Source organism: Saimiri boliviensis, chromosome 5 (assembly GCF_048565385.1).
Source record: "Saimiri boliviensis isolate mSaiBol1 chromosome 5, mSaiBol1.pri, whole genome shotgun sequence".
NCBI classification, from domain to species: Eukaryota; Metazoa; Chordata; class Mammalia; order Primates; family Cebidae; genus Saimiri; species Saimiri boliviensis.
This window is the reverse complement of record NC_133453.1, coordinates 47,783,466-47,855,554: the sequence shown is the minus strand read 5'-3', so window position 1 is coordinate 47,855,554 and position 72,089 is coordinate 47,783,466.

Below are 72,089 nucleotides of genomic sequence, written 5' to 3'. Positions count from 1 at the left end.
ATTCACAGGGAAATGCAAATAAAAGCCATAATGAAATACTACTTCACACTCACAGTTTGGCACTCTAAAATTGTGAAACTTAGAGTTACCATATGACCCAGCAATTCCACTCCTACACATATATTCCAAAGAAATGATAACATATGTTCACACACAAAAACAAACACGAAGCTGGTTAAGGGTAGCTACTTTAGATAGGGTAAAAAGAGTTCTCTGAGGAGCTAATATTTAAGCTAAAGACAGTACAGTGAGAAAACTCAACATGTCATGTTCTGAAGGTAGAGTGTTACAGACTAAATGTAGCAAAATTATGTAACTCATGAGTTCATAACATTAAAAATCATTTATTTAAAAAGCATATATATGTCCTTATATAATATATATGCTTTAGAAAAATTTAATCTACATATAAAACAATTAATATGTTCTATTATTATCCCAGTTTTCTATTTTCGTTGAAGGATGCTGAAGTACACAGGATTAAATATCATTTCTAAAATTATACATCTTTTAGACCAATTATTCACAAAGTGCACCACAGCAAAAGAGAGTATATTGCAGGTACTGTAGCTGACCATTGTCATCCTCTGAAGAGTTACTGACCAGCAAAGTAAATTAAATATCAAAAAACGGAATCTGAGCACTTCTAACACTTGCAACAACTGTAAAATTTCCAAAGGGTTATTATTGTTAACCTGTATGAGATAGAACTATTTTGCAAACCTGATATTTAGTTTCCCTAAACATAGCAATGTGCCTATTTTGCAAAAATGTCTAAATGAAAATACTGCGCAGATGTTTTTATAAAGTTTATTAAGAAGTAATTGTATAATAACAACCCTTTAAAGAAATAAATGACAGTACACATACTGCCAAAGTCCTGAAGCATGAACACCGCTATAAAAGACTTTTTATTCTCAGAAGCTGGGTGAAAAACATTACTCTTACGTTTTTTTTTCAGGAAGCTCTAAAGATAATTCTTAAATAAGAAGGGAACAGAGTATGTGTAAGTGGAATTATAAATGGGCAGTTCCAGTTCCTAAAGAGCCAATTTATACCCTTAAATAATTGTAAATATACATGCTAGCTTTAATGCAAATTAAAATTGTGAAAGAGTCGACTTCTGGCATTTTCTGATAACATGCCCCACATAAATAAGGAGGGTGCAAAGGGCAAGTAACGAACAAGAATTAGTCATTGAACATAATCAAATTGATTTGTAATCACAGGATTTTCAAAAAACATCAATGACAGATAGAAAAAAAAACAACAAAATGCAATTTTGTTCTCCATTAAAAACAATCAGGCAAAATATTGAAAAAAAATTGTCTTAAAGGAAATAAAAATATCGACTAGGGTATATGCTTACTATTACATTGAAAACAATAATGAAAGCAGATTTTATTATACATATTATTTGAAATTTTATTAAATATCTACCATTAACAGAGTGTAATGTAACTCCATAGCATATTTTAGCTTTCAATGGGTAAACTACATCTAGATAATTTTTAAAGAGAGAAAAAAAGTACTTCCCCTGTATGTGGTTTTGGTACTTGAACTAAATCTCATTCCATAAATTAAGGTGTGTGTAAAAAATTTAAATGAACTTAAATCCATCTTTCTATCACACCCTGTTTCAGGATATTTTATCTTATTTATTATTAGGGCTTCCTCTTGAGGTTTGCAAAGTTCTGATGGCTTAACTTGCATGAAAGACCCTCAATGGCCCCTATCATTCACTCATATTGATGTCCCCATTGCCCCTTCAGGTTGAGTTGCCCTCCTGTCTCTATGTCACCCTCAAGGTTGTTAGAACCTGGAAAGAGAATTTTCTCTTCGGTCTGTAGTTCCAGAAGTTTATTCTGTACTTATTGTATGAGTCCCTGATATCTCCCTGGGGCACTGCCACTGAGTTATGCTTAAGTTTCTACTACCTGTGGTAGAAACACCCTAAAACTTTTTACAGCTTGGAAGAAAAAGATGACCTTCCAACAAGTGTGCCTACTGGCTTCCTCCTCTGGACACCTAATTAATATAAGCTCTGAATAGAGTTTAGACCGTTTCTTTTTTTTTTTTTTTTTTTTTTCAAGCCTAGAAGAAGAGGCTTTTGTTCTCCAACATTAATATATCAATTGATCGCGTATTCAAAAAGTGATTCTTGAAGTGCCTAAAATATACAGAGGGAGGTTATTAATTTTTTTTTCTCAAACATTTTAGAAATTAATGGGTTATATGGTTACGGAAATATAACTAAAGACTTTAACTTGAGTTTGTATAACAAAATGAACAATCCTCTCTCTCTCTCTCTCTCTCTCTCTCTCCCTCTCTCTCTCTCACACACACACACACACACACACACACACAAAATCAAATTTGAATTTAGAATATAGAGAAAAAAGCAAGTTTTTGCTATCAAAGAATAAGCTTTATTTTACTTTATTTATAGAATCCAAACTGGTTTTATGAGAAAAGGAAATAAAATGATTTAGCAAAGTCTCAAAAGTCTCAGACATGTGCTTACTATTTGAATTACTTTAAATACATACATATGTATATATATATATGTATATATATTAAATATATATATACATATATATAATATATATATATTATATATATTTAATGGAATTTCACTCTTGTTACCCAGGCTGGAGTGCAATGGTGCGATCTCAGCTCACCACAACCTCCGTCTCCTGGGTTCAGGCAATTCTCCTGCATCAGTCTCCTGAGTAGCTGGGATTACATGCCCAGCTGATTTTTCTGTATTTTTGGTAGAGACGGGGTTTTGCCATGTTGACCAGGATGGTCTCGATCTCTTGACCTAGTGATCCAACTGCCTGGGCCTTCCAAAGTGCTGGGATTACAGGCGTGAGCCCCACGCCAGGCCCGAATTACTTTATATTTTAAAATAAAAGATAAAATATCTTGATTTCTATAAATATATCTTAAAATCAGAAATATTTAAAAAATTTAAGAAAGCATTGCACAAGAAAAAATTAATGTTTTTGATTATATCAAATATACATGTTTATATAAATTGAATTTAAACATAATTAAATGTATATGAATATTAATAATACTGTTAAGAAAATTATTTGCTTTTTTGCATTTTAGTATTAAAATAGCAGAGAAAAACAGAAAATTTGTAGAATGATAAAAAATGCAATGTAACTAATTTTTAAAAAATTCAAGGTAATTATTGTATTTTAATTAAGCAAATGAGTTTTATGTAAATTTAAAGGATGACATTTTAAAGTAGAACAACTCTTATGAATAAAACTTTTAAAGAAAAATATTTTATTGCTTTTTAAAACAACAATATTATCTACATAAATACATTACTGAAAATTCTCCAGGGTTCATAATTCTTCTTTTTCTATTTTCTTAAGACAGAATATTAGAATTTAGAATTTAAAATCTGAGATCTTTCTTGTTATTTAATATAAACATTTAATTCTATAATATTTTAACACTTATATAAATTAAAATTATACAAATATTGCTTTAGCTACATCCTGCAAATTTTGCTGTCTTCTCAATTCATTTTCTAATATCTTCTATAGGTAATCGGTTTCATTATTTTATTGCTTCATATATATGTACTTTCTTTCATAAAAATTACCCCCTCAAAATTACATTCTCCTTCTTGTTCCAGAAGAATATAAGATGCTATGTAGTCTCTATTTCTCTTCCTTTTTAAAAAATTTAAGAGTATATCTTGGAAATCACTCTATATCAGTTTATAGATATTTCCTTCTATTTTTGTACTACACAGCACTACATTGTGTGCATGTATTTAAGATACTGATTTTAGCACTAAAGTATTTCTCAATTATGTTTTTAGATGATTTAAAATTAAGAATGATTGTTAAAATTTATTAAAATTATTTTTAGCAAGTATGACAAAAAGTGTATGTTTTTCTCCTCAGAACTCTTGATATATTATATATTTGTGCATTTTCCCAACTTTGAATTACTGGATTTAATCTCACTTAGTCATCCTGTATAATTTGTTTTCTTATGCTCTCTTTTATGATATTATATTTAATATTTTACATGAATTTTTTTCATGATATTGGCTTAACTCATTTATATAGTCTTTATTTAAGAATCAATATTTTCATTTTTTTATAAAACATATTAGTATTGTTTCATTTTAGAAATGTTTGGGAAAAATTTATAGTGTATTAGTACTATCTTCTCTTTGAAAGGTTGGCTAAATATCTTAACACAATCATATAAAGAAAAAAAATCTTCATACAAAAAGCAAAATATATTTGTAGGAGCAAAATTTTCATTTAGATACATTCAATCCAAATAATCTAGGGCTTTGATTTTCCCAATAAATAAGAAAGTTAGTTAATCAAAAAGGTCATTTTAAAAAAGAGGTAATAGGTCAGAAAAGAGAAAATATACTAACCTGCTAGCTTTGAAGATTGAGGATGGCCTCAGGAGCCAAGGAATGTAGGTAGCCTATAGAAATGGAAAAAGAAAAGAAAAAATTAATAGAATATCTGCTAAAGTCTCCAGAAGGCACACATCCCTAAGACTGCTGACTTCTAAACCTATAGTGATAAATATGCCTGGTTTCAAATCATTAAATTGTGGTAATTCATTTTAGAAATAATAGGAAACAAGTACAAATTTCCTGAATGGAGACCAACTAGATTACTATACATTTACCATTCGCTTTAAAAACTCTGTTGTGTAGTTACGAAAACTGAAGAGCTTGGTTTAGAAAGTGAGTGAATATATGCTATACAAAATGGCATAATTTTTTTTGTATAACTGGTTTTCTCTGCATTAGCCAGAAACATAAAAAAGGAGATTCATCTAGAATTTTAACTCTGCTGAGGAAAGAATTATGGAGCTTACAGATTCTAAGAAATTGCAAGACAACAGTGAAGGATTGTAGTTAAACAGGTGAAATTCTGAGTTTGGTCCTCACTTGTTACCAAGAAAACATAAAAGCTTTTGTACATTCATATAGTTGTAGCTATTCTTTAATACTCCTTTTACAACTGCAGTTATAATTTTTAACATCCAGAATCTTAGAATGTAAGGTTTTGTTTTTTGAAGATCATGCCACCTAAAAAGGCTAAATTAGATAGAAAAACACAGCTCACAAAGCAGCTCTTCAGTCATTATTTCTTAATTAGGCTGATTTTGACATTTCTCAGAATTTCAAAGAGTTAATGAAAAATTAATAGTTATTTAAACCCAATTTACAAAAAAATAATTAAATTAAGCTTTTAAAAATTAGATTTCTAGGAGCAATGTGATTATATTTGGATGGATTCATAGCAGTGCAATTTTATTATAACATAATTTAGAAAACTGGTGGTACTCTTTAATCTAGGTATCACACATGCAAATATTTCCCAAGTCCTTTCCTTTGACAAAACTTCAAAGCAAGTGTAGAATCAACTTTAAAGATTCCTTAGTAGAACAATTAGCACTTCTAGGTCTTCTTCTAATTAATCACTGGGGACACTTGACTAATGTGGTTTTAACTCCTAATTCAAAAAGTTTTCTTTAAACTCTAGTACAACTTTAATTTTTTTCAATAGTCACTCTTTAGAATTGCATACTTCAATACTAATAAATTTATTTTTGAAGAGGTAAATTTATGTTAACATTTTACTAAGTGAAATGTCAATACCCCTTAGAGCTATTATGGCTACATCAACATCTACTGTCTCTGGAATCATTTAAAAAAACAGAGTTAAAATTAATATTAATCATGCATTTTTTCAAAGATGTAAAGGAACATATTAATTGACGGTTGGTTAATTTTTTCTTCAGAATTACTAAAAGTGTCACCAAAGAGATATTGCTACTTAAAATATGTGTTTAAACATTTTTGTTAATTTATTCTTAACTTGGTTAAAAAATCCACATAGAATCATATTTTTTGAAAATAGAATTAATTACAAAATATGACTTAATTTGTACTTTCCATCATTGTAAATATCCAAATATTAGATCAATTATTTTGTGTTAATGACTTTTAATCTACTATTCAAAGTTTAAATAAGTAATTTGGAGAACGGTCCCTTACATCACTGACTTTCACATATTTGAATGTTAATTGATTATATTTAGACTTTTATTTTAATTTTATACCCTTTTACTAGCATATTCTGAGTCTTGAGGTTTAAGGCTACTAATAAGCAGAGGTAAGCATAAATTTGCAGCAACAGAATTTGCAGTAACTTGAGAGCAAATCTAAATCCATCAACTCAAGAAATAGCATTTACCATGTGAAAAGCACTTTTCTAGGATTTGGAGAAACAATGGTAAGAAAAGCATAGACCTCCTGCTTTTATGGATCTTTTATGGATCTTATAGTCTAGTGACTGTGGGTCAGCAAAAGGACTCTCTCAATAACAGGCTTGAGGAAAGCTGCTAACCTCTGCATTGTTTCATGGATTACGATTTGTATAGGCCATTCTTGCTCAAACTACAAGTAGATGATTATGGATGACTATTGTAATTAATAACATTAATTTACATTTCAAAATGAGTTGTAAGATAATTTATATTAAAACAATTGCAGAAACAATCACCTGTGTGAAGTACTTCAAGAACAGAATAAACAATGTAATTACTGTGAACTAGAATGAAACTACTAGTATCTAAACATCACTGCAAATATAAAAACAGATCAGAAGGCTATTTACAGTTGAAATCTGCATTATTATTGGACCTTATACTGTCATACTATTTTATAGAGATTTAAAGCTGGTTATATGAATTAATTCTGGGTAAAGAATGGAATCATATGTTGCAAGCCCTATTGTATAAGACAATAATCAAGCAATAAATAGACATTTGTTTATAAATGTCTAATGTTACAGATAGTGTTGTTACTTACAGTTTTTCTAATCTTAGATTTAGACAGCATCTCAGTATTAAGTGAAATGAACTGAAAAATAATTATTATCACTCTGGTGATAAAATTACTTTTTTTAAATATCCACAATTTATATCCACAATAACATAAATTATCTGGAAAAATATCATTTAAGGATCCATGTTATTCAACAGCAGCACCTAGCCAGTGCCAGTTGTTCTGCTAACAATAGTTATTTAGCAGGTTACAAGTGTAAATAAAATACTTGAGGAACTCTTAGATCATAATGTGAAGGAGTAATCCAAACAACGGTGTTTAGTGTTTTCTTGTATCAGTTGGCTGTTCTGCAGTGATTCAGCTAAGAACAGTCTGTGCTTATTATCCAGAAAAGAAATGACATAGAAGAAATTTTAGGGCAAAGGGAAACTACATTATGAGTGAAAGTAAAGCGTCACTCATGCTAGAAAGAATTTCCAGGGCTCTTGGAAGAAGGATGAAAAATAATGTAATGAAGCTGGTAGGGTATGAAAAGAGGCAGCTAACTCTACTGGGTCTTTGCTTTACATCATTTGAGCTACCATTCAGAAAGACTACCCAACTATAATTTTAGCAACCACTACCTGACCCTTAGTCTATGAATTGCATGAGTTTCAAGTTAGAGAACACAAATCATTTAGTCTTCTTTTGGTAAGTATCACACAGTGCCTTTATCAAAGTATTAGCTGAGTTAGCTGGCTTTTCTTTTAGCGTCTATTCTTTTATGAACATTGAGTATATCTTCCATTGGCCATTCCAAAGGGATGATACTTAGGCACATCTTGAGACTTTGCTGTATTCATAAGAAAATTATCTCATGAGGACACCCCTCATTTCTGCTAAACTGCCACTAACACTTTTAAAGACTCAGGTTATTCACAAGTATCTGGGATAAAGAGTGAGCCTATGTGCCTAGTCTACTTGTGGTGGCAGAAAGGAATGGCTCATGAACCTGTCCGTATGCGGAGCTAAATGGAGCCAACTCAACATCATTCCCCCACCCACTTGCTACACTAAAAATAATAATAAAAGATTTCTATTTCTGAGTCATGTTCGAAATTAATTAGAATGATGTTTGTATGAATCCATTATGACATTAAACCAATTCCACAAAGTAGTCTAGGGAAAACCTCATGTTATCAGATCCTCTCTTATGTCCTGCCATTTCTCAAAAAAAGATGTTCATTGCAAAGTGATATGAACACTGGAAAGGTGCTAATTTCAATTTGATTCTAATTGGATGAGTGACATGAGTAAGTGATTCTAAGAATTTGTTTCTTTTTCAGTAGTACGGAATTTAATTAGTTCTCAGTATGTTCGTGAAGATTGAATGAGAAACATGCATATATTTCTGTGTATTGTAAATATTAAAAACTGTAGTTATTCAAATGCGTATATAAATATAAAGCATAACGATCATAATATGATACCACCCATAAAGTCATCATCTAATTTAAAAACGAAAACATTGACACTTGAATCTCCCCCATTGCAACATCTTTCCTGAATTGTGTATTTTTTCCTTTCGATTTAACTTTTTTTTCTGTCATATGTCTGCATAAGATTTTATAGTTTTCCTTGTTTTAAGCTTTTTAAATAATATACTGTAGTTGTAGATTTTGTGCTTTGCTTTTCTTGCTTAACTTATGGTTCTAAAAACCAGTCATGTGTTGGGCATGTATAATTTGTTTATTTTTAATCTCTTTGATATTTGACTATATACATTTCAGTTTGTGTATTGACTCCTCTGTCTACAGATATTCTGCTATTTCTGTTTTTGCTACTACAAAAATAATGCTGCTTTAAATTTTATTTTGTATACTTTTTTGAGGCATGTGTGTGGGTTACTCTAAGGTAAAACCTAAGAAAATATTGCTGGGTCCTAAGATTGTCACATGCTCAAATTTACAAGATAATGCCAAATCATTTTCCAAAGTAACTGTACCTATTAATACTACCACTACGAGTATATTGGTGCCCACATAACTGCTTAGCCTTGCAAAGCTTGGTAGGATCAAGCAATAATTTCTGCCCATCAAATGGAAAAAAGTGAAATCTCAGTGTGCCTTTAATTTGCATTTCTTATGCTTAAGAATTGTTTCTTTTTTAACCATTTATATTTTACTTTTGTAGAAATGCTTGCTTATTATTTTGCCCTCCATTTTTTCTTATTGGATTGCTTTTCTCATTAATTTATACGAATTTTATATGGTTTGGATACAAATGATTATATTACTGAAAATATCCTCTTCAGTTTGTTGTGTATTTTCTACTTTATCTTGAGATGGATAAAAGTTTTAAATTTGATTGTGTTAAAATTAACGTTTTTAAATTTTATAATCTGTATCTTTAATGACTTATTTATAAAATTTTCCTTTATAGATGTCATAAAGATATCTCTCTATATTTTTTCTCTTTTTTGCATACATACATTAAGTCATTTTATCATTTTTAGTGATAAAATGCAGTTATCTCTGAAAAAATAATTTTTAAAATTATATTTGCTTTCTTTAAAAATTGATCTTGGCATGCTTCACTGCGAAGCTTGAGGCTTCACGGCACACTGTGCTGAAATTCTCTATAAAACATTGGTTCTCGGCCGGGCACGGTGGCTCAAGCCTGTAATCCCAGCACTTTGGGAGGCCGAGGCGGGTGGATCACAAGGTCGAGAGATCGAGACCATCCTGGTCAACATGGTGAAACCCCGTCTCTACTAGAAATACAAAAAATTAGCTGGGCATGGTGGCACGTGCCTGTAATCCCAGCTACTCAGGAGGCTGAGGCAGGAGAATTGCCTGAACCCAGGAGGCGGAGGTTGCGGTGAGCCGAGATCGCGCCATTGCACTCCAGCCTGGGTAACAAGAGCGAAACTCCATCTCAAAAAAAAAAAAAAAAAAAAAAAAAAACATTGGTTCTCAAAATCTCATGATTTTGAGAATCTCATGATTTTGAGAGTTCATGACACTTTCAGTGTCTTAGGCTTTTTTTTTTTTTCTCACAAGACACCTAAGTTAAATAAAAACAAAGCACAAAGCTAACAGCTCATGTATTAAGTAATAAGCTTCCATATTTATAGTTGTAACTTGCATGGTGCCCAATAGATGTCACTCTGTTTTCCTCGAAATTTTTAAATATCCCTCAGTGCCCCTGTTAATTCATGGTAGTGCCCCAAGGCACTGTGGCACCCAGTTTTGGAACTGCAGTTTTAAAGGTCATAAATTGAAAGAAAATGATAGCAAGTGTGGAGGTTTTTAAAGAGCTCTTTATAGGTCCCTGGACAGCATCTTTTTTTCAATTAAGGCTGGAACCTTTTTGCCCTATGCCATAACCTGTGTCTGCAACTTCCTCTAATTGGGGTGAGTAAGAGGCTTCGTTATGTATATAATAGCTAAGAATATAGTAATAATGGCTTAAATAATGGTTACTTTGAAACTGCTAACATTGAGAAGACAAAATAAAATGCATTGAAAAGGATAGAGGTTTCAGTGTAATTAGCAAGAAATAATGAAATGATTTGATGGGGCCGCTCAGTTTTGTATAACTTCAGTACTTTCAATCTAAATGCAGAACATGGCTATTGTAATCTAGCCTTTAAATGGCTTCCCTGAAGAGGTTTTAATGTATCTGGCCTCTTAAGAAACACATTTGGTATTGTAATATGTTTTGCTTCCATGTTCTATCTCCAAGGATGATTTGACGAAATCTCGCATAAATTTATTTTCAGGGCACGCAATTTCCCTTTTAGGAGCCATCTATTCATCCCACAGAGGTAGAGAGATATACAATAATCACATGTGGATATTCAGTAAGTGAGGTCCTCACAGATCCTCTCTGTATGTCGCTATGTGCATAATTTTGTTAATCACTAGACATATTAGACAAGAAATTTGAGGACCTTAACTACAGATTAAAATCTGAGGAACCTTAACTAAATCTGAGGAACCCTAACTACAGACTAGAAATTTATATCAAATAAACATTTAAATGTCATATTTACCATTTAAAAATCTGCATAGCAAATCATTGAAAAAAATAAAAAATATACAATTTGGGAACATTTTAAACCAAGAAGAATTTGTTTTTCTGGTTCTTTCTTTCTTTTCTTTTTTTTTTTTTTTTTTCTGGCTTCCACAGACAACTTACCTTTATCCTGTGATTTTTATTTCTGGTTAAAATATACAGAAATCGTTAAGCAGATTCATAGTGCTGAATGATAAAATTGTATTACGAGATGCGCTGGGACTCAATATGACCTTATCAAGAGAGGTGAGCCATTCATTAATTCAGATAATGGAGCTTATTATCATAATCTTTTGCTTATGCTATTGTTGAGCTTAACTACTTATTCATATTTGTATATGCATATTGAGATAATATCATTTCATTAATTTCTGAACTGAACACTAATCCTCCTAAGAGTACTAGTGAAAGTTTTAGACTGCACTATTTTTAACTATATATTTGTATGTTATTTTCATATATGCTTGAATAACATATCAGCGATTGAAACTTCCAATTACAATATACTACTGCAGTGAATCAACTAATACATACACATATCCATTTGCCATAGCAGATAATTTTTGTAAGTGTCCAGCACAGTTCTTAGTATGTAGAGGATGTTTAAATCTGCTAAGTTCCTTTTCTTTCTTGATTATTAATATTTTTTCCTAATGCTCTTTGTGTAATGATTCCTTCCTTTTTTGCTCGAATCCTTACAATCCTATACTTAACATAGCAACAGAAGAATGTTTTTAAATGTAAACCAGATGATGTCACTCCACCCCATGAGACTTCCACTGTTCTCTGTTAAACACAGAAAGTAAGAAAAAAATATATCAAAAATCTACAAAGACCTACACTAATCTCGTCCGGGCTTTCCCAGCAATTTCATGTAATGTCCAACCACTAGGCCTTGCCGGCTCTACTTCAATCTCTCCAGCCTTTTTGCTACATTAAGTTAGATCGAGTTTTGGCTGAGGTATTTTTTTTTTTTTTCATATTTTACCTTTTCCTAGATTGCTCTTCCAACAGATATTCACAACTCCATCAACACTTCTATATATGTGCTAAAATGATTCCTTGTCCAAAATAGCTTCAGTGACCAACTGATCCAGAATATAATCTCGATCAAAACTTTCCTTGCCTTTTCCTCACTACTTAATATTTATATCAAACGTTTATTTGTGTACTTTACATGTTTGTTTATTTTCTGCACTAACATTATGATGATCATACTATTTAATGCCCAAACAAAATACTTTTGTGAATGACAGAGAAAGCTAAAATAATTATAAGTACATAATTTTTGATATAGGCACTACTGACAAAAAACAATTGGTGTTATGATAGTGTTGAATCTATGAAATAGTACTATTCAAAAGTTATTTTCTAAAATGGAATTTTCTAAAAATAAAAACAGCATATGTGCATGAAAAATAAAAAAGAATGTTATATTTATTATTGGAAGATTTAAAATAGTGTAAGTAGTAATTTATTTAATATATTTTTGATCCTTTAATAAATTGTATAGTATCTAACTTTATTATAATGCCAATGGTATTTGTTCAAAATATTTTAATGTCTATTTTTAATTTGCCTGAAAGTTATCTTTGATGAAATTTTTTGGTTAATAAATTTGAAAATACTGAAACTCTCATCTGAGTTTCTATAAATCCTAAATTTTTACTTGAAAAATAATTTCTCTCTAGAGAATGAAGTAGCTTGTAATCTTGGAGAAATTCCTACTAAATAAATGATACTATCGACACTATTTTCTTCAATTAGAAATATATAAATTTTTCAGCTTATATATTTTTGCGGGTGCTATGTTTTTGCCTCCAATTATAATTTTTGGCAAATATTTCAGAAGACAAAACTTGTCTTCTATTTCGTTATTCAAAATTCCATAGACTGTGTTTCATAAACCTCGATACTATCACATCATAGGCAATTTCAGTTTGATTTCATTCTGGTGCAGAATATAAGTTTGTTCAAGTAAAACTGGAGCCACTTTAAAAGATTCTTCCACAGACTGAGATATTCCCAAGCCAACTTTGCTGAATTTCAGAATAAAATGTTATTATTCTTTGTACCCTCATTTTATTTGTTCATTTTTTCTTTGTGTTTATAGAAAATTTTAATATTTTTCTTTTTTCAGGTTTGGTTTTTAATTTACTAAACATAATTTTTAAAGGTGAATTTTGTAAGGCTGCATTAATTATATGTTTTAAATAAAGACATAAAATTAATTTTGAGAACTACAATAAAAATTAGAAAACTATTAAAAATGTAGTATCAGTACACTACATTTAGCCTGTTTAAAGTTAGTTCTTCTAAGTATAATGTACTTTAAAACTCTGGTTTATCAATTTGTTTTGTTTCATTTTGCGAGACATCATAGCAGCCTTGACATAAAAATTATTTGGTTTTATCATTTTGACAGTGAGTAAAATATTCAGAATAATATATAGAATAAAATAAAATATTTGTACATTTTCACAACTGCTTGTTTAGGACGTAATTTTGTGTTACTTGTACAGCATGACCAATTAAGATTTCTTAACCTAGTAATTTCGTATTTCACAGTGAATGGACACCAAAATTTTTATTTGAATTATCAACACACACAAAATATTTTTGTGTTAAACTTTTAAACTGAATTTTCAATAACATTCATAATGATATTAAATGTTCCCCCTTTACAGAATAAAGTTCCATGAGCTTTATTTGTTAACCTTTATTGATACACACAATTAATGAAGCATGTAAGTAATAAGCTGAAATTACTTAACTGGTGAGAGATTTTTTTTTGCTAGCAGAACAAACACATTAACAGCAGTGTCTTCAATTTTCATGCATGAACAAGAAAATTTGGAAGCAAAACTGAACACATTTAATTTAGAACAATCATTTTTATTTGAAAACTCATGTTGCACAGAACGATATATAAATTAATTTTCTGAAGATACATGCATTAAATCAGGGCTTTCGGGCAGTGTGCTTAAAACTTTGGAAACATTGCTGAAGTTGCTTATCAGCTTAAGGAGATTTTGGGCTGAGACGATAGGGCTTTCTAGATATACAGTCATGGTCTGCAAACAGGGACAATTTGATGTCCTCTCTTCCTATTCGAATACACTTTACGTATTTCTTGCTCTTGCCCGATGGCCCTAGCCAGAACTTCCAATACTATGCTGAATAGGAGTGGTGAGAGAGAGTATCCTTGTTTTGTGCCAGTTTTCAAAGGGAATTCTTCCAGTTTTTGTCCATTCAGTATGATATTGGCTGTGGATTTGTCATAAATAGCTCTTACTATTTTGAGATACGATCCATCAATATTAGTTTATTGAGCGTTTTTAGCATAAAGGGCTGTTGAATGTTGTCGAAGGCCTTATCTGCATCTGTTGAGATAATCATGTGGTTTTTGTCTTTGGTTCTGTTTATGTGATGGATTATGTTTGTAGATTTGCAGATGTTGAACCAGCCTTGCATCCCTGGGATGAAGCCAGTTGATTGTGATGGGCAATAAAAAAATAAAAGAGAAAAAATTAAAAATGAAAAAAATACTTTGTAAGCATTCGGTAAGAACAAGCTGAAATTACATGTATATATTTAAAAAGTCCAAAAGCAGCTTTGGCAATTGACAAACGAAAAAATGACTCCATAACTTGATCAACTGTTTATCCTCACTTGCAAAGAAAACAAATTCAAACAAATGAAAAAAAAAAAAAAAGAAAGAAAGAAAAAGAAAAGAAATGAAAAAGAAAAAAGTCAGTAAGAAAACACAGACACCTAAAAGAAAGGTAGGCAATAGTCTTGAATAGGAGAAAAAGAGGAGCTCCCAATGGCTGATATACATTTGAAAAGGCATCCAACTTCATTTATTGTCAAGGAAATGCAAATAAAAACACAGTGCCGCATCACTTTCACTATAAGGTTAAAATAAAATAGGTTAGGTAGAGTGACCTCAGGAATTAAAAAAAGAAGCAAATGTTGGTGCAGTTATGAGCAAATAGAACTTTCATATACTGTTGAGAGTGTATACTGGTACCAGAACTTGGAAAACTTAGTAACTGCTAAAGCTGGAGGCTTGCATACCCTATGACCCAGTAATTTCAGTTAGGAATATATTAATAAGAAATGCATACCTGTGTCTGCCATATTTTGTTAATAGCCCCAACTGGAAACTACTCATATATTTATCAACAGTAGAATGGATAAATTGTGGGATATTCACACAATTGAATCCTATATAGCAGTGAATGAACATAGCAGTGTGAATGAATTCTGCAAACCCAATGTTGAAATAAAGATGCCAAACACAAAAGACCACATATTGTACAATTAATGCATGTAAAGTCCCTAAACAGGCAAAATTCGTCTAGGTACTTAGAAGCAGGATTAATGGTATACCTGTAGTGTAGGAAAGTAGTGACCAGAAAAGAGGATTCTGGGAAGCTAGAAAAAAAAAAAAAAAAAAAAAAAAAAAAAAAAAAAAAAAAAAAAAAAAGCTTTTTGATGTGCTGTTGCATTCTGTTTGCCAGTATTTTATTGAAGATTTTTGCATCAATGTTTATCAGGGATATTGGCCTGAAATTTTTTTTTAATTGTGTCTCTGCCATGTTTTGGTATCAGGATGAGGTTGGTCTCATAAAATGAGTTAGGGAGGATTCCCTTTTTGTATTGTTTGGAATAGTTTCAGAAGAAATGGTACCAGCTCCTCTTTGTACCTCTGGTAGAATTTGGCTGTGAACCCGTCTGGTCCTGGACTTTTTTTGGTTGGTAGGCTATTAATTGCTGCATCAACTTCAGGTCTTCTTATTGGTCTATTCATGAGTTCAGCTTCTTCCTGATTTAGTCTTGGGAGGGTACAAGTGTCCAGGAATTTATCAATTTCTTCTAGATTTACTGGTTTATTTGCATAGAGGTGTTTGTAGTAGTCTCTGACAGTAGTTTGTATTTCTGTGGGATTGGTGGTGATATCCCCTTTTTCATTTTTTATTGCATCTATTTGAATCTTCTCTTGCCTTTTTTGTTAGTCTGGCTGATGGTTTGTCTATTTTGTTGATCTTTTCAAAAAATTAGCTCCTGGATTTATTGATTTTTTTGAAGGCTTTTTTGTGTCTCTGTCTCCTTCAGTTCTGCTTTGATCTTAGTTATTTCTTGCCTCTGCTAGCTTTTGAATTTGTTTGATATTGCTACTCTAGTTCTTTTAGTTGTGATGTTAGGATGTCAATTTTATACCTTTCCTTGCTTCTCTGGTGGGCATTTAGTCCTATAAATTTGGTCTAGACACTGCTTTAATTGTGTCCCAGAGATTCTGGTACTTTGTATCTTTGTTCTCATTGGTTTCAAAGAACATCTTTATTTCTGCCTTCATTTCATTATTTATCCATTATTATTCAGGAGCAGGTTGTTCAGTTTCCATGTAGTTGTGTGGTGTCAATGTCCAAAAATTTCCAGCATTCCTATACACCAATAATAGACAAACAGAGAGCGAAATCATTAGAAAACTCCCATTGACAATTGCTACAAAGAGAATAAAATACCTAAGCTTACAAATAGCAAGGGATGTAAAGGACCTCTTCAAGGAGAACTACAAATCACTGCTCAAGGAAATAAGAGAGGATACAAACAGATGAAAAAAATTTCCATACTCATGCTTAGGAAGAATCAGTGTCACGAAAATGGCCATACTGCCTGAAGTAATTTATAGATTCAATGCTATACCCATCAAGCTACCAATGAATTTCTTCACAGAATTGGGAAATAATTTTTAAAAAAATCTTAAACTTCACATGAAACCAAAAAAGAGCCTGTATAGCCAAGACAATCGTAAGAAAAAAAAAAAAAAGAGCTGGAGGCATAATGCTACCTGACTTCAAACTTTATTATAAGGCTCTTGTACTTTAAAAAGCATGGTACTGGTACCAAAACAGAAATATAGACCAATGGAACAGAACAGAGGCCTCAGAGAGAATGCCACACAACTATAATCATCTGATTTTTGACAAACCAGACACAAACAAGCAATGGAGAAAGGATTCCCTAGTTAATAAATTTCCCTAATGAGAAAACTGGCTAGTCACATGCAGAAACCTGAAACTGGATCCCTTCCTTATACCTTATACAAAAATTAGCTTCAGATGGATTAAAGATTTAAACATGAGGCCTAACATCATAAAACCTCTAGAAGAAAACCTAGGCAATACCATTCGGGACATAGGCAAAGGCAAGGACTTCATGACTAAAACACCAAAAACAATCGCAACAAAATAGACAAATGAGATCTAATTAAACTTAAGAGCTTCTGCACAGCAAAAGAAACTATCATTAGAGTGAACTGGCAACCAACAGAATGGGAAAAAATTTTGCAATCTACCCATCTGACAAAGGCCTAATATCCAGAATCTACAAAGAACAAATTTATGAAAAGAAACAACAACAACAACAACAACAACAACAAAAAAAAAAAAAAAAAAAAAAAAAAAAAAAAAAAAAAAACAAAAAAAAAAAAAAAAAACCCATCAAACCCATCAAAAAGTGGGCAAAGGATATGAACAGATACTTTTCAAAAGAGGACATATATACAGCCAAGAAACATATGAATAAAAGCTCATTACCACTGGTCATTAGAGAAATACAAATTAAACTGTATTGAGATACCACCTCACGCCTGTTAGAATGACAATCATTAAAAAATCAGGAGACAAGAGATGCTGGAGAGGATGTGGAGAAACAGAAATGTTTTTACACTGTTGGTGGGAGTATAAATTAATTCAACCATTGTGGAAGACAGTGTGACAATTCCTTAAGGATCTAGAAATAGAAATACCACTAGACTCAGCAATCTCATTACTGGGTATATACCCAATAAATAATTCTATTATGAAGACACACGCACACACATGTTTATTGCAGCACTGTTCACAATAGCAAAGACTTGGAACCAACCCAAATGTTCATCAATGACAGACTGGATAAAGAAAATGTGGCACATATACACCATGGAATACTATGCAGCCATAAAAAGGATGTGTTCATGTTCTTTGCAGGGACATGGATAAACCTGGAAACCATCATTCTCAGCAAACTGATCACAAGAACAGAAAACCAAACACTTCATGTTTTCACTCATAAGTGGGTGTTGAACAATGAGAACACATAGACACAGGGAGGGGAACATCACACACCAGGGCCTGGGAGGGGTGGGGAGGGCTAGGGGAGGAATAGCAGGGGTGGGGGAATTGGGGAGGGATAGCATTAGGAGAAACACCTAATGTAGATGATGGGGCAATGGATACAGCAAACCCCGACCATGGCACATGTATACATATATAACAAACCTACATGATCTGTACATGTACCCCAGAACTTAAAGCATGATAAATAAATTTTTAAAAATATTATAAAACTTTGGAAACAGATACTATTCTCTTTTCAGTAGATTCGTGTCTTCTAATTTTCTCATAGTAATATCACAGGGTCCTCATACGTGATGCTGAATATGGACACTAATTTTTTTACCTGTTACTTTAGTGTTCCCTAAAAGAGGGGTCCCCAAACCCCATGCCAGAGAGCAGTTCTGGTCTGTGGCCTGTTAGGAATCAGGCTGCACAGCAGGAGGTAAACAGCAGGTGAGCAAACATTGCCACCTGAGGTGGCTCCTTCAGATCAGCAGCAGCATTAGAATTTCGTGATCGTAAACCCTGTTGTGAACTCTGCATGTGAGAGATCTAGGTTGTATGTTCCTTATGAGAATCTAAAGCCTGATGAGCTGAGGTGGAACAGCTTCATCCTGAAACCATCCCCCTGCCACGTCCATGGAAAAATTGTTTTCCACAAACCCAGTCCCTTGTGCCAAAAAGGTTGGGAACTGCTGCCCTAAAACACAAAACCTAAGCAAAAATTTTACAGTAACTATTTTATCGATTGTGCAATTCAAGAAACGCTTGAGGTTGGGGAGAGGATAAGACATTAGTAGGGGATGGAGGCAAAACAAATATAAGGAGTGGCATTGCTAAACAGGTCGGAACATGGGGACAAGCAATTGCTTTGTCTAGTGAGCCATCTTCAAAGGGATTGCTTCTTTGACTGTTTACCTTGGGAGAAGCAGGGAGAAAAGAACATCTAAATAGCTTGCTTCTCTTCTGCCTTCAATGTTCACCCCTGAGAGCATTAACATTAACTTCTGCAGCATCTTATACTTAAGCAGCAACCAGAAACCCAGGGACAGGAAAAGAAGGACTTCCAGTGTAGACTGGAAGTGAGGCAATCATAGGGCATGTCCAGCAAGTCTGTTGAAATGAGATTGGGTACAAGATGGGAATATTACCAGCCATTGAGTGCCACCTCATTTAGAAAGCAAAGCCAGTGTGCAGGAACGGTTAATGCATAAACTGAATTTGGTACAATCCATTCATTGTGCAGGTCAGATCTGCTCACACTATACTATGATATTTAATCCTCACCTTCAATTCTTCCTCAGGAGAAGCATGAAAATTCAGTCTTTAAGTATTATTGTTAACTGTTGCATCCTTAAACAAATAGCACATAGACAACTTTTTATGGTGTTATCTAATGACGCTACAGATGGCCACCTTCAGCTGTAATTTTGGTTCTTGCTCAGTGGGGTGATCTGGACTTTGGATTTGCGGTTTATCATCCCTAAGTTACTTCGAGCTTCTGGGCATGTGTTCTATGCAATTAACAGTTTTGATTATCACTAGACACAAAAGCATCAGGAGAGATTGCAGTTAATCTACTTCATTCCAGAAATATTTCTTTTTGCCCTCACTGTGTAGTAGCAACTATAGCGTCTCATGATTATCAAGATGACTCCCACTAGTATATTCCAGGTGCACCAGGATTAGGAGCTTAAAATTCATACATTTCTTCTCCACTTGGAAAATAACGTCTCTAAACTAGCAAAGTCTAAGGCAGATGGAAAGCACTAAATTTTGAACAAGAGAGTATGTTTAAAATAACTGTGAATAATGGCAAGCATGGGATCCCATTCCTACTCCTTGCCTCCCAGACCTATGCATCAGCTGTTGGTTCAGAGCATACAGTGTGCATTAGGAGATAACACCCTGGGATTTTTTTCTCTGAGCTGGCTCCTTAATTGAGTCTTCATTCTAACAGTGTAATGAAATACAAGTAGTAAGCCCCCCAAGTCTTGTGAGTATCTATTCGTTATCATACCTCTTCTGTAATAAAATGGTTCCTTATTCTAAAGCAATCCCACATGAAATGCTCTGTTGAGATGTCAGGCATTTTTTAAGCCCTCAACTGATGATATTGATTGAAGAACTGTGCAAAAAAAATTGAAACTCATGTCTAGAATGTGCATTTGTTCTGATAAGGACAATCACTATACCTTTCCTGGTGAAAGGGGTCTTGTTTCATTGATCTGTCACCAAGGGGCTGCTTAAACTCCTACAAAGTAGTGCCACATGGAGAACTCTGCAATGATATGCACTGCTCTCAGGCTGGTCATTCAGCAATAGTAGCAATAGATCAGCCTTGGTGAAGATGAATACATCTTACTAGCCTCATGCATAGCTGTAATCCTTCTGTTATGATCACCCCAGTTATGTGCATTGCAGTAGTCATTCTGCCTACCTTGTTGAAGAGATGCTCCCTGGAGATGGGTTCTCCCTGGTAGAAATTAATATTAGTACACATATCTGCCTATATCGTGCCCAGTCCTATAGGATCTTCCATATACTTCCTTCCCAGAGTTCTTCATTCTGACTTACTAGTCTTATTCATTTGAGGACTCTGACCACTGAGTCATGCCACTGCCACAACCCAGGAATCAAGAGATTATCTGCATCTTTTGTCAGCTCTCAGTTCATGCAAAGTAATGACTGAATTCACTGTTCAAAGCTTTGCTCACCAGGAGAAGTTCCCTTTGTTGCTGTCTCTAAGGCCAACCCTGAGTGGAACTGAAATGTGGCAGTGGTTCACTTCAAGCTTGCAACTGACATTTTGGGCTGTCTCATCTGTTAATGACATCAATTTCTTTCCTTCTCTGATGTTGCACATGTGGAACTTCCTGTCACACATTTTGCCTTCTGTGATTGAATATCATTTGCTTATTTATAATATTTATTGCTTTTCCCTTTAAAATCAAATGTAAGCTCTATGAAGTTTACTTTTTATATTTTTTATTAACTGATAGGTCTTCCTTGCTTAAAAAGACCTGGAATATAGTGCTCTATGCGTTCAATAAATGTTTGGTAAAAGAATGAATAGATGAACTCTCCCTATATCCTTTCCCTGCTTCGATTTTGTTCAAAGTATTATCACAATGCAACATTATACTATAATTTTTTTTCAGTCTTTCCCTCCTCCACTAAAACATAAAACACACAAGAGATTGTCTGCTTTGTTTAAGGCATTATCCCCTGCAACTATAGAAAAGTCTGCTTTGACAAATATTTGTTTTGTTAATTAGCAAATGGACAATGTTTTTCTCATTTCCTGACTGTCAGCAAGTAACACCTAGTGTACTGTATGTTATGTAACAGGTGCTCAGTGAAAAGGAGTGTTACAAAACAAACGCATTAAAATTCTAAGTAGCATGTGGCTCAAAGGTGGCTTCTCTCAATACTACTCTGATCTTTCAGAAGTCAAATTGACAAGACCCAACAAGATAACTTTGCCTCCTTAAACTTGTTCCTCAGGAAGTTTCAGAGGAAAATTCAAATGATTTATCAGCCACAAAGACTAGAAATTGTTATTTATTTTATTTATATACATAGCTTTTATTTCAAATCCTGTCGACTTATAGTTTAAGATTTCCGTGATTCCTATTACTTTATTTCATTGGGAAAAAAAATATACGTATCAAAAACCAATATCTTCTGAAGTGACGTGGGAAGCTATGAGGCTCCTTTGTACCTTTACTTCACCTCACACGTAGAAAGAATTACATCCCTAAAGGGCACCACGTTTTAAAAAACACTATCGTATTTTATTATATGCATATCTGGAATAGAATATCTGACAAGAGAATGGGCACGGACAATTTCCCCTATCATTACATGGAAGATGAATATGGAATTAATTTTCATTTTTGACACATTATATTGAGATTTTTAAATTCATTCTCTGTAAGTTGAGTTTGGAAGAAGTCTAATCTCATGGTATCATTTGAGGACAGCTCTATGAATATTTGTGACAAATGAATCTTTTATTTGCCTTGAAAATTATGATTCAATTTGATGAAATGAAAAAAATTTATGGATAATGTTTAATCATGACTGTCATGTAAGAGCTAAGCTGTCAGCAGGATGCTATGACACCTAGAGTTAGTCACTTCCAGCTGAGAAAGAATCCTCACAGTTTCTAATAGCTTAGGAAGCTGTGACTTGATATTCTGGCTCATTTAATAGATTCATTGTGTTTCATGTTCTATATGGATTCAATATTTGAAACCAGTCTAAAGATGATTTAATGTTTAATGTCATTATACTCTTTATATTTCTACTTATTAAAATGAATGCAGAAATATTTTTCCAAAATTTAAAAAGGCTTTAATTGATATGAACATCATTTTGACCATGAAACTTAAAGAGATGCTTTGTTAAATTAATCAACATGTGATTACTATGATAAAGTTATATACCTAGTCTTTTGCTTTGAACTGTAGAGTTATCAATAATATATGGTTTTTGTCCTCTACCCCTGAGGAATTCCTAAATGGAGAGAAAAAAGAAACAGACAAGAAAAACCATGTAACTCTACAATGTAGTGCATGGAACATACTTACTTGTTAATTTATGTGGCACAGACTAGGAACCATAGTACTGATTTTAAGTACAATAATTAAATAAAAGTGATTATTTTGCTTTTTTTCCCCTCCTTATTGTCTAGGAACTTTTATTATTCTTTCCTTTCATTTATTAAGCCACATGCTCATTATTTCCCTGTTTCTTAGCAATTGCTAGACTTTAATCCAATTGGTCATTTATTACTTTCAATTCCGTGTGATTCTTTTAGTCTTTTCCTACAATATTTTGATGAAAATTTGGACAGTATGCCTATTAACTTTGTAGATGTTACAAAACACAGTAATTTTTACATTTGATAACAAGATTCAAATTAAAAAATGAACAAGCTGTTTGCAGAGTTTTAAATAACAAATGCACATTTAACAGGTATAAAGTAAGTTTTGTTCTTGGTTACAAAATACCAATTTCACATGTAAATAAAGGATTTTTTTTAACAATAGCATTATGAGAAAGAATTGAACCTGAGGCTTCATATTCAGCTTAAGACAATATAATATTTTGTCCAACAGAAGATTTATACGATATGAACATGGAAACTGAGGGTTTAGAATACAGAGGATGATAATTCTTTTCTACTATAGAATGCATATGTGACACCTCAAGTCTTGTATTTGGATATGGCCTTTTTACTTTCAAAACACTGGAATATAAGATTATTCATTTAGAGACTCAATATTACTATTATAAAATGCATGGTTGAAGAGAATATAAGAATACAGATTGATGAAGAAAATTATAAAGCACTCTAAGTACTGAACTACAGTTTTAGAGCCAGATAAGAAAAACTTTTATCAAGAGCCAGAAATGTTCAAAAACTGAGTTGACTACTGGAAGAAAATATTAATGTAGTGGTCTTGAGGTTTTCAAACATGGACCAGAAAATCAAATATCAGATATGTATTGTGGAAGAAATATAAGCAATATTTTGTTAGTTGAAATAAATGTCCTTAAGTATGAAATTCAGTGAGTCTATCATATATTTAAAAAAAATATAATATTTATATTATTTATAGATATGTTAAATATCTATAAATAAATAAATATTATTTATTTTTATTATTATTTATATATTATTATATAATAATATATAATATTTATATATGTTATTTATATAAATATTATATAATATAAATAAATATTATATATATATATATAATTTATGTATATATATATCTCCTTTTCATTACCCCCAACCAACAATACATATGTCAATTCTCATAGCAAAACTTCAATCATTTGTTCATCTATTTGCTTTTTATTATTTTTGCATAGCATTGTTAAACTGTGTTTTTCAAATCTATAGTTACAAGATAGAACACGAATACACTTCTCTCTTCCAAAATCACCTTTGTAATTTATTATGTGAAGTTTGTTTTCTTTATAATGTGCAGTCTTTGAAACTTAGCTTCCACATTCTATTGATTTATATTAACACTTAAGTCATCTAACTCTGTAATCACTGGTATTCAAACCCAAAATTTAAATTTTTGCTTTTCTTAGTCTTTTTCACTTCCCTGAGACCTCTGTCTTTACATGCAACCACCCTTCAAGACTTATCTTCAGTTGCATAACTTCTAGAAAATCTTTGGGGATACTGAAAGTAAATATTTTTTTTCTCATTTTTGAATTTCTACTATGCTTAATAAAACATTATTACCACCCTATTTACTTTCATATGTGGATTCATGAATAAAAAATTATTCCAGAACTTGATGTCTAGAGACCTGGGTTCTAGTTATGACTCTACTTCCATTTAGCTGTGTAGCCTCAATAAAGCATTACAACTTTCTGTATGACAGGACCTTTATCCACACAATAAAGATATATTTCAATTATAATAAATATTGAATGATTCTTTTTTGCCTTATGATAATTCTTATATTGTTGACTTGTTTAATTATTATAATATAAATTCCTCATGAGAATAGTGGATTTTATGTTGCCTTGTTTCCCCTTAATATTCTTCATTTAACTATCAACAAAGTTTCTACTTGAGTGCTTTCAGTAAGTACAAGGTCAGATAAACTTAAAACTAACAAGTACTTAATAGTTTCATTCACTCTTTGTATTTGTCGGTACTTTGATATATTTTCATTCCTCAAAATAATTTAGTAGTTCGATTTTCAAATATCTTTTCAGGGTCTGAAAATATTTGAGACATCGCAAATATTTTTTGAGATATCTCAATCCAAACATTTTTTTCTTATAAATTTTGTGTAAAGAATATATTTTATTTAAGTATCTTAAAAGTATCATTACAGTTTAAATAATGGTTTATTTCACTAAATTTATCTGTATGAACATACTGAGCAAATAAGAGAAATGCAATGCATTATTTTACACATTAATCACATGAATTGCTTCCAGCTTTGAATCTCTGTCTTCATTTATTATTTATTTTTGTTTATTTACTTTTGAGACAGGGTCTCAGGGTCTTGCTGTCACCCAGGATGGAGTGCAGTGGCACAATCATAGCTTACTACAGCCTCAAACTCCTGAGTTCAATTGATTCTTCTACATTAGCCTCGGATTAGCTGGCACCTGGGACCACAGACATACACCACCATTCCCCACCGATTTTTTAAATGTGTTTGATTTTTAGTAAAAGACAAGGTCTCACTATGTTGACCAGGCTGATCTCAAACCCCTTAGCTTAAGCAATCATCCTGCCTTAGCCTCTAAGTGCCGGCATTATAGGCATGAGCCACTGCACCCAGCCTGGCCGTATTTTCTCACTCAGAAACTAAATATACCACTTTGAAACAAGATAATACATCAACTTCTAGTAACATATTTCTTCTGAACAGGTGCTCCTAGCAAAACCTCAAAATGACTACACTTTGGCACCTGCTGAAGGTCTGTGCCCCTCAGTGGCATGGCTTTAATTGGAACTCAGTAACAGATATGTCATTAGCCCTATGTGATAACCAGATCTAATCCCGTTCATTCTAGTTGCTTCAAATGTTCCACCTCGGAACAATTGAACCCCAGTGGATAATGATCAATTACTCTTCACTCATTAGTGTGAGGAATGGTGCCCTCATATGAAATGAAATGCTCTTATGCTGATTTTCAATAAACTAACCATGCATGGCAACCAGTCACCACTACTAAGGAGGAATCTGTTGAATTAGAAGTATTATTTCAGACATTTGTGCATGTAGAGTCACTGTTGAAAGAAAATCATCTATTGTCATTCCAGACATCTCATCTTTCTTCTGCAGAATACTTTCAATCTACAGAATAGAATAAAGAGAAGACAGATGTCTTTAGTGTGTTGTTTTTTATGACTGCCCAATGCTAAAGCAGATTTCAAAAGTTTCAGGCCGTCCTTTTTTTTTTTTTTTCAAATATAATTAGAGGACTTAGTCAAACATGTATGCATATTGTAGCAGTCAACTATTGCCAGAAACACAAAATTTCAGAGGCACAAAATTTCATTGGCATTCAAAACAAACATTCCTTTTTATATATCCATGGCCTACTGGGACAGCTCATTCAAATCCCGCCCTTGGAGTGGTTCCACAATTCCACTGGATGGCTCTACTTTCAGGTCAGAGTCCACCTGAGCTTGGATAGGGAGTCTTGGCTTCCCCTAAGTTAATTATGCCTGAAGGGATAGTAGCTTTGCTCACTGATGTTAACAAAAGAGCAAGAGGGAAGAACGAGATGTCTTTGAAGCCTTAGGCAAAAAACAGGTGCACTTTCACTTCCAGCAACATTTTGTTGTTGTTGTTGTTTAAAAAGAAATCAGATTTAACAGCAGTGAAGTAAAGGGATAGGAACATGTATTCTAACTTCAATGGGAGGAACTTAAAGTGAATGTATATGGTGTTTTATAAGGTTTAAAGATTTTCTGATAAAAAGAACAAATCATACAAACACTCTAATAGATGAAAGACAAAATTCTTGTTACTTACAACTCCAAGTTTTCCAGTCAGGGCCACCTGTAGGAAGTTGCATCAAGAGAAAGGGTAACAGCAAGCTGAATCTGTGGGGGCGATTTATATACAGCAAGTATGGTGGATTCAGCTAGGTTTCCCAGGATCCCTGTGCATTGGCTAACTTGAACAATTTCTTGGGCTCCGGGGCTTAGGGTGTGTGTCTATTTGGTTGATACTCGGTCCTGGGGCAATTGAAGGGTGTACATAGTGGCCAAGAGTGTGAAAGCTCAGTAAGAGGAGTGGTTGGCTTGGGGAGTGGACTTCATCAGCTGCCAAGGAGAACTCAGTTGCCTCTAGCTGGGGCCTCAAAACTGGGTCCACACAGTGATCGAACAACAGCAAAACTGTGTTAAAATCTACCCCTTAAAGTCTTGCCATCAGTTGTGAGCTTGATTATTTGCTATATTTCAATATGCCAATAATCAATTTCAATACGCCAATTTGCTGCCAAATAGCGGCAAAGACGTTCACAGAATAGAATATAAAATGTTCCAAGAGCATAGAAAACATTTTATTAGGGGAGTAAATGGGGAAAAACATGCAGAAGAATAAGGAGTCCTTGTAGGCCAGTCCATCACCAAGATCTCCATTTTATGGCACTCTTAAAGAAACAGCTGGAATTGCTGGGGTCTCTAACAATATCTTGGTGGAGTTGTAAAATGCCTTAAAAGTATCAGTTATGTGATTTTATGATGATAATATCTTGATATATCCTTGGGTCAAAGTGGCAGTTCCAGTTGTTTCGTGTAGAGGGAATAAACTTATTCAGGTATATGTAAAGGCTATTGATATTTGTTTGAAACCAAGGGAAGAGGTGGTCATGGTCATTTTCAGAAATGCAGAGTGGGAGGTCATGGTGGTAAGCTGGAGTGGAAAAGTAGGAGAAGGCCCTGGGAAATGGGAGGTTCACTCCCCAAGGGAGTCAGTGCTTAGACGGATATGAGGTAGTTGCCTTCTGGGGAAAGTAATAACCTTCATTAATTTTTAGAAAGGCACAGACGACACTACTGCTACAAGTTTTTCCTTAAGGCACAGGAGTTTAGGAGTGTATGTTTTTACAGAGAGCATGAGTGCACATGCAGGTCAGACATCTAAAATTCAATATAGTAAAGGGAATTGGGAATAATATTTAAAATTAGTGTTACATATGTTGGGCCCTGAATTTTAAAAAAAAATTAAATCCTGGGGCAAGATACAGATGCATTTAGGAATTCATTCATCATTTTATAACTTACATAGGAGTTCTTTGATAAGACCATTTAGGTCTTCCAATTAAATTAGTTGCCTGGTACCTATCTGGGAGAGAAAAGTTCCGTTGAATGCCTTTTGTAAGAGCCCACTATTGTGTATTCCGGGATGTGAAATGTGTGGCTTCGTCACTATCAGTAATGTCTGACACTTCAAAGGGAATAAAAAGTATCCCAGGAAGACCATGTATTATGGCCTTAGTATAAATAGCAACGTGTGTAACCTCGATTTAGATTTTGGATACTTGTGAAGTAAAAGATTCTCAAAGTTCTGTAGAGGGCAACTCTTAGGCAGTGGTTCAAAAGTTTGCAAAAATGTACAGATGGGGCCACCATTTGCTGACCATGGTACCTAGTGTTAAGATGACTATTAGTTTGGCCAAGTGGCCTAACCCTTGGGTTTCAGTCTTTATCTGGAATAATCTGGGTAAAAAAAGGAAAACAGCAATATTTCCCTGTGGTCCATCGCGTATGACAGTGACAATGCTATTGTACACCCTACAAATTGCTGTTCCCTCAGTTCATTATAAGTGGCTTCCAATATGCAAGGGGCTTGGAAGAACAGTAACCTTCTCCAACACCATGGCACCTGGGAAGTGACTGAGGACACTGGAGTCCATCCCCTCTTGCAAGTGGAATATACGCACGGGCCCAGATGTGCTTTATTTTACATCAAGAAGTCACTTGTAGCTATGCCCAGCTTCTCTGGTTCTGCTTCTGTGACTCAAAGCATGATTGGCAGCTGGATATGAAGAGTCACAAACTCAAAGTCTATAAAAGCCTCTATTTCTAGGAGATACTAGTATGTGGCCAGCATGTTCTTCTCTAATGGAGTCTAGCACAAGAATAACTAGGATTGGCCGATTTGCATAATTTCATAAGGGCTGTCTGAGAGCTGGCCCTAGGGTGATTTAGGCAGGTACTTACTGGTCATAAGTGTGAAAACACAGTAAGACAAATACTTAGCTGTTCAAAAAGAGGAACTGACCAGCCTCTAGCTAAAACCACAAAACTGGGTTACTATAGCATTTCAAATAAACTATATTAGATAGGGATATGAGTGAACATTTGGAGCCAAAAACACAATCTGCTAGATTGATTCTTCAGTATCTAAATCGTTATAATTTAAGCTGAAGAGTGTGTTGGGGGTGGAGGTAGAGTAAACTCATCAAATAAATAATGGCTACTAGGTGACAGAAACCATGTGAGATACTGACCTGAAAATGACTGCTGAATAACAATGAGCTCTTTCCCATTTTTCATAGCTCTTTTGAAAATATTTTATTGTTAAATCTTGTATACTAACAAAAGTTAACAGGCTTTAAATATACATAATTATAGCCACTTTTAAAGTAATAGATTAATTGACAGCAGTAATTTGCTTCCAAAACCTATCTAAACTATGCTTTCTTGGCTCATTTTTTTCTGCTCATACTTTTAAAAATTTCTATATTTTCTGTCAATCCAAACAACTATTACCTTGGTAGACTTTAGACTTGCAACAGGTCTTTATGTTCTTGCAATTTGAAACTTCTAAATTTTAACAACTATTTGGAAAATCATCATCTCTTTTATTTGTTTACAATGAGTTACTTAATATAAATTTATATTTTGTCATAATCAAACGTCAGAACAGCTTTGTTTTATTATCCTTTTCACTTAATAATGTTTATTTCATTTTTTTTTGTCTTTTCCAATATTCTGTAGTTGTCTGCATTCATTGGTCAATAGCCTCTTCCTTATCCCTGACCCTCTTGCCTTCTGCTCATATGGACTCTTGTGATTACATTGGGCCTACCTAGATAACCAGGATGATATTCAAAACTCAAGATAGTTAACTTAAGCACACCTGCAATGTCCCTTTTACTATGCAAGGCAAAACTTCCAGATTCGGAGGATTAGAACATTGACCTGGGGGGCCATTATTCAGCCTACCACAATACTTAACAAGGTGGTTAAGTATTAACAAGAGGCAAGGGCAGGTAAGAAGTCAGAATATTGCTGCCAAGAGCATCGTAAGGCATTGTGGAAGGTGCTGAATAGTATGTCAGTAAACTTCACAAAAACATAGCTTTCAAGTAGAGTGTTGAAGAATAACAAAATGTTAGTGAGTGAAGGGTAGAGCAGAGGTGATGTGTACCCTCGACTATGACAGAGTAGCTTCTGCAAAGGTATGGACATTAGAGGAAATAGAACTGTTAATGGAATTCTAGCTGTCAACCAAGACACACACTTTTCTAACACTTTATTTCTGAATAAAAGCATGTGTCTTACAATTAATGAGTACATTTAATGTAGACATTATTCCTACAATCTTGTTATTAAAATATTATAATAAATATTTAAAAATGTGAATACAATGTAATTTGATAAACTTGGTTTATATGATGCTAAGTAAACACTGAGAGATGAGACCAAAGAACAAAGCGTGTTTCAAACTCATTATGGGTTGTAAGCATAATAAGGAATTTTTAAACCATACTGGTGATCACACAAGGTTTTTTGTTTCCTTGAATAAGTTATTTCACATAATCTGGTTTTAGTTTCAGAGAGATTACATTGCCTGCACGGAAGAGAAGGATAGGAGAGGCATGATAGTATTATAGGCAGTGAAACAGATGATCACTGTAATCTGGCAAATATTGAAGCCTGAAGGAAGTAGGTGGTAGGCTCTTGATTGAGAGGCAGTGGGACACAGAAATGATCAATTCTGGTAAATGATTTGTTGTAGGTAGTGGGAAGGCAAGAAAAGGTACAGTAATTTCAACAACTCCCTGATTTGGGCAATTAGGAGCATGATTGTACATTTTGTTGGGAAAAGAATTGAGGAACAGATGTGGGTTTTTTTTTGGGGGGAGGGGAATGAATGAATAACAGCATGTATGCATTTTATTTAGTTTTTGAGGCATATGTGAAATATTTAAGTTTAAATATTCATCAGCATTTGTATATATGAAGTCCAGGAATGGGTTTTTAGATGGAGGTACAGATTGAGCAATCTTTCAATGGTAATTTAAATCTAAGATGAAAAGCAAACAAAAACTGTTCTATGTACTGTCAACATTTTGACACCAAATATGTGTAGTTTTCCAAGCAACCAGTTATGACATTCATTGCTTAGAGTTAACACAGATCCCATAGGATAGGGGCTCAGACCCCCAAGAATGCCAACCCCCTACTCACAATTCAGACACCAACTGAAATTTCAAGGTGTCATCTGTGTTTCTGGCCAACTGTCTCTAAATTGGAGGTTTCATGACCTCTTCCTTGGGTTGAATAATTGCCTGAAATGACTCACAGAACACAGGATAAAAGCTCACTTTCTAGCTAATCAGTTTATTACAAAAGGGCACAAACTTAGGAATAGTCAGAGAGAAGTAAACCATGCAGCCAAGTATCCAGGAGAGGTGTGGGGCTTCCATGCCTTCTCCCAGCACCTCCACAGGTTTCCCAACCCAGAAGCCCCCTGAATTCTCTGAACCCTGTGATTTTGTTTTTTTACAGAGGCTGCATGCTTAGACAATACTGACTAAGACCATTGACGCTTGGTGAATAGGTTAACCTATAGTCCGTCTTCCCTCCCAGAAGGTCAAGGCTTGGGACTACAATTTCCAACCCTCTAATCACAAGATTGATTCTCCAGGCAACCAGTCTTCATCCTGAGGCTATGCTGGAACCCTCAGCTACTAGTCTTCCAATTAACATACAGGAAGACACTTATTATTTTGAAGATTCCAAGGATTTTAGGAGCTTTGTGTCAGATAATGGAGACAGAGACTAAATATACACTTCTTAATATATCACGAAAATCACAAAACCTTAAGCAGTGATGAGACAATATGAAAGAACGGCATGAACATTTTGCTCTGCTCATTTGGGCTGTTCTTGTTTTGGAGGACTGTCTGATTCTGTGCATTATTATGGGATGCAGTGTCCTGCTTCTCACCACGGTAGTATAAGTTGGACTAACTTTTACTTCCTTACCCACTGATGATCAAAATTTGGGGCATGTGACTTGGGGTCAGCCCATCAGTTACTCCCACACAAAACTTTAATCTGGAGTTGGAGGCACAAAGAAGAGGTGTTAAGGTTCATTTATAACAAATTTGGTGTGTTGAGTGAGAGCAGCACCAGAACGTAGTATGAGGTTTCTACCGTGGTAGGAGCAGAGTCCTAACCAGACTGTTTAACACTTATTTCCTGACCTCCTTTTAGTTTTTAACCTCTTCAAAGTTCGATCCTCTTGTTTATCATCAGTTCTCAAATTCTTAACATTGTTCCCATGAAAATCCTTTGCTGCCTCATCTATCTACATTTGCTTTTTCTTATTACAATCATGACTGGTAAAGAAGACATATAGAATGAAAAAAACAAATAGGAGGAAAACTTTAAAGAAATCATTTGATGGTTAGAGAGACTATAGGGACCCTTATATTTGATGATTACTGTTAGTCTTGGCCTTTTAAACTTTTCTGTAAGAATCCGTTAGTTTTAACCTAAAAATTGTGAATTGCTATACTCCCTTCAAACAAAACAGCTTCATATGCAAAGGAACAAGCAATGATAGTCCTGGAATTTTCCAAGCTGGTTCGATGAAAAAGTGTAACTGGCACTACTGATTTTATTGCTTGGGAATGCATTAATTTATTTATAAGTTTGCCTTTACTATCCATGAACATATTGACAGAAGTGAGTGCTTTTCCAGTTTAATAAATAATTTTATATGTGCTTGTGTGTATGCATAAGTACAAAAATGCTTACTTAATATGTTTATATTTTTTCCAATTCTGAAAGATATTTATGGACTATAAATATTGATTAAAGTGATACTATTTCTCAGAAAAAAATCTTAATTGTACTCATAATGACAATTTGACTGAGTACATGGATCTTCTGGAAATATTGCTATACAGGATTAATTTAAAATGTAATCCAGCTTATACATCATTAAAACTTTTTCTTCAATAGTACAAAGGTCCCGTTTTCATATTACAAAGATCAAAACACATAATTATCATGTTGTTTTAAATGGAGATGAAAGATTTCCTAGATAAAACATAAAAAAATGAAATTGGAATATGAATTATTTCATTTTCATGAGAGTGTCAAAATATAATATGAATTTTCAAGTTTAGTAGATCATGTTGAGATTTTTGCCCATAAATAAACTTTTGGGTTATTTAATACAAGTATATGTACATCTAATCATTCATTTATTCACTTATTCTGCCAATTTCATTTTGTGCTTTTCATGTGGCAGTAACTGCATTAAGTATAGAAACACACATAATATACAGATTTTTCCTGTGAAGGGCTCAAGGTTTGAGGTGATGGTAGAAACTGACTAAGTTATAAATAGGTATAAGGCAAAATAGAGAATGAATGTATAGTCAGAAAATTTAAAAAAATTGAGTAAGAACCTCTAATATGAAACTTAAATCGTTAAATGGATTTTATTAGTCCATAAAAGCAAGGATTTGTCTGCTCAGAAAAAGAGCAGGCTACACCATTTATCAATATTTTCCTACTTTAATTTCAAAATAATTCACATTTATTAGACTGGAAATAATATATTAGCACAAAGGAAACTTAACATGAGGAAAAATGCTTAAGAATTATAAAGTATGATTCAATCACAAACCTCAAGGACCTAAAAGGTAAAGTGCAAAGAAAGCAAAAGGCAGGTGACTGAGAAGGTAATAATACTAAAGGGAAATATTCCATCAATTTGTAGGTGCCCTTGAATGCTCACACTCTTAGGTGTTTGCCGTGAGCAAAAAGCTGGAGACTATTTTTTGTTCTTTCTATCAAAACAAGACTGATTTTCTACATTATAATTCCCATTGCCTTAGAATTTCATTACTTGAGTTATAGTAGTTAAGCAAGTCTTTTAATTATAGCACAAAATGCTCTAGTTACAATAGTTTAGGGAATATATTAATCACTCACTGACATTTACATATTTAAATGTCTTGTGCTTCATACAAAATTCTAAAAATAGAAAAGAGGCTTTTTGACAACACTTCTTAACTGAGTTACTTTAAATAAGGTGACTTTAAAAGCAGTATCTGTTTTTAACAAGCATCAAAACATATTGGTGGTGACAAGTTTTATGAACATATTTAGAATAAACATTAATTGCCAATTTTATTTTTTTAGATTTAATAAGCAAATTTCAAGAATAAAAAATCATTTGTTGAATAAAGCTATGTATTTTAAAAGTCTACTTAATATTTCCACTGACAGTCTATATTTAAATGGAGAACTAAATACTCAGATTTCATAATAACAGGCAATGCTTTATATTCAATTCTTAATTCTAATGCAGTCAAATTTAAATGCAATATGAAAGCTGTGTAAATATTTTTAAATTTACATAATGAGAGAAATGAGCGTAAGTGTATACATGTGTGTTTTGGATGCTTTTTATTTTGCTTTGTTTCTCCTCAAAATCAGTAGCAAATATCAAAGCTTTCAGATTCATTGATGTGATAACATTTGAGATTTCATTTCAATGTATAAATAATTTGACTGAAAATTTGTAACTATGTTTTATTATAGAGTTTTCTAATATTTTAAAAATTCTTGCTGGGCCACAAATATTGCCAGGCTTTGTCACAAGTTTTTTTGTTTTTGTTTTTGTTTTTTTGATGGAGTTATCACTTTGTCACCAGGCTGGAGTGCAGTGGTGTGATCTCAGCTCACTGCAACCTTCACCTCCCGTGTTCAAGTGATTCTTCAGCCTCTGCCTTATGCGTAGCTGAGACTACAGGTGTGCACCACCATGCCCAGCTAATTTTTGTATTTTTGGTAGAGACAAGGTTTCATCATGTTAGCTAGGATGGTCTCGATCTCTTTATCTGCCTGCCTAGGCCTCCCAAAGCGCTGGGATTACAAGCGTGAGCCACCATGCCCAGCCTCTCACAAGTTTTTAATGTTCTATTTTAATGCAGAACCTAGAGAAATCCTAAGATAAAGACATTTTACATGTGGTAGAGTTGTTGGAAGAAATGATTCTTATAAATAACTTTAAAAATTGTGAAGAAAGAAAGACAAAATAATCCTAAGCAGTTTGATTTAAATATATATTCTTAATAATAGCTACTTTTGTGAAAACCAAAATATTGAAAGATGTAGATATGGCTTTTCATTAGTGACTGACATAATATATTGTAATTATTACTATTTTTATTGTATCAGCCAACTATATTGATTGAATGCTTTGTATATCCTAATCACTATGCTAAACACTATACCAGTATTACCTGATATAATCATATTAATATTTATTATTTCACTTTTCATATGAAAAAAATTGAAGCACAGATTAAGACACAAATCATACCTCTATTGTTTATCAGCACGGGGATTTGCATTGAGACATTCTGATCCAGAGAAGCTTTTGTTTCCATGAAACTTGTGCTGGGGAGAACAATCATATTGCCTGTACTCAATTGTATAAATATGTGTTATTAGTAGATGATTCTGGCTGATTCAACAGAAAAGAAATTTATTCAAAGGACCTCACATAATTTTCATACAAGTTAAGCATGCAGAGGAAACAGGGCAGCAGGGTTAGTGCAGACCAAAGTCCAAAAGCACTGCTAAAGTGGCAGCCTGGAGAGCAGCACAAATTTGCTTGCCATCACCTGCCACGAGCTGCTTGTGTTTGGAGCCTTGAACTTGACTTACACTGCCACTGATATCAGCATCAGTGTTCTCTGTGTACTAGGAAGTAGACCTTGTGACTTTTGCTGAACTCAAAAGTCAAATGTCTCTGCCATGAAATAGATACCTGATACAGAAACTGCTTACTCATGTATTCTCTTCCAAGCCATATGCTTAAATGGTTCTGTCAGCTGAAGGGTGACCAGAGTTTTCTGTTTCTCCTTGGTACAGGCAGAATTTATAAAGCTTGCTATTTATTGCCCTAAAGATTAGGAGAATGTTCATTTGGCATTGCATTGCCATAAGGCTGAACAAATCAACCTTCAACTTCAAGGATTCAGCATTGTTTTGTTTTCTTTTGGAACACCTCTGCAACAGTTCAAATCTTAGTTTTACCCTTGTACGACCATGTTTATAAATATCACAGATTCTCCACTGACTGCTTTGATCCTATCTTCTATATTTATGTGGAGTACTTACCATATCATAAAAGATTATGTTACAGAATCTCAAAATTAGTAATTATGAGTTGAGATAGTGTTACACAGCACACTAACATCTAGTCACTTGATTATTTCAAGGAAAATATTTAGAGATATTAAATATTTCTAACTTTTAGATGAATACCTTCTTTTTTTTTTTAACCTTACATCCTGCTTTAGACAAGCAACATACTTTCAGAATCTGCTCTTACGAGGTTCAGAACATTTCGTCCCTGTTTTTTAAGAAACAAATTCAAATAACATTGCAAGCTTCAGAGGAAAGTTCAAGTTCTCTTATAGTATTGTTTAAATATTACAGCTGAGGAAATTGAAGACAGAGAAGTTAAATGCCTCGGCACTTAGTCAAAAACAATGAACTCCTCTCTACCAAGGACTTACCAACAGGGGCTTCATTTGCACCAAAACCATGAAGGTGGCCCAAGTCATCTTTGAGAAGTAGTACAAGCATCAAAGGACTGACTGCCACAGGAACAAGCACGTGGGCATCCCAGCAGGAAGATCCCAGCAGGAAGTTCCACAAGAAGACAGCATGCTATGTCTTGCATTGAATGAAGCAGGTTCAGAGAGACCTAGCAACAGCTATCTTCATCAAGGTGCAGAAGGAGAGATCACTGAAGTAGATCTTCATGCAAAACAAGAAAAAAAAAAATGTTTAAGGCTTTGGACTTTGGCAGTCTGTCCAAGCTGCGGGTCATTCTACCTACTGTTGGGATGAATTTCAAAACACCAGTTGGAGGTGATGAATCTTTCTGCTCTTCTGTAATATTTTTAGTAAACCCAGAACAACAACAACAATAAAAACAGAATGGAGAAGAAGCCAAATCTCTTGGTTCACAGAGTAGATCTTAATACTCCTTGCTGTCTGTCTCAGCACCCAGTGGGAGAATAGTCAAAACAATGTTAACACCTGTGATTCATCTCTTCCTACATGTAGTATGTATGAATCTTAATATATTGTATATTAAGGATTGATCTAAAACATCGAACGAACTCCTTGTTTTGACTTATCAAAATCATTAAGAAAATACTATAAAATCATAGCCATTCTTTCCAATTTTGGTTTTATATTATCACTTGAAATGTGGCTGATAATGATTCACTGATACCCTACAGGTAATTCCCACTGGACTGAAGAATTAAATAACATGGAGGGTTTTCCCTACATGTTTTGTCTAAAGAGCAAAGTAGAAACAACTGTTCATAGATCTTCATTGAGGATTCACGTGCAAAATCAGTACTCCTAAATATAAACAGTGACTTGTCAACTAACTCCACAAATGATGAGCAAAATATTTGTCCCAGAGAAACTATTTTTCCACCACACCTCTTAAAATAAGCGTGGAGCCAGTTCAGTTAAAATAATTAAAGGGTGGACAGTTCAGGGCTTGCTGAGTGGCACAGTAAGAAAACCCAGCAGAACATTTACCTCTCTCTTTATTTCATAGCATCAATGGCCAAGGCTGGCAGATCCCAGATTGCTGAACAGACATTTGGTCTCCTATGGCCTGCCAATTTTCACAGTGAGTTCCAACACTTTGGGTCAAATCAAAATAGACCTAGCAGAAAAATGCTGGGTGAAATAGTCTAACGAGAAAGTAGGATAAATGATTGTTTTGCTTCATTTTTATAGAATTTAAGTAATTTTATCATGGCTTTCTTGATGGCTGGGAAATCTGAATGTTAGGACACCAAATATCTACAGAAAACAAGTTTTACATTTCTAATACTGCATAATAAGCCTGGGATCACTCCAGGCTACATTAATACAAAGCTAATGGTAAAACAATAATGAGGAGGAAATGCCAATGCCGCACAAACTTGTTGAAACTAAAATATTTCTCACCCCATCAGGCTTGTTGCATTTGACACTTCATGAAATCAGCCAAAGTGAAACTAAAAACAGCTCTTGGAAGAACATTATGACATCAGCAGGTTGGGAAGTCTCCAGGGACAGCTAACCCTTTGGAAAAGGATTGGAAAGTGTGAAATCTATCAGTCTTCGTAATTAAATCTGACTCCGTAAAAGTATTTCATATTCACAAGACACAGGCTTGGTCCTAGGGCAGCAAAAAGTGGCAGCAGGCAAGCAGAGGGAAAAAAGATCATAAGGCATTTCAGAGTGAACCTACGTTTCATATAGTTCTCAATGCCATATGTTTGCTTTCGTTTTGGCCAAGCATAAAAATCTGCTTGAAAAAAAAAAATCTGGAGAAAACAAAGGTGCCTTTGCCAATATCATGTTTCTTTTTGACAAGCCCTAAGATTTCTGAGGGGAATCCGCTGTAAATGGGATCAGGTCATTCATTTATGTTGTGTGCAAATATAATTTAAAGATACAACCTTTGAAGAGGGCATGCTTTCCTAAGGGTAGGCACTTGGAGGACTAAAGGTAAAGCATTCTTTAACATCAGTTAATCAAGAAAGGTGCTCTTTGCATTTTGAAATGCCCTTGTTGCAAATATTGGGTATACTGATTAAATTTACACTTAATGGATATAATTTTTAATTTATGGATGAACAAACCCCACAAGAGCAAAAAATCAAAAGCCATACCTAAGATTTCATATTTTCTGTGTGATTGCACTGAAGAAGTCCTGCTTGCTTTTTGGCATAAACAATTATGAAATATTTCCAAGTCTTATTTAAAATGAGGGCCAATTTACAAATTCTTAGCTGTGCTTTGGATAATTCTAAAATTCAGTTGGATATTGTCTAATTGTTTTTTTTATATACATCTTTGCTAGAATTTCAAACTCTAAGTATGTGAATTTAGTTAATTAGCTGTGCTAATCAATTCAAAAGCATTACTTTCCTAAATTTTAGACTATGAAGGTCACAAATTCAACAAATATATCCACACATATAATTATAGATTGTTTTTCACTATAATGCTTTCATTTTAACAGAATTGTCTTTGTAATTTTTTTTTGAAAACTGAAAATTTTAATTTTATTAATAAAATCGTGGTAACAGTCCAGCATTATTTGTATGTGACCATTTTTTGTGTATAAGGAGTCTTAAGTTTTGCCCCTTGAAATTTTTTATACCTGGTACTGTCTAAAATTACTACATTTTATCTAAAGCATTTATGTTTTTCTATTCACTTTCTATGATGCTAATTATGACAATTATACCTAATATTAAAGATCTTTAAATAGAATATATGAATTGTTCACATACATAGAGATGAAAAGTCCATTTGATAAATCAGGATGCTGAGTGAAATAGTGTTTTTGATTGACAGAGCACTAGATTAGTAGAGGGGAAGATATCTTGTCCCTAATCTACTCTTAATAACTATGTGGTCATGTGTAACTCAGTGAACCCATCTCAGTCTCCTCATACCTTTTCATCTCTAAAATGAGGGTATACTCTCAGCTTTTTATTTTTTTGAGACAGAGTTTTGTTCTTGTCACCCAGGCTGGAGTGCAATGGCATGATCTCAGCTCACTGCAACCTCTACTTCCCGGGTTCAAACAATTCTCCTGGTCTCACCTCCTGAGTAGTTGGGATTACAGGCACCTGCCACCATGCCTGGCTAATATTTTGTATTTTTAGTAGAGATGGGATTTCACCATGTTGGACAGGCTGGTCTCGAACTCCTGACATCTGGTGATCCACCTGCCTTAGCCTTCCAAAGTGCTAAGATTACAGGTGTGAGCCATCACACCCCGCCCAATATCGGCTTTTCCTTTTTAACACAAGGCTAATACAATCAAAATAATAGAAGAGTTAAAAAAAATAAAGCAGTGTTATAATCACTGGATAGAATATAAACAATAAGAATCAATCCTTTTCATACATCCTTATTTGCAGAATACATAAAATCCACAAATGGCTATCTTCCTTTTTACAGTGTTCGGAGAATTGTGGCTAAGTAACAGATATTTTGCTTGATTGTATAGACCGACCACAAAGGCCTGTCTCTGAAGATGACTTGCACGGGTCGTTAAATTTATACCTTAGTTCTTACTTTGTATGTTACATGTTAGATTTGTAGTATGAAAACTGGTAGGGAGGAGTATTAACAAAGAACAGAGCAATAGGAATAGAATTAAACCTCTTCTAAAACCTATGCAGAAGCAGGCTTTTCAGAAACTCTACAACTCTACATGAACAGGATAGTTAGTAAACTATCTACAACTACCACAACTCTACATGAACAGGATAGATAGTTATGCATTGCAGTTTGAATCAGAAGAACAGAGCTATAGCAATCTTCATTCTATAGTAAGATTAAAGAGCCTGGTTTATATTAAATTATAGCAGATTCATTAAGATTTAAAAACTTACACCTTGCCATTCTTCTTACTTACAGTTTTCAAAAGGTAATGTAAAGATTCATGAGTTGAGAATCACTGCCTTTTGTAATTTTGTTAAATTTCATGGACAAAGTTTCCAAAAAATAACAGTATTAAAAAGAAACATGGTCGGGCATGGTGGCTCAGGCCTGTAATCCCAGCACTTTGGGAGGCCGAGGTGGGCAGATCACCCGAGTTTGGGAGTTCGAGACCAGCCTGACCAACATGGCTAAACCCTGTCTTACTAAAAATACAAAATTAGCCGGGCTTGAAGACACATGCCTGTAATCCCAGCTACTCGGGAGGCTGAGGCAGGAGAATTGCTTGAAACCAGGAGGCGGGGGTTGCAGTGAGCTGAGATCATGCCATTGCACTCGAGACTCGGCAGCAAGAGTGAAACTCCATCTCAAAGAAAAAGAAAATAAACATATAGAAGCACTTAATAAACCAGGGACTGTACAAAGTGTGTTACATGCTTTTAATCTATGAACTAGTAAACTGTTACTAGTATCTCTATTGGACATGTGAGGGAACCAGATGGAGTTGATAAGCAGCAGAGTCAAAAGTTAGATTTCCTGTCTTATACTGCCTCAATCTCACAGACATCTCTGCTACCACAGGCTGTCAAATCTTGATCTGTGGCATAAGAATTGAACTTGTGGTACACTGGGATTCTGTGACAGAATTCTAGCAGAGAAAACAAATACTTATTTATTCTTACAATAAACCCAGCATTTTACAGGTTTTATTTTCAACTACGAATTATTGTTGTCTGTATCTTTCATGTAAGGAAATCGAGATTCAAATGAGTTTCAAAGTGCTAAAATCAGTTTCTCATTGACCACAACTGGATTCCCATGCATTTGTCTGACTCCCAGGCTCTAGGACTTAACTTACCATTCTGCAACTTTATGTTCCTGCAATGTAGGCAATGCCACTGTCAGGTCTGTGGTGTTAACTTCAGACCAAACTTCTTTTTGATTCACAATGACCACACACTTCTGGGTTGGGGTTTTGCTATCAGGTTATTGCACTGGTCAATAGAGCACTTCTTCTAGAAATTTGAGTAGATAGAAGAGGAAGTATCACATTTCTGAAAATGCACCTTGTCTTTCAAGTCACAAGCATCCCTATCACATGGCTAGCAAGAGTGGCTCAGAATATGTAGAATTAAGAGTTTAAAGTAAATTGATGTAAGAGATGAAAGCTTCAACTAAAAGCTTATGTTGCATCAACTGAAATGTAAAACAATTGGAACATTTTCCAGGCATCCCTGTTATTTATTTGTCTCTCTTTCCTTGCTTGTCTACTTCAAAAGTCATATGGCATGGTGGCTAGAACTGTCCTGCCAAAGAGCTTGTCAATGTAAGATTCCTTTCTTTGTAAACATTCTACTTTGGGGCTTCATTTGTAATCAAAAGAAGTACTGTAACCTGTCAAAAAAGCTACCTATGACAGTATATTATGTGATGGCAACCTGCAGTAAGGTGATGGCAATAAATAAATAAACAAATAATCAGGGAATGAAACCAAGCAGAACTGTCAGGGAAATGGTGAGAAATCACACTGAAGAATACGGCTATACAGTAATAATCATAATAAAAAGTCACTCAATTCAAAACATCGCTGGGTGACTTATTTGTCACATGTATAATCAGTGGAGATGTCATTGAAGCACAAGGCTTGAGTGAATGTCTAGACAGCTAATTGATTCATTTTTATCGAAATTTTACTTATTTTGAATGTCATCCTTGACCATCTCAAATTTTTACTTGAATGTTTATTTTTCAAAAATATCACTGTATATTAGATTTCAATGTTCTGGTCTTTGTTTTTCTTCTTTATCTATGTGGTATGATTTTTATTTTTTTTATCCAGTGTCCTTAAGCTTCATCACTGAACAGAAATATATAAAAATCCATTCATTTATTCCTACCCGAATTATTGTAAAATAAGATTCATTTTTATAAGATGAAGTCATTCTTATGACGCATTCTCTATTACTTTTAAAACAAACCAATATTTTTTCTCAAAATGTAATGGCATTATTAGAGCTATTATTGGCAATATTACTGTGTTTTGTTCATTTTGATAAGATAAACAAGCATTTGTTTATGGAAATAATACAAGTGAAACATATATCATTGATTTTTTTCCTATAGCAAAAATTTTCCTGTTCATAACTACAGTTATTCTGTTTAAAAATTTTAATAGTCATTTTTCTTTTTTCTTCTAGGTGTGTCTTGATTTCACCATATATGTCTAAAGTTGACATAGTTATTTTACTGTATTATTATTATACACAATCTATTATGTGTCTGAACACTTTTCAGGTGAATTAAGTATCCTGTGTTTAAGTATTTTCTGGGAAATTAACCCAGGGAATTCAGATGGGCAATGCATTTATTGATATTATCTAGGAAAATATAAATGATGTCTTCGAAGAAGACCTACTCCAAGTCATGCATACATAGCACAAAAGCAGTAATTCATTTAAAAATGAGAAATAATATGACATTTAAAACTACATATACTAATTTATGAAGTTATTAGTTTTTATTTTAGAAAATGTGAAAATGGTGTGTATGTGTATCTAATTTATAAATGGTCAAAGTTATCAAGATTATATATAAATATTTAGCTTTACAAATAGCATAATTTAATGAGACATCTTGAAATTCCATGTACTGTAATACATCAAATAAAAATATTAAAAGATGTTAAAATATTTAAACAAATAAGAATAAACTCAGGAATCAATCACCCCAATTTACATCTACAGATTTATTTCTTCTCCTTTTGTTAACTGAAATTTCTCAAAAAGTTACCATTTACCGTCTTTACTTCCATAGTTTTCCTTCTATTGGGAAAAATCTACATTTATGCTTTTCTCATTATGACATGAATTATTATATATGGACAATTTTGAGAAAAATGTTGAAAGGTCTAAAGAAAAAGGACCAATTAAAAGACCAGCCATCCCACTCTGTCCAGTGTTAATGACAATAGAATATGTAACTGATATTATCACATATATTAACAGAAATCTACCTTCCTGCTGTATATTCCTCATTTGAATTTGGCCATTTTGGAAATTAAAATATCTGATTCTCATTATTAGTTCTGTCCAAATTATAATTAATGAAAGATAACATTTTTATTCATTTTGCCACTCACGATCTTCAAGTCACAAACCTGTATTTCACTAGTTTCTTTACATTTCCTGTTGTATAATCAATGCCTCTTTTCAATTTCTGCTGCTACTGCCTTCATTCTGGGCCTTATCATTTTTTTGCCTAAACTTTTTAATTACTTTCAAATAATCATTATTACTCTTCTGGACAGTATTTCCAGATTTTCCCAGTGAAAATTAGTACTGGTAAACGTTACATGTTTTATAAAACTTACTACATTGTGGTAAATATTTATGCTATACTTTTCTTGCACACTAGAATGTGAATTCTACATAAAAAAGGAAAAATGCCTTTTTACATTATTCAAAAGCCTGGTTCAGTGTCTGGGACATAAATATTAAGTGAGTAATCGATTTAAGTCGAATGAATTAAAAGATGGATGAGAAGGTGGATAGTTTGGAATTCATGTGAGATCAAGTAGTGAAAATAATGCATTGGAATAAAAATAAGAGGTTTAACAGAGCAGATGTTATATGTTTAAACTAAGATGACAATAGTAAGTGCAGACTGGTGGACAGAAACGCTAAAATTGACACAGAGGCGAGTAATCTGAAAAGTAACATACCTTATTAAAAAGGAAAATTGTAAATTCACATATTCATTAATTCGACACATTTTATATTGTGTATTTATTGAGTGTCAAACAATTCTAAGTGTTGAGAATGACTTAAAAGTCTGTCATGCATGGTAGTTATTAATACATTCCAATTAGAATAGAACTGAAAATTAGCCAACAAATAAATATTTGAATTAGTGTATACATATTGTATTATGCCCCATGACATAATGCTACGAAGAAAAATAAAGTGCTATGGAGAAAAAAGAAAAATAAATGGTTTGCATTAAACACAGAAGAATCAGGAAGAGTCTTTCTGATAAGTGACATTTGAGCAGAATACTGAAGAATGTGAGAGAATGAGCTTTGATAAAACTTTGCAAAAGACTGTTCCGTGGGGAAGAGCAAATGCAATCCCCTGAGTGGAGTGTCATTTTGGGATGTTCACAGAAAACAGCAGGGGTCTGTTGTGGCTGGAGCTGGAGCTGGAGAATGATTGTAGTAAACCAGTGGAGAACCAAAATCTTATACAGCCTTCTTATATGGTAAGGTCTTTGGAGTCTGAACGAAAAACAATTCTACCATTAGAGAGCAGTGAAGTGACAGGTTCTGACTTTCCGTTTAAGATCCTGACCCTAGGAACTCTATGGAGAATAAATTCTAGGATACTGGGTTTGGAAACAGGGAGAGTAATTGGAAGGTATCCTAACAAATCAGAAAGGAGATGGTGTTTCTAACCAGTGGTAGCAAGGAGGTGAAGATAAACTATTAGATTCGGGATATACTGAGTATATCCTGAATAAAGGCAGGGCGGACAGAATTTGCTGGTCAATTGGATGTGGAATGGAAGAAAAACCATAGCTCTACCATTTTTAACTGGAGCATCTGCAAAAATACTGTTTCCATTTATTCCCAGTTTGGAAGAAGCAGATTTGGGTAAGGGTGATCAAGTTGTTGGTTTTGGACATATTTAGTTTGTAAATGCCTATGAGATACCAAATTGGAGATGTTGAAAATACAGTTAGTGTCTGGGCATGGTGGCTAATGCCTGCAAGCCCAGCACTTAGGGACGTCAAGGTGGGAGGATCACCAGAGCTCAGGAGTTTGTGACCAGCCTGGGCAACATGGAGAAACCCCATCTTTACAAAAAGTACAAAAATTAGCAGGGCATGGTGGTATGTGCCTGTAGTCCCAGCTACTGAGGAGGCTGGGGTGGAGGATTGCTTGAGCCTGGGAGGTGGAGGTTGCAGTGAGCTGAAATCATGTGACTGCACTCCAACCTGGGCACTAGATCCAGACTTTGTCTTGAAACGAGAAAAAAAAAAAAAAACAATTAAAAAATAAAAATAAAATATAGTTAGAAATACAAGCCTGGATACAGGAGACACACTTGGGCTGAAGAACTGAGAAAGCCTTCAGCATATACTTGAATAAATAAAACCAGGAAAAGCAAAGGAAATGCTAAAAATAAACTAGAGTAGACAGGAATGTACAAAGTTCTAGGGCAGGTGTTGGCAAACCATAGCTTGAAGGCAAAATCCACTACCTGTTTTTGTAAATAAAGTTCTATTGGAACACAAACATGCTAATTTGTTTCCTTATGGTCTATGGCTGATTTCACACTAGAATTGCAAAGTTAAATAGTTGCAGCAGAGGTTTTATGGCCCACCAAGCATAAACTATTTATTATCTGGTCCTTTACAGAAAAACCTTACTGACCCCTGATCCAGGGGAAGGTAGTTAACATAACAAAAGCGGGATTAATTTTTACCATGATTTTCCCAGTACAGCTCTGGTTTATACCTACTATCTCAGGTTTTGGAACAAATAAATGGCAGACTTTTTCTTTCTTTCTTTTTTAAATGGAGTCTCACTCTATCAGCCAGGCTGGAATGCGATTGCATGATCTCGGCTCACTGCAACCTCTGCCTCTCTGGTTCAACTGATTCTCCTGCCTCAGCCTCCTGAGTGGCTGGGATTACAGAGTACTCCACCATACCCAGTTAATTTTTGTATTTTTAGTAGAGATGGGGTTTCCCCATGTTGGTCAGGCTTGTCTCAAACTCTTGATCTCAGGTGATTTGCCCACCTCAGCTTCCCATAGTGCTGGGATTATATGCCTGAGCCACCATGCTGGGTCTATGGGCAATATACTACACAATCACCCAAACTAAGATTAAAATAAGAAAAATTACACCTAGAACACAACACTTAGTACTATACCAATACATTTTATTTTAGCTAAATGGCAAGACAATGTAAAATGATATGTAGTAATAATCTTAATAGACTTTGCATTAACGAATTCTCTTATTAAATTTAGTCAAGTGCCGACTGTGTCTGTGTGCTATATTATAATAAAAAAGAAAGAACTATAAATTAAGTCACACAATAATGAAAATTAATAATCCTAGGGTTTTTACTTCAGAAAGCTCGTATCATTTTGACACTGCGATGTAGCAACAGAAAACAAAATCAAGAAGATTGTGGCTATATTAGATAGACTCAGTTACTTGATTACAATTTAGAACAACTTGAACTATGTAAATTAGCCTTCATTTTATTGAAATTCAGGATCTCAGTCTTCCATTTCAAATTATTCCTGTTATATTATGTGGGACAAATTAAGAATTCTGTGGGTGTTATCAGATTTTATTTATGAATTCCCCTTCAAACCGCTACCCCAGACAAAAATTTCTACTTCCAATGTAAATATATTGTATTTATTTTGTATTATATTTTAAGACAAACGAGAGATAAGCTAAACAAAATTTACAGTTTTAAAATGTATAATAATTTCACATTTTTATCTATACATATTTTTAAACTTTTGGATATAGGTTGTATTAGGTAGCTAGATAGACATTAGCAACTGGGAGAGGGTGAGAAAAGAGAGAAGAAAGGCTATCACCAACACAGTCCCTGACCCACCCAAGTTCAGTGCCAGAACTGCCCTAATTCCATCCTAATGGATAAGGTTTGTGGTGGCCAGCACATCCTGAAGATGGAGAAACCAGGACACAGGTGGAAAGCCCCTAAAGTGGTACATAAGCAGTAATACAAAACCATGCCCCTAGGTCACCTCCAAGCTCACTACGCCATCATTATAATAGAATTTACATATGGTTTTTGCCCCCACTCACCATCCTCCTGTGGGTTTTTTTTTCTTAATGGATTATGAGTAAGAACATGTGCAGTTTTAGTTATATAATCATGAAGTGCCAATCAAATGATATCATCTTGTCAGTCAGACACATCCAAAACCTCAACTCCTTTCCCCCAAACCCCATAAAAGATCCCGGAGTTTTGTAAAGAGGGGTTGATTTCCTTTCAATAAACTTTGCTTTGAGCTGGCACTTTGTGTTCATTTGCAATTCTTTGCTCACTATCACAAGAAGCAAGATTGCTGGTCCAGAGCTCCAACCCTGTCGATCACCCAAGGCAGAATTCCTGATAACAGTTTGAATAAAAAAAGTATCAAAAAATATGGTCACATGGCCATATTCATTTAATAGTTTTGAAGGAAAAAGAGCAATGTTTTTTAGAAAATCATATTTTCAAATGTCATGAACCAAATAATATGAAATTTCAGTCTAACAAAGGCAGTCAAATCTATAGCAAACTAGTTGACCTTCAGCTGTGATTTCCCAAAAGATATTTACAAAACAGTTCACAATATGAACTGGTATAGAAACTAATAAATCTTAGTTTTTGAAAACTTACATTGAAGACTGTTTTCTTCAAAATGAATTGCGAGAGTTCTGTAAGTCAAGCAAATCAAATCAATGATGTAGCATCATTACATATCATATTGCCTGGTGGGCCTGTGTTGTAGGAATTGTACAGGAGAGCTAGGATAAGCTGTTTAATGTTATAATATCATGAGTTTACAGTACCTGGATTATTTGGCAAGAGGCAGAACGGGAAAATGATAGTGTTGGTCCAAAAAGACAACTAAAATAATGAGTGTGTGAAACAAGGAGAGTGATGGTCCATGGATCACTTTATGAGGTATGTTCAGTAATTTTAAACTAATTACATATAAGACAACAATTATTAAAGAGCAATTACATTTCCCTGTGTTGTACAATTTTTCATATTAAATAATTTGCATTTGACTGAGAAAATAGAACAAAACTTTTGAAAAAATTAAGGTTTGCTTTTAAAGTTTAGATGAATCTACAGTTTGGCAGCATTATACTTTTGTATATTTCTATTAAATTTGTTAAAGTCATATTAAACTCTTGTGTATGTATAATTGAGGTTTTTTTCCAAGTGAAAAATATTTCTTGTCCTAATGAAAGTGAAATAATGCTTTCTAGGTAAAATTAGCAGAGCATTTCTATTTTTGTTCTGCTTTGTCTTCTCAAAAAGAATATGATTTTAGTTATATTCACTGTCTAATTTTCATTTACTGTACTCTTCCTTGTTGAATATATTTAGTCACAATTTTGGTGATGGACATTTTTCAATATAAAAAGTTAAACTGGAATTGGATGAGTTAGTAAAGAATCAAGAAGTAAATTAAATACGTAAAAACTCATATATAATATAAATAACCATATAGAGAACATAATAGAAAACATGTATTAAGGTAGCATAAATGATCATAAAATATTATATGAAATACATGTGTAAAATATTATTTGAAAAATTATCCAGGTACATAAAAATATTTTTTGTAGTATATAAAATAATATAACATTATTTGTTATAAATTGCCTCAAAGGCTTCTTGAGAGGTTAATTTTTAGTTTGGTTGTAAATTTTATTCTTTAAAACTGATAAGCTGGGTTTTTTTAGAAAAAAAAATTATAGTGAGGTAAAAACTTTGCACATTAATTATTAAAATTATTTATAAAAATTACATAAATAAACACAAATTCTACTAATAGAAAAGAGGAAAAACTAGTAACAGATGATTGATAGTTCTGAAAGAGAACTTGGTGCATGTGAAAATTCAGAGTATATATGAATATGTTTCATAGATTAATAGCAAATGGTTTTGGAACAAATCATTCCCTAATTATTATAGAAGAAGTAGTTTATATTCTTACAAAAAAGACATTTTAAATAATACATTAATGTAGAAAAAAATCAAGCCATCATTATCAAGAAAACATATAGAGTGCCTGCAGTGTGAACATGTAAAGAGCTGAAAAGAACTCAAGCTCAGCATCCTCTTGGATTAGGTATGAATGGGAAATACACAACTATTTTGTTAGGCCACTAAGATTAATATATTGCCTTAATTGGTGAAATCTCCAGTCGAATCAAAGCTTTGCTAATTTCAATTAGGAAAATCATTGTAAAATGAATAAATTCAAAGTAGAAAATATTCCAGTCAAATATCTTTAATAAATAAAACAATATCATCTTATATATGAAATGGTTATCAAGTTGTTACGTTTGTGAGCCCAAAATATTTTAAGTAAACATAAAAGTTCTTTGTGTAGAAGTCACCTGAAAGAGAAAAGTAAAGATCTCAGTAAAGTTAAACTGAATAAAAAATAAAAGTGATTGATTATAAAGATGTGATACATACTCCTAAAGTACTAATAATTTAATATTAGATATTTATAGAGATTATATTGCTTATGTATTAAGTTTCACAATTGATCTGTTAAATTTACCCAGATTACGAAAGTTTAAGGTTACGATTATTTTAGTTATACATTTACTAGAACCAAACTTTATTAGTATTACACATTGGTCTTTAAATGGTAAGCCGGTCCTCAGACATTATTAAATAATTAACTCTGTACTATTATAAACAATACCGAATCCTCTCTTATATTCATAATTATTTTAAGCTTAATAGGCACTATATGTTCTTTGGGGAAAGATTTTGTTTCTAATAATTTTGATACTTAAATATGAATAGTTTACATCCCATTCCTTGTTGTTCACCGATGTGTAAAACAAACATTCACATTTTTACTGTGCTGTCATTTCCAAGTACAAGAAGACATTTTCAGACAACATATGATCAAGTCAATGGAAAAGCTTTAACTTACTCTTTGATGTAGAATGATAGTAAACCAATATTAAAACTATAGATATCATTCTTAAATAAGTAAAACCAAAATTCACAATAGTTTGTTTTTTTTTCTTATAACTCCCAGACTATAAATAGTCATTTCACAGAATCAGCTAACAGAAATATTACCTAATACAGTAAACTGGAGAGTATCTGCTTTTCCCAGTTTTAACAGGCAGCAGAAAATACTGAAGAGATATGTGTGGGCATCCTTTGATGCTTGGGTAAGAGATAGTAAAATGAAATATGACAGAGGGACAAAAAATAGGTTTGCAAAGAGCTCACACAGCCAAGCATCATGCTCTGGTGTCACTATTACAGGACTACCAAATTCACATCTGTATGGAAATGTGTCATTTGTAAACAGCAAATATAGGGAAGCAATGTCTGCAAAGCAATATTGCCAGAGGGCCCTTCAGTTTTAACTTAACGTACATAGTTTAAAGCTACCTGCTAGAAAACACCTAAAACTAGCTAGATTAGACAAAAGAGTTTATGAGTTTAAACTAAAAGGTCTGATGTTATAAAGCAAAATGTTTAAATTCACCATGAAGATTTTATAAATGTTAGAAGAAGACAAAATATGTCATAGTTCCTTCATTTCTAATCATTTAATTGTAGAGTAAATTATGTTGTTCTGTTTTCGGCATTTAATTTTTAAATTAGCTCTTGGTTGCAATGTCCTTGATTACAGAACTTAATTAGCTGAGCCCGTTGAAAGGAATTATGCTATATACAGAGTACATTATCACATGACAAAGCTTAACACAAACAATCAGAGCCACAGGGAAGCCTGGTCGACTGGTTCTAAAAGGTAAAAAACCAGTTGCAAAACAGGCTGGATTTATAAACAGAAGATTCAAGGGAGAAAGAGCCACAATAAAAATAGATGAGTCGGTATTCAATTTAGGCAAATGTTATGACTGAATGTAAGAACTGAGTTATAGGAAAAAATGACATTATTTATGTTTTTGTATTAGTTCATCAGTATATAGAGTAAACAATATGAATATTCTTTGATAACAAAATTGAACAAAACCATTCTGATTTTTTAAAAATGTTCTTATCTACTAGCTTCTTAAAAAATAGCATTTTACCCACATTGTGTTATTTGCGTTTCCAGTAGTTAATAATGCTAGCTTCTGATCTTCTTTTATAATGCAAATTATATACATACATAAAAATTTCCTATAGTAAATTACATCTAGGAAAGAAATGGCATTTTAACAATATCCTATAAAGTAAATGAATTCACAGAGCTAATTACATCAAAGGATATTTTTTTTCTCTCCCACAACTTTGCGGAAACATCATTTGAGATCTTAGCTAAATGTGTATATTCAACACAAAGTTCCAAGACAATATCACAAATTTAAAGAAATTAAGAAATTGCATGATCTTAAAATATTTATTTTGGATAGCCTGGGTGAAATTAAAAAAAAAAAAAAAAGCAGTTACTGAAGGAAAAAAAAATAGATTTTGAGCACATGGAGAGGGTAGGGTTGGTGCATCAACAGTTATTTCTCCAAATTGATTTTTAAGCTTGTTATTTATGTAACATGGGGTAGTCACCTATTCCTGCAAAAGTAAATAGCCTTTTATTCGATTCAGCAAAGAAAAAAGACATGTATTTGTTGTTCACATCACATGAAGGCTGTAGGCCACCTGTGGGGCAGGTCAACTGAGCTCAGCCATGTTCAACTGGGTTCTGCTGGGCTGAAGTTAATTCTACTCTAAAACTCATTGTTTATAAACACAAGCAGAAATAATTGCCACTATCTGAAAAACACATTTTCACAAATTTTCCTTTCCTTTGAAAGGAAAAAAAAGAAACAGAGCCTAACCATGCAATTTCATTTAGTGCTTCCACTGGGATGTAGCAAACTTTAATCTTGCTAACATACCATTGGCCAAAGATGTCATATGACCAAATCAAAGTTTAAGAAAGTGGGAGAAAGTAATTTTCCAAAAGAATGCATAGGTAATTCCCACGAATATAGTCATGGATGTATTAGTTTTTTAAAAAGACAGAGGAATGAGTTGGAAAAAAATAATCCAATATGCCACAAGGATAGACATTATAGTATCTTAGAAATAAAAGATAATCTGTTTCTAATAATCATAATTACATCAAGAGGAGAGAAGTAGAATGTTGAGACCACACAGAAAGTCACGTCGTGATTGATTGGTTGTCTTGCCACACTTCTTGGCTGTCTAATTTCTTTTGACTAGAATGTGAGCAAAATGAAGACAAGTCTTTGCTCTGCTTTGATTCCCTTTGTACCCCCTGGCATGTCATAGGCTCTCAAATCTTGACTGATTTAAGAGATGTGCAGAGCACATTTAGAGAGAGATTGTACTGGAAAAACAATTATGGCAGAACCTGAAGCAAGAAACTAAAACATGTATAGAGAGGATGTCTCTTTTTTATGTACTTTTTACATGTTTTAAAAATTTCCAAATGAGGGGGTAGGGGAAAATAATAGCAGAGTCGGTTGATGTATAAAATAGGAAAGAAGTGCTTACATGATCTGGATTTCTACAACATGGTTTGCAAATAACACTTTATGTAATCACACAATTGTAGGAGAATTAAGATGTTATAATAAGATAATCTTCATCTTTCCAGTAAACTTTTGGAAACCTCATTAGATTCTACTAAATTTAAAAGTATACAGGAAATGTAAAATAGTGCCAAAGTTGTAAGAGTACATTTTAATTGTCTTCCCAAAGAAAACACATTCATGTACACATTCCGCCACTTCGAGAAAGTGAACTTGTGGAGGATCTTAGAAACCCTATCATGATCCCCCCATAGCACTAATTTTTCTGATAGCCACTATCCTGACTTCTAAGTCGCTAGGTGAGTTTGGATTATTTTTGAACTTTGTATAAACACAGAACAAATTATATAGTGTCTGACCCTCTCACTTGAAATAGTGTGCAAGAGATATATATTGTGTTTTAAGTGGCAGTAGTTCATTCATTTTTCTTGCTGTACTACACTAATCTAAAATTATATTGATTAATATTAATCTAAAATTAATGTATTGTAGTACAATATATTAATCTAAAATTTATTATGAATATTTAGGTTGTTGATCTGAACATTTGGATACATGTTATTTGATGCACACATGTACATTTTGGGGGTCTAATTTTAAGAGTGATACTGTTTGGTTATACAAGTATACATATATATATTCAATTTTAGAGTACAAAAATATGTACATATCTAGTAGAAAATGTCCAAACATTTTCCAAAGTGCTTCTACCAATTTATATTGCCAGCAATGGTGAATGAGAGGTACTGTTTTTATATCTTAACATTGGACTTTTTAAAAAATCAGTTTGATGAGTATTTAATAATATTAGTTAGCTCCTAATATATAGAAAGTTACCCCAACATTTATTGGCCTTAACAACAACCAATTATTTGGCTTGAAACTGTAAGTGTCAGCAGGTCAGGCTTAGTGATTTTGGTCTCAGCTTTTGCAACTAGCTGTCAGTTCGAGCTGGGTGATCTGGGATGCCCTCAGCTGGAACAGTGACAGACCAAATTCAACTGCGGGGAAATGAATTCTAGTTTTTGCTGGGGAGCTACAAAAAAAACATTGTAAAGTGGCATGAATATAAGAATGAAAATAATTACAACTAAGTCTACAAACAGTCTATAATAGTACATTCATCTAATTGTAGTTTTACTTTGCATTTCCCTTGTGGATAACAGTTGATCAACTTTTCATATTTTTATAGGTCTTTGAATAACCCCTTTATGTTTTGCCGGTTCAAATAAAATGTCTTAACCATTTTTGAATCATATTACCTGTCTTTTCTTAGTGTTGTTTAAACATTTACTTTATTTTCATATAACAATATGAATATATTATTAATTCTCTAATTTTGGCTTCCATATATATGTGTCTTGTTTTTAGTAGTGCCAAATATTAACATTAAAATGTTACCAATTTTTTCATTTCAGAGTAGAATTTTTTCTCTCTCTACTTAAATTTAAAAAATGTCTTATTGTAGGCCCAAGCTTTATCTTTAATTCAACAATAAGATATAAAATTCACCCAGAAGTGATTTTATACATGATGTAGAATCATGGTCTAGTTCCTTTAAAAAATATTTACAGTGATATTGCAATTGACTCAGAATATTTTAATGGGAATATCTCTGTTTGGCTTTATTTGGACACCTCTATGAAGGTCAATATTTGTCATAAATCAAATGTTGATATTACATGGGTCCCTTTTGGATTATTTGTGGAGTTCCATTGATGTGTAGGTCTATTCTATGGCAAGAGTACACTGTCTCCATTACTTTAACATAGCAATATATTTGTTACCCAAAGTAGCAAGTCTTCCCTCATTTTCTTTATTCTCCTTAAATTATTCCTTCGACTTTTTTTTTATGCTTGGTATTTTGCTTCCATATATAAATTTTAGACTTGGCTTGTTGATTGCCAGAAGAATAATTTCTAGAAATTTTAATTCAAATTGCATTCAAACTAGAGAACAATTTCAAAACCCTTTTTTTCAGCCTCTTCATCAACACATTTATCTTTTTAGAAAAAACTTTTCTTAATAATGTTAGTTTTCTGTGAATAAGTCTTTGTGTCTTCTTCAGTATTTTATGTTTTTAGTTGATATTGAATGGTATATATTTTTTCACTATATATTTCCTGTAAGGTATAGAAATACATCTGATTTTGTATATGTTGAATTTATCCAGATAGCTTGATAAATTTACTTTTTAATCATATTGTCTCTGTGGATATTATTTTCAATTTTTGGCATACATAATTCTTACCTGCAGCTATGGGAGAGTCATTTCATCTTTTCAATTCATTAACTCCCTTTTGTGCTGCTTTAATCACTATATTTTAAAATATACTTTTGTTTCCTGCCAATCATTTTGCATGCTGTTTGTTTGTTATTTGATAGCGTAAAAAGCATATGTATCTTAAAGTTTAATTATAACTGTATTTAAGTCCCTTGTGTTTCTGATTCTGGTTCTATTAATCTATTTCTCTTCATGCTGTTGTTTTAGGTTGTGTTGTCTTATTTTTTGCATGACTAATTATGTTTTAAAATTTTATTCCATATATTATATATAAAACTATTGTGGTATATAAAATTTATTTTATAGTTTTTTGATGAGAGATAATTTATTTTAATCCCTGCAAATTGGCCAGGCTAGAAGAATCTCCAATCTAAAATCACCTTAATCTAAATAGATTGAGATGATTCTAGAAATGGGCTTTAGCCCCTTATTAGCTGATACTATTTCCAGCTTATTCTCACTACTACAGTGTAAATTTTTCAGGTTCCAATTCAAAACCTGGTGGATTATTGGTCCTGAATCCTCTTCCAGCCTTAAGCTCCAAAATGTATCCTTTGGATCTTGTGAGTTTACTGTCAAAGGATGTTCTAAACTCTCATCTCTGATATTGAAAGAGACAAATATCTTCAGACAAAAGCAACCTCTAAAGTCTTACTTATCTCTTGAGATACCGCTCTCTCCTAGATCTTGGTCTTACAATTCTTCACTGCTTTATTAGTTCTCTAATTCTTTGAAATGTACCACAGTATGCACATGTTTCTGTGTATTCTTGGGCATTTCTAGTTGTTCTTTGGGATGGTTGTCCAAACACCACTCAAACTACCACTTAATTTTCAAAACTATGTTTGGGTGAGGTATTAACCCTTATTCCAGATATTGAAGTACATTCAGAGAAGTTTTGGAACTTGTCCAAAATTATGTAGTTAATAAAAAATGGTTTCAAGATTTGAACTCAAGGATATTAGGTTATGAAACTCATGTACTAAGTAAGCATTCTGAAGAATCTCTGGTTTATAGACCATACCATGTTAGATTATGAATACATTACTTTTATGTATTTGTATTTACTGCATTTGTCTAAAAGCATTAAAATTAACTCAACCAATATTTCATGCAAATGTACAAATATATTGCACTCTAGATGGAAGTCAACTACTGTTAAGAGAAAAAACAGTTCTAGAATAAATTCATATTCTAAAATTGTATTTGAATTTCTACTATAAAGTAATATTATATGTATATATTTGGGAGAGGGGGTATACTTTTCTCATTAGACCATGTGCATATCTTTTGTATTTGACAAGGAAATCTTAGATAAAAGTCTCTATTAAGTAACATTATGACTTCCTATCTTACTTTTCTAGTAAGATGTGGGTATGTTTGCATCTCAACATTTATGTCTATATAAATACATATGTTATATATACATATAACTTATTTCAAGACTTCTGCATTGCATATTGAGTTTTATTCTCTGACTTATGCTTATTTTATGACGTGCAAAGCACATTTATTGTCAATTTGATCTTCATTTGTCTTCCTATAATTCTATAATATAGGGGAAGACACCATAAATACTTGGGCTATTGTAAAACTACTTCACAAGTAGTTTTCAGAATTTAGGGTTATTCCTAGTTTATCTACATTAGACAGAATCAATTATTCTAGATACATAATCAATCTTTATTGCACAGAAAATGCAGAATTGCATTTGCATAGTTAAAAGAGTTGTGTGGTTTGTAGAACAGCAGAGATAGATTTAATAAAAATGTAGATTCCAGGCAACATATTTATAAATATTGTACCAACATAGAGAAGGAATTATGAGTATTGTAATGAAAACCTGCTGTAAAAAAGCTTTATTTTTCTTAGTAGATTATAATAACTAGTTCAGTGACACCTTCTGTTTGAAAGTAAAGTGACTACTTTCTACAGATATATTAAGGTATTTGGATTATTTCTAACAGATTCACCACTTCCAGACAGAATGATGAAGTGGTTTCATATCACTTCATAGAAAAAATAAGTAGAATGCATTAAATATTGCATTAACTATCATTTTCTTAACAAACAACTGTAAGTTTTGAGCTCCTGAAGGTCAAAAGCCATAATTTATTTATGCATTATTATATCAAATCATGTTTGGTCTGTAATATTTCATGTTAATTGTGAATTACTAATTAATAAACATTAATTAAATATATCTTATATGCCAGGTTCTGTGCTAGATATTTTAAAGAGAATGTTTACACTGAACTTTACTCACAAAACAATCAATTTAAATATGAATCACTTTCTTCATGCTACAGCCTAGAAAGATAAACTGATATACTAGTCACATTAACTTTGGAAAAATTAAAGTTTTGGTCTAAGTTTTGATATAAAATAGATTCCCATTTTACTAACAATCATTTAGGAAAATTTAACTGGTTTTCATTGCTATATGATAGTAAGAGAAAGAATGTTTCTAATTATAACTTGTTTTCAAAAAATATTTAAAGTCTTGCCATATAGCTAATAACATTGGAGCACAGGCTATCCCAGAAATATAAGAATATCAGATATTTGTTTACTCCTAAGAAAAACCATATGCTGTTTACATTCTTATTTACAAAGTTATAGATACATAAATTTTTATAGCTTACTTTTAAGTTTAAATTAAAACTTTGATATGAATTATTTATCTGTTTGTGGATGAGTTGGTCAAGATATAATTATTTCTGAACACTAAATTTTATAGCTAATTTGGCAATTGAGTTAGCATTCGCTTTTAAGGTTCTTACCAGTTTTTAGTATTTTATTAATAGAAGGTAATGGTTATGTGAGTGTTTGTGATATGTTTACACTGAAGGATGCTGCATCAATAATATTATTGCTAATATGTTTAACTAAACTGAAATCTTATAACCCAAATAAGGCCATCACCAAAACTCCATTAGGAGAAAACTCTCCTGTAGCTTCTTTTCTATTCCTGTTAGCAGTGTTCATGGTTGGTTTTTTCGTTGTTGTTTGTTTGTTTTTTTGTTTGTTTGTTTGTTTTCTGGCCCTTTTGCTCAACATTCTTCAAACACTATAAACCTTCTGAGAATTGTAAAATGTGAGTGTCTATATTATGCGCCAGTTCTGATCAGATGACTGTACAGTCAAGCATAATAATCGTGTGCCTAAACATACAGCAATTAGATGTTGGCAATCTTGAGTGAACCCACCAAGCATTTAAAAGTCAAGTTATTATCAGAACCCACACACTTTTCATCAACACATGCAAAGCACACCTGTGGTTTGTTAGTAATTTTCTTAGCCAAGATGATTGAGCACAAAATGATGCTATTTTTCACAAATACATGGCCCGCATATCCTCCTGTGCTTATTCAGTACCTTTTTAAATGACTGGAATGGATTTAAAATAAATCTTATTTTTTGATTTTACATATAGAGTTACTTTATAAATATAAGACACTATTACTGCAAGACATGTTTCAGAGTTTATTTTTAAATTTTTGATTTTTTTTCATTAAAACCCAGAAAAACTGATATCAATTACTTTATTTACAAATAGATATGTTTCATTGAGTGCCCCTTGAGACATAAGATTAATAAATATCAACATTTAAACAGTTTAAAAATTATTGATACTTTAATGTACATTATTACTGTAGAATATAAGTGTGCCAGTTTTCAAGATTTTTAAACCGTTTACAACAGAGAAAATAAACTAGTCAAAAATTAAATTAATATATTTGTAGAAGGTTTATAAACACTGAGAATAACAACTTTTTATAAAATTGCATAAACATTATCTGGTATTTTAAATTTGCTTTCTTTTCCCCCCAGAATATCCACAAAATGATCAACTCTAACATTCATCTCATTAGGCTGTAGTCAAAGATTTCTATGCTTACTCAGGCCACAGGGCACCTAGAATTCATTGTGCTCTTTGCAAGATAATATAAAATATTAATAGATAAAAATAACAAAATATAAAATTTAGTAATAATTACATTTAATCTTTTACTAGATTCTAGATCACAAATATCAATATAGGGTGAGGAAGGGAGAGATAAAATATTAAACTTCACTTTTTAAAATCTTTTGCACTTCTGCATTTAGCCATGATAGAGTGACAAAGATCACACTTAACCTCTTACCATAAAAATCTATAAGGCTGTATAAAACATACAAAATGCTTTCAGACTTTGGAATTCAGTCAGTGTAGAACTACGATTCCTTAGAGAAGGTAAACAAATGAAATGAGTTTTATAATCACATCACCTTTGCTTCCTGAGGAAATTTTGGCATTACTTTGCAGACAGAAAAACAAAACAAAACAAAACAAAACAAAACAAAACAAAAACTCTGTTCTTTTAGGACATTTAGTAAAGAGTAGAGAGGAAAGGTACACCTTAGTGAACTACATTGAAAAATTCTTTAGATCCAGAAAAGCAAAGCTTAAAAATAGGCCTCACAGCAATCAAATTGACATTAATTTAATTGCACAATAGACAAATTTAAACCATTTATTAAAAAACAGCAACAAATTTCAAACATCCAACGAAGTAACAATAAAAATCAGTAATCATGCCAAGAAGCATAAAAACAGTCCCATAACCAACCAAAAAGCAGTTAACGGTCACAGGGTAAGAATGATAGAGAGGATGAGACTAGAAGGAAAAAATGTCAGTGCTACAGCACTCGTGTCTTAGCTCGGACATGAACAGAGATGGGACTATAATCTCACATACCTGTAAATAAAAAGATGGACAGATTTCACGTTAATGACTTCTTTTGAACTAATCAGAGAACTGAAATTTAGGGTAAATAAGTAACCTGAAATCTAGAGAAAAACAAAGCCATGCAGAAATAAGCAAGATTCAAGCACTGGCTGTCATGGGACAAACACTGCTGAATGCTATACGAGCCAGTTAAACCATAAATTTTTAATAATTTGCTGGAAGCCATATGTGGATTAGAAAGAAATTTTGAAGCTGATGGGGGCTACAGACATTGGGATATTTCCACTTTCTTGCAGAATTTCCTGTAGAACCCCACTAGCTACCTAGGGAGAATCCTGAAAAACAAACAAACAAACAAACAAACAAACAAACAAACAAAAAAAACCAAAAACAAAAAAAAAAAAAAAAAAAAAAAAAACTTCCATGGTGCTAGCCATGGTTCATCTCCCCTCTCCCATGGGAAAAATGACTTGATTTTCAGGGGCTCCTCTTTCAGTTTTTGTGGTCAGGCTGGTTGTCCTGTGTCAGATCCTGTTCTCCTTGCAGTTGTAAGCTCAATATATTCTTGCTGATAATCATAAGTTTATGATTCATATATTCTTGCTAAGATGTATGATTTCTATGCTGACACACAGAAAAGTTATCTTTACATTGTTCTGCTTTTATAAATTTTTACGCACCAGCTTTTGTGAATGTATTCTTTTTGTATAATTATCACTGAAACTTTGTGTAATCTTGCTCTCTCTCCCCTATTAAAAGAGCATAATAAAAAATAGAGGATTTTTTAGGCGAATGTCAGACATCCATGGAGCAGCTTTATGTGATGCCTCCCCTGAGCCCACCTTTAAAGAAAACTTTTTCCTTGACTCTCTTTCTTTTTCACTGACCACTTGATCACTTTGAGAGATCTTAAACCCACATTGATATATTGGGAGCTAGTATCAAGAATAACCAACAAGGGAACAAAACTGGATGAAGAAAGAGTTTGACAAATTGACAGAAGCAGGCTTCAGAAGGTAAGTAAAACAAACTTCTCTGAGCTAAAGGAGCATGTTGTAACCCAATGCAAAGAAACTAAGAACCTTGAAAAAAGGTTAGACAAAATGCTAACTAGAATAACCAGCTTAGAGAAGGACATAAACAACTTGATGGAGCTGAAAAACATAGCATGAGAACTTCATGAAGCATACACAAATTTCAATAGCCGAACTGATGAACAGAAGAAAGGATATCAGAGATTGAATATCAACTCAATTAAATAAAATGATAAGGCAAGATTTGAGAAAAAAAAAAGTCAAAAGAAGTGAACAAAACCTCCAAGAAATATGGAATTATGTGACAAGACCTAATCTACGCTTGATCAGTGTAACTGAAGAAGACAGGGAGAATGAATCCAAGCTGGAAAACACTCTTCAGGATATTATGCAGGAGAACTTCCCTAACCTAGCAAGGCAGGCCAATATTCAAATACAGGAAATACAGAGAACACCATGAAGATATTCCTCAAGAAGAGCAACCCCACGGCATATACTCATCAGATTCACCAGGGTTGAAATGAAGGAAAAAATTGCTAAGGGCAGCCAGAGAGAAAGTTTGGGTTACCCACAAAGGGAAGCCCATCAGACTTATAGCAGATCTGTTGGCGGAAACCCTACAAGCCAGAAGAGAGTGGGGACCAAGATACAATATCCTTAAAGAAAAAAAGTTTCAACTCAGAATTTCATATCCAGTCAAACTAAGCTCCTAAGTGAAGGATAAATAAAATCCCTTAGGACAAGCAATTGCTGAGAGATTTTGTCACCATCAGACGTGCCTTACAAGAGCTCCTGAAGGAAACACTAATCATGGAAAAGAATAACTAGTACCAGCCACTTCAAAAACATACCAAATCATAAAGACCATTGACACAATGAAGAAGCTGTGTCAACTAACAGGCAAAACAACCAGCTAGCATCAAAATAGCTGGATCAAATTCACACATGACAATATTAACCTTAAATGTAAATGGGCTAAATGCCCCAATCAAAAGACAGACTGGCAAATTGGATAAAAAGTCAATATGCTATGATGTGCTGTATTAAGGAGACCCATCTCACATTCAAACACACACAGGCTCAAAATAAAGGGATGGAGGAAGATTCACCAATTAAATGCAGAGCAAACAAAAAGTAGGGGTTGCAATCCTAGTCTCTGATAAAAAGGAATTTAAACCAACAAAGATCAAAAGAGACAAAGAAGGGCACTAGATAATCATTAAGAGATCAATGCAACAAGAAGAGCTAACTATCCTAAATATATATGTACCCAACAGGAGCACCCAGATACATAAAGCAAGTTCTTCCTGATTTACAAAGAGACTTAGACTCACACACAATAATAGTGGGAGACTTTAACACTCCACTGTCAATATTAGACAGATCAATGAGACAGAAAATTAACAATGATATCCAGGACTTCAACTCAGATCTGGACCAAGCAGAACTAATAGAAATCTACAGAACTCTCCACCCCAAATCTACAGAATATACATTCTTCTCAGGGACACATCACACTTATTCTAAAATTTACCACATAATTGGAAGTAAATCACTCCTCGGCAAATGCAAAAAACAAAAATCATAACAAACAGTCTCTCAGACCACAGTGCAATCAAATTAGAACTCAGGATTAAGAAACTAACTCAAAACCACACAACTACATGGAAACTGAACAACCTGCTCCTGAATACAAGATAAATAATGAAATGAAGGATAAATAAAGAATAAATAATGAAATGAAGGCAGAAATAAAAATATTCTTTGAAACCGATGAGAAGGAAGACACAATGTATCAGAATCTCTGGGACAAATTTAAAGAAGTTCTAGAGGAATATTTATAGAACTAAATGTCCACATGAGAAGAGAGGAAAGATGTTAAATCAACACCCTATCATCACAATTAAAAGAACTGGAGGAGCAAGATCAAACAAATTCAAAAGCTAGCAGAAGGCAAGAAATAAGCAATATCAGAGCAGAACTAAAGGAGATTGAGACGCAAAAACCGTTCAAAAAATCAGTAAATCTTTTTATGAAAAGATCAACAAAATAGATAGAATACTAGCCAGACCAACAATAAAGAAAAAAGAATATTCAAATAGATGCAATAAAAAATGATAAAGGGGATATCACCACCAATCCCACCAAAATACAAGTTACCACCAGAGATTACTACAAACAAATCTATGCACATAAACCAGTAACCCTAGAAAAAATTGACAAATTCCTGGATACTTACATCCTCCCAAGACTAAACCAGGAAGAAGAATCCCTAAATAGATCAATAACAAGGTCTGAAGTTAGGCAGCAGTTAATAGCCTACCACCAGAAAAGGTCAAGGTCCAGATGGGTTCGCAGCTGAATTCTACCAGATGTACAAAGAGGACCTGGTACCATTCCTTCTGAAACTATTCCAAACAATACAAAAAGAGGGAATACTCCCTAACTCATTTTGTGGGAGCAACATCATTCCGATACCAAAACCAGGCAGAAACACACACAAAAAAAAGAAAATTGCAGGCCAACATCCTCCATGAACACTGATGTGAAAATCTTCAATAAAATACTGGCAAACTGAATGCAACAGCACATCAAAAAGCTTATGTTTCACGATCAAGTAGGCTTCATCCCAGAGATGCAAGGGTTATTCAACATCCACAGATCTGTAAATGTAATTCATCATGTAAACAGAAACAGACAAAAACCACATGATTATCTCATTAGATGCATAGAAGGCCTTTGACAAAATTCAATGTCCCTTTATGCTAAAAACTCTCAATAAACTAGGTATCAATGGAACTTATCTCAAAATAATAAAAGCTATTTACAACAAACCCATGTCCAATATCATACTGAATGTGCAAAAACTAGAAGCATTCCCTTTGAAAACTGGCACTAGACAAGGTTGCCCTCTCTCACCACTCCTATTCAATATAGTATTGGAAGTTCTAGTTAGAGAAATCATGCAAGAAAAAAAAAAGAAAGAAAGAAAGAAAGAAAGTATATTCGATAGGAAAAGAAGAAGTCAAATTGTCTCTATTTGCAGATGACATGATTGTATATTTGTAAGACCTCATTGTCTCAGCCTAAAATCTCCTTAAGATGATAAGCAACTTCAGCAAAGTTTAAGGATATAAAATCAATGTACAAAAATCACAAGCATTCCTGTACACCAATAACAGACAAACAGAGAGCCAAATAATGAGCAAACTCCCATTCACTATTTCTACAAACAGAATAAAATATCTAAGAATACAACTAACAAAGGATGTGAAGGACTGCTTCATGGGTATCTACAAACCACTGCTCAAGGAAATAAGAGAGGACACAAACAGATAGAAAAACTTACCATGTTCATGATTAGGAAGAATCAATATAGTGAAAATGGCTGTACTGCCCAAAGTAATTTATAGATTCAATGCTATCCCCATCAAACTACCATTGACCTTCTTCACAGACTGGAAAAAACCACCTTAAACATCATATGGAACCCCAAAAGAGCCCATATAGCCAAGACAACCTAAGCAAAAAGAACAAGGCTGGAGGTATCACGCTAACTGACTTCAGACTATACTCTAAGACTACAGTTATCAAAACAGCATGGTACTGGCACCAAAACAGAGATATAGACCAATGGAACAGAACAGAGGTCTCAGAAGTAATGCCACCCATCTACAACCATCTGATCTTTGACAAACTTGGCAAAAACAAGCAAATTCCCTGTTTAATAAAAGATGTTGGGAAAACTGGCTAGCCATGTGCAGAAAGCAGAAATTGGGCCCCTTCCTTACACCTTATACAAAAATTAACTCCAGATGGTTTAAAGATTTAAACATAAGACCTAAGACTTTAAAACCCTAAAAGAAAACCTAGGCAATACCATTGAGAACATAGGCATAGGCAAGGACATCATTCAGAACATAGGCATAGGCAAGGACATCATGACTAAAACTCTGAAAGTAATGGCAACAACAGCCAAAATAGATAAACAGGACCTAATTAAACTTAAGAGCTTCTGCACAGCAAAAGAAACTATCATTAGAGTGAACTGGCCACGAACAGAATGGGAAACTATTTTGCAATCTACCCATTTGACAAAGGCCTAATATCCAGAATCTACAAAGAACTAAAACAAATATACAAGAAAAAAACAATCCCATCAAAAAGTGGGCAAAATATATGAACAGACACTTTTCAAAAGAAGATATTTATGTGGCCAATAAACATATGAAAAAATTCTCATCATCGCTAGCCATTAGAGAAATGCAAATCAAAACCACTTTGAAATACCGTCTTACGCCAGTTTAGAATGGTGTTCATTTAAAAATCTGGAGATAACAAGATGCTGGAGAGGATGTGGAGAAAGAGGAACACTTTTACACTGTTGGTGGGAATGTAAATTAGTTCAACCATTTTGGAAGACAGTGTGACGATTCCTCAAGGATCCAAAAATAGAAATACCATTTGACACAGCAATCTCATTACTAGGTATATGCCAAAAGGGTTATAAATCATTCTATTATAAAGACACATGCACAGATATGTTCATTACAGCACTGTTCACAATTGCAAAGACTTGAAACCAACCCCAATGCCCATCAATTACAGCCTGAAGGAAAAAAAAAAAAATAGGTCACATATACACTGTGGAATACTATGCAGTCATAAAAAAGATGAGTTCATGTCCTTTGCAGGGACATGAATGAATCACTAAACTATCATTCTCAGCAAATTGGCACAAGAATAGAAAACCAAATAACTTATGTTCTCACTCATAAGTGGGTGTTAAATAATGAGAATACATAGACACAGGGAAGGGAATATCACACACTGGTGTCAGTTGTGGGGTGGAAGTCTAGGGGAGGAAGAGCAGGGGGTGGGGCTGGGGAGATTGGGAAGGGATAACATTAGAAGAAATACCTAATGTAGGTAATGGGGAAATGGAGGCACAAATCACCATGGCATGTGTATACCTATGTAACAGTCCTGCAAGATCTGCACATGTATCTCAGAACTTAAAGTATAGTTAAAAAAAAAAAAAAAAGAAACAAACACAGTGGTCATCAGAATCAAACTCAGATATGAAACAGATGTTGTAATTATCAAAGAACATAATTATGATTAATATATTTAATGATTATAATGTAAAACAAAAAATGCAAGATCAAATAGGTAATTTCAACAGAGAGATGGACACTGAAAGTAAATATAAAATTGAAATTCTAGAAATAAAAAGCCCATTAACAAAAATGAGGATGTCTTACCTGACTTACCTGTAGAGTCAACACATCCAAGAAAATAATCAGCGAACCTAAAGATCAATAAAAATTGCCAAAATGAAACACAAATAGAAAAATAATAAAACAAACAAACAAGGAGTCAAACATCCTATTTACTAAGATAAGAAAAAAGAGTATAATGTGCATAATTAGAATTCCAGAAGGATAAGAAATAGTGACATGAAATATTTAAGAGAACAGTAGTAAATAATTTTCCAAAATTAGTGGCAGATAATGTGTTCAAGAAATTTAAAGAACACCAAGCAAGATACAAGAAAAAAAATCCACATTTCAGCATATTGTTCAGACTGCTGCAAAGATGAAGTTAAAAATCTTGAGGATAGATACAGGGAAGAGGTACACATTATATTTGGAGGAACAAGTATAAACAGTATGTAAGAAGTCTTGTAAAAAGCAACTAATCAAGAAGACAACATCATGATATATTTCAAGTACTAGAAGAAAAAAAGTATTATCAACCCATAATTCAGTACCAAGTGAAATATTCTCCAGGAGTGAGGAAAAATAAACAGTTTCTTAGACAACCAATACTGGTAAATTTATTGCCAGCAGATCTAAGCTACAAGAATTAAAGCAATTTTTTTAAGCAAAAAGTATTTGAAATGTCAGAAGTCCACTCAAAGATATTAAGGGCATCATGCACGAAACAGATGAAAGCTAAATAAAAAAAAAAAAAAAAAAAAAAAAAAATTGTGTCTTCGTTGGCCAGAACTGCAACTGCAATAATTAACTGTCATAGGTTGAATGGCTTAAATGTCATTAATTTATTGTCTCATCCTTCTGGAAGCTAGAAGATCTAGGTCAGGGTGCTAGCATGGTTGATTTCTGGTGAGGTCTCTCTTCCTGGCTTGTGGACAGTCCCATTCTTGCTATGTCATCACATGCATAGCATTTCTTTTTTCATACTAAATAGGGGAACATAAAGTGCTCTGTGGCTCCCTGGTATTTTTTCTTATAAGGACATTAATCTTATTAGGTTAGGGCCCTACCCATATGGCTTCATTTAACCTTAAATGACATACTTAAAAATCCTGTCTTCTAATATAGGCATACTAGGGGTTAGGGCTTCATCATATGTATTTTAGGGATGGGCACATTAAGTCCAATAATATATATATTTCAATGGAGTCTCACTTTGTTGTCCAGGCTGCAGTGCAGAGACCTGATCTTGGCTAACTGCAACCTTGGCCTCCAGGGTTCAAGTGATTCTCCTGCTTCAGCCTCCTAAGTAGCTGGGATTACAGGCACCCACCACCACACCCAACTACTTTTTGTATTTTAAGTAGAGATAGGGTTTCACCATGTTGGTCAGGCTGGTCTGGAACTCCTGACCTTGAGATCCGCCTTCCTCGGCCTCCCAAAGTGCTGGGATTACAGGAGTGAGCCACCTCTCTTGGCCACCTTTTCTTATTTTTAAATGCTCTAAAAGATAACTGAATTTTTGAAGCAATGATAGTAATAAGTACCATGTACTTGCAGTATATGTAAAAGTGAAATGTGTGAGAATCATGCAAGGAAAAATATTAAGACTAAAATAAATGTCATAGGTCTGTATGGTAAATATGTAGTGGTATAAATTATTTCGAAGGTAATCATAGATTATTTAAAAATCTATATTATAAATCATATGTCAAACACTAATATGAGTTTTAAAAAGTGTAAGTAATAAGTTGATAGAAGCTATAAAATGGAATGAAGTGACATGTTAAAACTATAAATCAGAAAAAGACAAAAATAAAAAACATAATTAATAGAAATAGCCAGTAATATGCTGGATTTTACTTCAAATATATCAATAATTGTTGTAAATGTGAATTGTATAAATATACCAGTTAAAATTCAAGGATTTTCATTTTAAATTAAAAAAACCATGACTGAACTATATATTAACTATAAGAAAACCACTTTAAAGATACAGATATGTTAAAAGAATAGTGAAAGTCATGTAATGCAAATACTAAACAAAAGAGCCCTTGCTAGCTATATAAACTTCAGATGAAGATTAGTTTGAGACATCCGAACAAGAAGGATTGCTGGAAACAAGAAGATATTATCTAATAATGAAGTAGCCGATTTTTAAAGATGACCCAGCCTAGATGTATATGCAGTGTACAAGATAAAAGGTTAACTGATAGGGTAAGCAACCACAGAAATATTAACATAGATGACCTGAACAGCAATTGTCTCAAATAACTTTTACAGAACATCCTACCCAACAACAGAATACACATTATATTAAGCACACTTGGAACATTTACCATGATGAACCATATCCTACGCCACTAGAAGGAAAGAAAAACAAATTCATTTTATTTAAAGTATTTGTGTTCACAGTAATAGATTCAAATTATAAATTAATAAAACCAAAATACGAAAAATCAATGTGGTTAAGGTGTCATTTCTCTCCAATTGGAACTTTGAAAGTATTAATTCAAAATAATTCTAATCAAAACCTCAGTAGACTTGTTTTTTTTTTTTTTTTTTTTTTTTTTTTTTGTACACATTGGAAATTTAACTCTAAAACTTACACTGAAAGGTAAAGGATCTAAAATATCCTAAAGAACTCTAAGGAAAGTAACAAGGTTGAAATTTGTATTATAAATTTTCAAGACTTATTTTAAAGCAACAGTAATAAAAACTTTTTTTTTTTAATGTGGCAATGACAACTCAAGGAGAAAAAATAGTCCTTTCAAAACACGTTGTGAGAAAAAAATTCAATTCCATATGAAAAAAAACTGAGTCATGTCTCAGGTTCTGTATAAAATTAACTCAAAATGAATTAGGCCGTAAATTCAAAATATAAACATAGTTCTTAATATAAATGTAAATTTTATTCAAAATTTTAAAAATATGAGAGAAATTATAAAATACAATCTACATGACTTAAGGTTTGATTATGAATTTTTAAATATAACACAAAACACATGATGCATACAATGAGAGGAAAAAACAGTTAAGTCAAACTTCATTAAGATTGTTTAAATTTGTCCTGTGAAAGATATGTTTATGAGAATGAAAAGCAAGCAATAGAATGAGGGAATATATTTGCTAATCACATATCTGATAAAGACTTGTATCTAAATTATAGAGAAAATACTTAAATCTCAATAGCAAAATGATGAACAACCCAAGTTAAAAAATGGGTCAAATATCTTAAAAGAAGATATCAAAGGTGATATATAAGTGGCAAACACACAAAAAAAGTTCATTTTCATTGGTCATCAGGAAAATCCAAATTATAGCCAAATGAGATTCTATAACATACTCATAGAAAAGGAAACTCCACAAGACAGACAATGTCAAATGCTGGCTGAGTTATGAAGCAATTAGAGCTACTATTCATTGCTGATGGAAATGCAATATGATGTATAAAATTAAACATATGACCCAACTACAACATTCCTAGACATTTGAGTGCCTTAAAAACTATTCACACAAATGTAGGGCACGTTGAGAGTCAGATGTAAGGCTGAGTGCCCCACAGGGTTGTTGGGTGAGCCTTATGCTGTGCTGAGTCGGAGGATCAGAGAAATAAAGAGACAGGACATAGAAGTACAAAGAAAATGCAGCCGGGCTTGGGGGACCACGCCACCTATAAGTGGAGTCAGGTGATGCCAGCGAGGCCGGCAAGGCAGGCGAGGCAAGGATGGTGAGAGACTCCAAATGTCCAGAAGCATGAGTATCTATTGTGTATAGGCTAGAGGGTAGGGCAGTGAGTGAAATCATTTTTAAGGACAGTGATATGGTCGTGAGCAATAAAACATAGGGTCCACCCCCGTTAGGTCACGTAGGCCAGGAGGTGGACAGCACGCAACAAGGGCCCCATTCCCACAAAGGCAAGGGCTGTGTGCGGTAAGGGGTCCACCCCCATTAGGTCACTGAGGCTTGAAGGTGGGCTGTGCGAAGTGAAGTGGGTGCAGTGTGCAATACTTCTATCTATGGGAAACTACTTCTAAGAAGATTTATGAGAGGATGCTTTAAGTCACATAGTAGTGACAGAGCTGTCGAGGTTACCACCATCTTCTGACAGCTTCCAATGGATTCTATGGGAAGATACTTTTCAAGCAGCACAGTAGCAAGAGCTGATAAAGTTCACAGTCACCAAGTTCTGAGGGCAGCCTTCCACAAGAACTGGAGCAAGGTCCTACAACTCCTTTATCAGGAGGAGTGGCTCTAACCTCAAGCCTGCCATACAGCAGGTATCTTTCCAATACTGAATGCTGCCACCTGGGCCATGAATTCTTGTCCTGCTGTAACTGTTTTCCCTTAAATCATGCTCTGCATTGTATCTGCTCTAGGCATTCCCCAGATTATAAGCTGCTTATTCCTTAATTCATGCTCTGTACTGTGTCTGCTCTAGGCATTCCTCCGAATATGAACGAAGATATAATTATAGGTATATATGTAGACAAATATTCTTTAGGCACTCCTACTATCAAATATTAATGATTATACCTAGAGGATTATATAAAGGGAAACTTCAAGCCCTATTTCTATAAACTAATATATGATTATGTAAATGATTATATAAAAGGAAATAGCTGAGTAGTAACACTATAAAGTGAGATATTCCTCAAGCCCTAACTGTGCAAGGGTTCTGCTTAGCTCTCATTCCTCAGTGCCTATATGGGGGGTTACCCACACACAAATACTTTTATGCAAATGTTTATAGGACATTTACTTGTAATTACTAAAATTAGAAACAACTAAAGTTTTCTTCAACAGGAAATTAATAAACAGTGATAAAACCATACAATTGAATCCTAGTCAGTGATACAAAGGCATAGGATATTGACTTATTCCAATGTGGAGGTGTCATAAATATATCTTACTAAGAGCCTACACCAAATGGTGTTGTGTTGGATGATTATTTTCATATGACATTCTGGAAAATGTAAGACTAGAGAAGGTAATCAGGTCAGTGTTTGCCAGAGATTACTAGTGACTGGTGGTGTTTGACTACAAAGGAAACACAAAGAGAAATTTTTAGTATGTTGGAACTGTTCTGTAAGGTACTGGGGTTCTGGATACACGGTTCTATGCATTTACCAAAACCTATAAAACTGTATAGCATAAATAAGTGAACTTTGATAATTGAACTAAAAATTATAATGTCTTTTGATATTCACAGCAATGATATGTAAGGGCAGAAAAAGTAAAGGGACATAAATCGAAGTAAGGTTTCCCTGCAATTAAGATGATTAAATGTTGATAATTTATGTGTGTTGTAATTCTCACAACAACTAATATGAAAACTATACAAAGAGGTACACACAAAATATGATAAAAAGTCAATATAAAATGCTGAAAAAGAAACCCACAGGAAAAGAGAAACAAAGGAAGAACTAGAAACAGGACAAAAGGGAAACTTAAGCTCTAATATAATAACAATTACCTTAAATATGAATGGACTAAACCCACAAATCAAAAGATCGGCAGAGAGGATAAACATAACATGGCCCAACCATATACTGTTTAAAATAAGTTCACCTGAAATTCATCAAGTTAGTTGAAAGTAAAAGATGTAAAAATATCTTATGAAACTATTAATGATGATAAGAGCAAAAATAGCTCTATTAATATCTGAGGAAGTAGACAAAAGAAAGTTATTACAGATAAAATGTATATTACATAATGAGCAAAGGATCAATCCACCAAGAATACATGAGCATCCTTTAAGTTGCATACAGCAAAACACATAAACATATTTCAAAATAATTTAAAGCAAAAACTGATAAGCTGAAAGATGAAATAGACAAGTTCAAAATTATAGCTTGGATTTTAATTTTAAAACCAGTAAATTTCATACTTCAAATGAAATTGACTAATTTATTACTAGACCCAAATTACAAAATCTGATGTAAGAAGAGTCAGAAGACCTTAATACCCTTATAATCATTAAAGAATGTGAAATCTTAATTAAAATTCTGCACTCAAAGAAAATCCCAGGACCTGTTGCCTTCTATGAACTCTAACAAACATTTAATGAAAAAATAACATACATGTCTACTACATTCTGTCAGA